Consider the following 72,089-nt stretch of genomic DNA (forward strand, 5'->3'; position numbering starts at 1 on the left):
ATTACTGAGGTCAGTTGGGTCTAAGCCTGGTTTTTTGAGCAGAGGCTCCACAATGGCATGTTTAAATGCATTGGGAAAAACCCCTGTGGAAAGGGAGAGGTTCACCATATTGGTAACCCAGGGGCCAATTACATCAAATACTTTGATAAAAAGCCTACAAGGAAGGACGTCATCTGAGCAAGAGGAGGGTTTCATCTTGTTCACTAGTGCTGAAATATCACCCAAAGATACAGCAGTGAAGGATGACCAAGAGGAGGAGATGGGCTCAGAGACAGTAGGGGTTCCCAACAAAGGGGGAGAGATTTTCTCTTTGATCAATTTAATTTTGTCAATGAAAAATCTCAACAATGCATTGCTGTCAGCTTCACAGAAGACCGGCGTGATTTGAGGAGCAGGAGACACGAGAGAATTAATCGTGTCAAACAAAACTTTGGGGTTTTTCCTATTTGCTGCTACCAGTTTTCTGATGTAATCAGATCTAGCAGTTTCTACCATCTCATTGTAAGAAGTCAACAGATCCCTGAGGTGAAGTCTGTGCACCTCAAGTTTAGTGGACTTCCAGAGACGCTCAGTCTTTCGACAAAGTCTCTTCAGACTCAGGAGATCTTCATTTGTCCAAGGGCACCGTTTTTTCTGAATTTTCAAGTTCGATTTAACAGGTGCCACTTGATCCAGTATTTCAACACAATGATCAGTAAAACAGTGAATCAAACTGTCCACATCTGGACAGTCATCAAAGGAAAGACGGTCAAACATAGCAGAAAAACTGTCTGCAGTATCGGCTGAGATGACACGCCTCTGAGACCTAACTTTCAAAGGCTTAGGTTCAGGGATGAAGTCCAGGTTGAACAAGACAAGAGAATGATCACTCAGATGGACATCATGTACAGATACATTAGAAATGTTCAGGCCAAGAGTAAAAACTAAGTCTAAAATGTGGCCTTTTTGATGAGTGGGTTCAGAAACATGTTGCTCAAAATTAAAGGCTTCAGTTAAAGTTAAAAGTTCTTTAGCAGAACAAGATGTGACGTCATCAACATGAAGATTAAAGTCTCCAAGAATAAGAACAGATTCCATCTGAATAATGGAAGATAAGAAGTCACTAAAGTCTTTCAAGAACATCGCCGCAGGACCAGGCGGACGGTAGATTGACACACAATAGAAAGGTCTTGTAGAACCAACCAAGATCATCTGAGACTCAAAAGAAGTGAATTCCTGTGTCTGAATCACTTTGCAAGAAAAACTCTCCCTAAAAACAGTAGCAAGACCTCCTCCACGACCAGAGAGGCGAGGCTTCCCCAGGACAGCGCTCCCTACTGGACAGAGTTCGTTCAGATGAATAAACTCTTCCTCTCTCTGCCAAGTCTCAGAAAGACATAATAAATCCAAATTAACTCTTGTGAAAAGATCATTAAGAATAAAGGATTTATTAGTAATGGAGCGAACATTAAGAAGTCCCACATTCAGCACCGATGACGTCACTGACGACGCCGCGTCACTGACAGGCGCGCAGAGCGGGATCTTTTGAAGCGAACAGCGGTCACGTGGGTACCAGCTGTCACTGAAGTTCAACTTGGTTGTAAAAGTCGAATTAAAGAGAGGAAATGAAAAAATCTTACCACCTTTCGTTGAGGTCTGGACAGACGGCAGCGCTGATGTGTCGTCACACACAGTGAGAGGTATGTCGATCAAACATCGATGACGTTCGATGACGTCAGAGTTGTTCCGAGCGATCGCAACTGCACGTCTCATCCTGACCTGTACTCCAGCCCGACTCGATCCCTTGTGGAAATCGCCCGGTACTCGAGAGATCAAACGATATTCCACAGAGTCCGAGTCGATGAGAAGCGGAGCCGGAAACACGTTCACCGGACGTTGGTAACGGTCGCGAGTGAAGTCCTCCATCGACTCTCTGATGTTGAAAAGAGCATCACGATCATAGATCCGAGATGCTTGAGACATATCTTAAGTGATATGAGCATAATATCCGGACAAGTAGTCGTTAAAACGACTGTTTTTGGCAATTATTGCAGGAGCTTACGTTTCAAGCAGCCGATCAAAGGCTCACCGGAAGCGGAATGAATTAGTATTGCCACTCCTCTTCTACATCCATGTTTAAATGAACTATGGTAAACATTCTGATATCCGAACTTTTTTAACTTCTCGTGTTCGGTTTTTGACAGATGAGTTTCTTGTAGGAAAATCAGATGAGTTTTTTCTTTTTTCAATTTTGTCATTACCCTTTGTCTTTTTATAGGGTTGTTTAAACCATTTACATTCAACAACATTATTTTTATGGATTCTGTCATGTGTATACAATAACCTTATATGCAATCGCCCCAAAAAGTATAAAAACACACAGAACAATGAAAAAAAACCTTAAACATATAACACACTGACTTCAAAAGGATGGGGTGTAAAAGCCCATTCCTTGAGTTCCCTGTTGGAGGGAGGAGGGAAGTGAGCCCCAGAAGTGTGGGGGCCCTCCCTAGTAAAAGAAAAAGACAGAATAACTGCTATTCCTATACTAGAATTGTCCAACATTAGGTGTTTAGTCGAGTTCCTTCCCCGTCTACTTTTGTAAACATTGATCTACATTTGGTGAAGTCTTATTTAACATTTGATCGTTAATCACCCAGTGAAGTGTTTCAAACGATATTATTAGAATGTGCCGAACATGAACTTAAGGAATAATATTTTTAACAAGAACTATGATTTACACGAGTTCCACTTATCTCTTAAACCGTGGCGAACTTATTGCTGAGATGCGTGTCTGAACTCGCTCAGCCTCTATCGTGCGCGACGCGTTGTTTCTCTGGCGTCGACTGGTTTCCATGGTGACGGGGCTGTCAATCGCTGCTCCACTGTGATCAGCTGTGGTCACCTTCAACTGGATCCCGCGTCCGTTCAAAGCCTCGGCCGCCTCCTCCGCGCTGTCGTAGATGTGTAGTCCCGAGTCCCAGAAGATCTTGATTTTGGTGAAGGGCGTCTGGTACCTTATCCCCCTCTCGCGCAGCGCTACTTTGATCGCTCCGTATGCTTTCCGTTTCTCAACTACATGACCTGCATAGTCGTGATCGAAATATAGTCTCTTGCCAGCCAGCTTGATTATTTTCTTCTGCCAGGCTTTCTTCAGGATCAACTCTTTCACTTGGAACTGGAGGAAGTTTACAATAATCGATCTGGGCGGTGCGTCCGCAGCAGGTTTAGGGGTGAGCGCTCTATGAGCCCGCTGGATCTGAAGAATCACTCCGTCAGGAAGATCGAGATTATTTTTGAATAAATCTTGGACAAACTCTATCACTGTCTTCCCTTCTGTGCCCTCTGGTACTCCGTAAATACAAAGGTTATTTCTTCGCGAGCGGCTCTCCAGATCAGCCACTTTCCTGCATCTTCACGTTGTCTTTCACCACCATCAGGAGTGTATCTTTCATGTCGCAGAGATCTGACTCCAGATCGGTTATCCGCTGTTCCGCCTCCGTTATGCTCGCCCTTTGTGTTTGTAGCTCATTCATTACATCTTCCTTGAACTTGTTGAAGTCATCCTTCATAGTTTGTCTGAACTCACGGAGCTAGCGGCTCAAATCCGCTTTAAACCCTCTCGGTCGGTTTTGAGTAGGTTCAGCAGGGGCCCCTCGTTAGCATCCTCTCAGGCGTTAGCTTCTCCAGCGGCGTCGTCTGGCACAGGGTCTTTAGCTGGGTTTCCCGACAAATCCTTGTCAGTCTTTTGACTTCTTGTCCTTTTACCTCCTCTCATATTCGTGTCGTAGTAATTTGGTCGAGTTTTATAGAGTTAGGAGATAGTTATATCGACGGGTGTGGAAGAGCTCTTCTCTAAGCATTTCTCGTTCGCGCCACCGGAAGCCCCAATCTAACACAATTATTATCGCACATTTCATTCCTTTTCATCTGTTTTAACTAAAATACTGATAATATTAAATATGCAGATTTTAATCAATGTTTAAATCAACAATGTTACTAATCAACATAAATCAACTAATGTAAGTCAAAATAAGTTACAGCACTCACCTCTCTGTTCATTCCTCACGGAGTCATGTGGACCACTGTATTTGCCATCGACCAGGTTTACGGATTATCTTAATGATCGACCACAGTATGTCAGGCTGAAGGACATCACGTCTGACACTGTGGTGTGCAGTACAGGACCACCTCAGGGGACAGTACTGGCCCCTCTCCTCTTCACCATCTACACTTCAGACTTCTGCTACAACTCAGAGCTGAGTCTCGTCCAGAAGTATGCTGACGACACTGCCATTGTTGGATGCATCAGGAACAACAGCGAAGACGAGTACAGGACTCTGATACGTGACTTTGTGGACTGGAGTGAGAGGAACCACTTGCAGCTGAACACCTCAAAGACCAAGGAGCTGGTCTTGGACTTCGGGAGGTCCAGGACAAAGCCATGTCCAGTGTCCATGAGCGGCGACGAGGTTGAGATAGTTGACAACTATAAGTACCTCGGCGTGTGGCTGGACAGTAAACTGGACTGGTCCTGCAACACAGACCATGTATATAAGAAAGTTCAGAGTAGACTGTACTTTCTGAGGAGGCTTCGATCATTTAACATCTGCAAGAAGCTCCTCTGCATGTTCTACCAGTCTGTGGTGGCCAGTGTCCTGTTCTATGCTGTGGTGTGTTGGGGTGGAAATGTGTCCAAGAGGAGTGTCAACAGGTTGGACAGGTTGATCAGGAGGGCTGGCTCTGTGGTTGGAATGAAGCTGGACTCACTGGTGACAGTTGCTGAGAGGAGATCATTGAACAAACTACTGTCCATCATGGATGATGACAGTCATCCTCTGAACACTGTCATCAGTGAGCAGAAAAGCAGAATGAGTGCACGAATGCTCCTTCGCAGGTGCAAAACAAATAGACTCAAGGACTCATTCATTCCTCGGGCTATTAAATTGTACACTTCTGAGTTTGGGGGCAGGAGTGGAGTGAAAGTATCTGGATGTTCTGTTCTATGTTAGTCTTTGTATACTTTGTCTTTGTTGTTTTTCTTTGATCTATGTTCTTATATTTATCTTTAGACTTGGATTGTGTCATCTTGTTCTTTCTCTTTATGTTCTTGTTCTTATTTTATTTTGATTTATTCTTTATTTTTTATAAAAAAAATGCTGTATGTATTGGCTATTGGAAAAAAAACAATTTCAATAAAGTTTTACCTTACCTTACCTTACCAATGCAAGTCCGGGATTTAGATTTTTGTACTCTTTTCTGAGAATCTCTGGATTTTGCTGTATTTTTGGAATCATTTTTTGGACCTTCTTTTCCTTTGCTGGAATTTTTTTTGTTAATAAACTTTCTAAACTGGGACAATGAGACTATCTTGGACTTTAGGGTGTTTGGGGATAGTGAGGCGTTCCTGCCGTGCCACTCCGGTATGTGGAGCCTCGACTCCCAACCCCTCCTAGGTATGATGGCAAGTTAGGAGGCTGCTCGGGCTTCCTAACACAATGTGAACTAACTTTTGAACTCCAGCCTAGCAGCTACCCCACAGACAGCAGAAAAGTTGCATTTATAGTCACATTGTTAGAAGCTAAAGCTCAGGAATGGGCGACCTCAGTTTGGAAGAAGCAGGGGCCTTAATGCTCAAATTTTAAAGATTTCTCTTATCTTATGCTGAGTGTTCAACTGTTGCTGATAAGGATTCGACCAACAAACTAATGACCATTCCTTAAGGTACAGGCAGTGTGGCAGATTATGCCATAACATTTGGGACACTTGCTGCAAAGAGTTAATTGAATGAGGCTGCCTTAATCAGCATTCCATCATGGCATCACAGAACCTATTAAAGATGCTGCAATTGGCTGCCCTAGTAACCTAGACTCTTTATTGAACATGCCACACGCTTGGATAACCGGTTGAGAGAGCGTCGCAGGGACCAATTGCCATTTAACAATGTGTGTGGGACTACAGGTTTACCTTCATTAGCACCTGAGCCATGCATATTGGCTGCACCCAGCTCTCACCGGAAGAAAGGGAACGGTGGAGGCTTGAGAGATGCTGCATTTACTGTGGTCAGCCGGGCAATTTCCAGAATTCCTGTCCTAAGCTTCAGGGAAAAGACCAGACCAATCTGACCAGGAGAAGGTTATGACGGGAGCAACTTTCTCTCCTAAACCCGATGATCAAGGAGTCCACCTTCCCATCTTCACAGCTTCACAGCTAACAAACTTAATATTCCCCTTGTTCCCTTTGAGCACTGCCTCTACGTCATGGCCCTGGATGGACGTAGCCTAGGGAATGGTAGGGTTACCAATGCCACTTCTCCTTTGCATCTCCAATCTGGCCCTCACCAAGAAGAGATCTCCCTTTACCTTGTCAGCTTTCCTGAGTTCCCTATAGTTCTAGGTTACCCTTGGCTTAGTCGCCGCAATCCAACTATTGACTGGAGTCAGCGAACGGTCACGGATTGGGTACCTTCTTGCCATACCACTTGCCTGTTTAGCCCTGTTCTGCCCCCTGTCAATAAACCCTTCAGAGCTATCCAAAGTCCCTGACGATTACCTAGACTCGAAAGATGTCTTTAACAAGACATAAGCCTCTAGCCTCCCCCCTCATAGGCCCTTCAACTGCTCCATTGAATTGTTGTTAGGAACCACTCTCGCTAGAGGTCGGATATTTTCTCAATTCCAGCCTGAACGAGCAACCATGGACTCCTACATCCAGGAGTCATTGTCCAATAGATTCATCCGTCCCTCTACATTACCTGCTGGTGCTTTTTCTTTCTTTTTCGTGGGAAAAAAGGATTGTGGTCTTCGGCCCTGCATTAATTATCGGGGGCTGAACAAAATAACTGTGCGCAATCGCTACTCTTTACCATTAATGTCTACAGCCTTCGACCTTCTCCAAGGGGCAGCTATCTTTACAAAACTGGACCTGCGTAACGCCTACCACCTTGTTCGCATAAAGGAGGGTGATGAATGGAAGATGGCCTTCAATGCTCCCTTGGGCCACTACGAATATAAAGTAATGCCCTTGGTCTAACCAACACAAAAACCACCACAGTTTTTCAAGCTCTGATTAATGATGTCCTTAGGGACATGATAAACGGGTATCTGGATGAAATTTTAATTTTTTCAAAGACTGTTGAACATGTTTCCAATGTAAGGTAAGCGGGAGTTTGTGTATCTCAATGATTCAGGGAGCTATGTTGCCGGGAGCCTGGTACTAAGTGGCTAGGCTCCTAGTAGGGGTACCCATGGCAAACAAGTCCTTGATGAGAGGTCAGACTAAGTATGTTCCAAAATCGACTCCATGAATATGCATGAAGGATTTGAGTTTACCCTGCCCGGAGGGACACTGCGGCCCACACCTGGAGCCAGAGCTTGGTGCTGGGCCCGACGTCGAGCGCCTGGTGTCCGGGTGACCTGCGTAGCAAGGCCGGGTTCAACCCAAATGAACTGCGTGGACATTCTATCCATTCCATCTGCATCCCATGGGCTCACTAACTGTGGGAAACATCTCAGGAGTTGGGTGCGTCGCCAACTGGGTGGCAGTGGAAACAGGGAGCCTCGTCGTACGAGACCTGGGCTTCATCGGCTGGCTCTGGGAACATGGAACGTCACCTCTTTGTGGGGTAAGGAGCCTGAGTTGGTGCAGGAGATACAGCGTTACCAATTGGATCTGGTGGGGCTCACCTCTACGCATAGCTTGGGCTCTAGAACCCTGCTCCTGGACAGGGGCTGGACCGTCCTTCTCCGGTGTTGCTCATGCTGTGAGGCGTCAGGTGGGTGTGCGGATACTCACAAGCCCCCGGCTGAGCGCCTGTATATTGGAGTTCGCTCCGGTGGATCAGAGGGTCGCCTTGCTACGGCTTAGGCTGAACGGATATAACTCTGACTGTTGTTTGTGCATATGCACCAAACAGTAGTTTGGAGTATCCGGCCTTCTTGTGGGTCCTTGGAGGGTCCTGTATGGGGCCCCACCTGGGGACTCTATTTTCCTTCTGGGAGACTTTAACGCACCCATGGGCAATGATAGAGAAACTTGGAGAGTCGTGATTGAGAAGAAAAGTTTGCCTGATCTTAACCCAAACAGTGGTTTGTTGTTGGACTTCTGTCACAAACACCATGTTCGAACATAGGGAGGCTCATAAGTGTACCTGGTAACAGAGCTCCCTTAGCCGCAGGTCAATAAATTGATTTTGTAATCGTATCATCTGACTTGAGGCGGTATGTTCTGCAAACCCAGGTGAAGAGAGGGGCAGAACTGTCAACTGATCACCATCTGGTTGTGAGCTGGCTCCGATGGCAGGGGAAATCTCTGGACCAACCAGGTAAACCCAAACGTATAGTGCGGGTGAAGTTGGAACGTCTGGAGGACGAAGCTGTCAGGGTTTTTTCAGCTCACACATCTGAGAAGCTTTTCCCGACATCCCTGTGGAGGATGGGGACGTCGAACATGAGTGGTCAGTGTTCAAAGCCGCCAATGCTGAAGCTTCAGTTGCAAGCTGTGGTCTGAAGGTCATCGGTGCCTCAAGGGGCGGTAACCTAATAACATCTTGGTGGACACCAGCTGTCAGATAGCCGTCCGACTGAAGAAGTCTTATCGAGACCTAGTGTCTTGCCGGACTCCTGAAGCAGTTGCAAAGTACCGCCTGGCTAGAAGGGCTGCTGCTGTTGCAAAGGCTAAACAGTGGGTGTGGGAGGAGTTTGGAGAATCCGTGGAGGTACACTTTCGGTCGACACCAAAGCGCTTCTGGAAAATGGTCAAGCAGCAGAGTGTCCAAGCTGTTTACAGTAAGGATGGCATGTTGCTGACTTCAACTGAGGATGTTGTTGGCCGTTGGAAAAAGTACTTTGAGGAACTCCTCAAACTGGATGTCCCACCCTCTCTAGTGGAGACCGAGCTTGAGGCTGATGGGTGGGTTTCATTGATCTCTTGTGCTGAAGTCGCTGTGGTGGTCAGAAAGCTCCACTGTGGCAAAGCGGCTGGAATTGATGAGTTTTGCCCAGAAATGCTGAAGGCTCTGAGTAATGAACGGTTGTCTTCGCTTACTTGTCTCTTCAACATTGCGTGGGCGTCTGGTTCGGTACCTGACAAGTGGCAGACTGGGGTGGTGGTCCCCCTATTTAAAAAGGGGGACCAGAGGTTGTGTGCCAACTACAGAGCCATCACACTCCTCAGCATTCCTGGTAAGGTCAACGCTAAGGTCCTGGAAAGGAGGGTCCAATCGAAGGTTGAACCTCAGATCCAAGAGGAACAATGCGGTTCCTTCCTGGCTGTGGAACTACGGACCAACTCTTCACTCTCTTGACAGTTCTCGAGGGTGCCTGGGAGTATGACCTGCCAGTCTACATGTGCTTTGTGGACTTGGAGAAGGCATACGACCGAGTGCCCAGGGCAATGTTGTGGGAGGTACTTCGGGAGTACGGAGTGAGAGGCTCTCTACTGAGGGCCCTCTAATCAGTGTATTTCCGGAGCAGGATTTGTGTGCGGATCCTTGAATGCAGATCGGATGTATTCCCGGTGAGAGTTGGTCTCCATCAGGGATGTGCTTTGTCTCCAATCCTGTTTCTGGTTTTCATGGACAGGATTTTGAGACACAGCTCTGGCGGGGAAGGTTTGCGGTTTGGTGGCCTGAAGATTCGATTGCTGCTTTTTGCGGCTGATTTGGTTCTCATGGCTTCATCACACTGTGACCTCCAACTCTCGCTGGATCGGTTTGCATCTAAATGTGAATACAGCTGGGATGAGGATCAGCATCTCTAAATCTGAGGCCATGGTTCTCAGCAGGAGAAAGATGGATTGTTCTGTCCAGGTTGGGATTGAGCCCTTGCCTCAAGTGGAAGAGTTTAAGTATTTTGGGGTCTTGTTCTCACGCCAAAGGAGTCAAAAGAGGTGGTTCGGGCATCTCTTGAGGATGCCCCCTGGGCGCCTCCCTTTGGAGGTGTTCCAGGACCATCCAGCTGGGAGGAGACCAAGGGGTCGACCCAGGACCAGGTGGAGAGATTATACCTCTTCGCTTGCATGGGAGCATCTTGGGATCCCTCAGTCAGAGCTGGCAGATGTTGCTAGGGAGAAGGGCATTTGGCGCTCCCTGTTGAAGCTGCTGCCCAAGCGACCAAGTGACAGATAAGCGGATGACGATGGATGGATGGATGATTCATCAGAGGCTACAGCTCGTCAGCGGCACCCATCTCTGCCCTCACCTATGGTCCGGAGCGTCTTTCGTTGGAGTTCTGAGGCAGGTAAGGCTTTCATGGACCTCAATGTATGCCTTCTGGACTGTACTAAGCCCTTTATTGTTGAGGTAGATGCCTCCAATGTGGGAGTTGGGGCATTCCTTTCTCAACATGTTTCCGGTAAAATGTGAGTGTAGATGAACTCTCGTGTGGTACATTGCAAGATCAGGGGGATCCTAAATTGTTGACTCTGACCACAGGTATAAGTTTTCATTAGGTAAAAATAAATTGGCAATTACATTTTTCTATTACGAATATGGTTACATTTCTTTATTCCTTTAAACAATCATCTTTTTTCATCACATTCTAATGAAAGGTGATTTTCCACTGTTTCAACAGTAGGGTTCTTAACCCTTGTATTGTCTCTTGGTCAAATTGACCCTAACAGGTCATCCACTCCTCTTTAACCACTGGATCTCTTCCAGTTTGGATGTATTCTGCGTAGAGGAGCCATATCTCTTCGTCTAGTCTCCTAGATCCTATATCCTAGAGGCCTTTTCAAAATCAAGACACTGTATCATGATACCAGCATCAGGTGTTTAAAGCCTCCCATCACTAGGAACACATCTGTAATAAACAAGAAGAGTCTCTAAAGTTTATCAAAGACCTCTGCTGAGTTCAAGAAAACTGATGCTACCTCATGAAAAGAAACACAAAATAAATAAAGTTTACCAATTATAGACCAATCTCAATACTGCCACAACTGTCAAAAATAATAGAGAAGCTATTTAACATTCATGTTCGGCTACACCCTTGACAGTTGGGAAAACTGGAGAGTCTTGAGCCTTGCTCCATTTGGATGAAGTCAAGGACATGTATGACTCTGAGTGCTGTGCAGGATCTCCAAACTTCGTGAGATTTTGACAAGGATTTGGTAAAAATCAGCACTGAGAACGTTGCAGAAGAAAGAGAAATGAAAAATGGCTCTCACTCCATTTAACATATAAAAAGTGGACTTGACCTTTAACTCTCTGTCGATCAGACCCATTGTGACTTTGTAACATCTACTGTTGCAACATGTTATTTGAAATTGTTATACCTAACAAGAATCTGTTACGCCAAAGTGAAATAAACTGATAAAAGATGACTATGATTTCATTTCTTTACTACTACTACTACTATTTTGAGGGTAATGGGGGCAGACTAGATAAGCTTCTGCTTCTCCCGCTTTCCCTTTAGGGACATGCATGTAATAAATGAAGAAACATTTGAATTAAACAACTTGAGTCGAAATCACAGAGCTAGATAATTATGTTAGTACGTACGGTAGAAGTGGTAAATACAACTTTTTACCAAATAATTCTGTGAAATGCTTCCACCAGGGTGGTATATTTCTTTTGATACGAATCATCCTCAATCGTTAGCAATCCATCAGAAAAGGTGGATTTTTGCCTTAATCTCAATCTGGAGAGCTGGCGAAGTTAGACAAACGCGTGAAGACGTTCTCAATGCACAGCTGTTCTGCACACATCCACAAGCAAACACTCCGAATTATATACTGCTCCAAAACCCCTTGATTTGACAAAGTGCCTGGTAGATGTTAGGACAGGAGTTCAGCTGACTCTCATGGTTTACCCCTTTAGGATCCAACATCTTTTATATTGCAATCACGATTGTGAAGCATTCACTAATACAAATGAAGTCAGGAGAATGTGTTTAGAATTTATTATTCTAAATAATTAATTAATTTCTCCCTGTATGAAATCTTAGCGAACTGTGGACAGCTTAAATCTCCAGCAGAAAACAGATTAAGAAAGTAATTTATTTACCACTGGAGAACACAAGAAGATACTTTTGACCCATGGAAGAGTTGGAGCATCTCCTGTCAATTGACACGATATCTGTCATGATATTAGAAATCCAAAAAGATGCAAGTATGAAGGGTAATTCTGTTTTATTTGTTTTATTTCATCAGCTGTTTCATGTTGTTGTCCATATGACGGGTCTTTTACTGCAGTTCCACTATTGTGTCAGGTAAAAAAGGCCGCTGTAAACTTCGCTTTACTATCACCCTGAAGTTCATTCAAACCTTCTCCGCTCAGTGCACTGTGCAGTAGTAATGGGCTACATAAAGCAGTGTCATGTTGTTGAGAGGTCAGTAGGTGGTGCCATCAGTTTAAAATGATGTGATGTTTCATTAGAACAGCTGATCAAAACAAAGTAAAATAGTGTACAGACCGCCATCTAGTGGCCTCTGAAAATAATGATACTGCTTAATGAAGCTTCATCAGACCATCACAACTGTGCAAATGACAGTTAGGCTTCTATACATATGAAGACATGTTCAGTCGTATTTTAGCAAAGAAGATGTTTATTTGCTGTTATATCTTGTATTTGCTTATGAAATAACTGATGACAGCTGTATACTAATGAACTCTGATGAGACAAACTGTTGAGTAATTGTGATCAGTTCTTTGTTGCCAGCATATATTTATATGATAGTCCTTAACATCTCAATCATATCAATGGACTATGAAAGAAACCAAAGGCTGTGGCAATTAAAAATCTAACTCTTATACATACACTCAGCTTCACTGTTGTGTGAAAACAGATTTAAATGTTTCATTTAACTGAGTTTGTGTTGAATTTTCATAGATTCTCATTTATATAGGGATAATTTCAGTTGAGCTACAAATCTCTCTGATCATTTTTTTTTCAACTCATACAAAGTGAAAAATCGAACAGAAAAACACTTTTTTTTTATTTTTTTATTTTTTTTTACTAATTTCTTTACAATGGAACTCAATGAGATTAAGCTGGTAACTTCACCCATTGACATCACACGTAATCACAATACATCTATCAGAATACATCAAAAATAGGTTGAAAAAAAAATCACTTATCCCACACAATAGTTAGGTGATATCATTGACATATTGATCAAATATAATGTTCTGTGAAAACCAAGTTTGGTGTCAATGGTTGTTTTCAGACTCCGAGATTCGAAGAACCGGCGAGCTGAAGTTGGATGAGCAGGGAATAGATTGTTGGGTGAGCGGCCTCTTGCTTTCCACCTCGTTCAGACAGACCTCCAGAGAGTCAATTCTCTGTGAGTCAGCGCTGGGTTTGGGAGGAGGCACCAGTTCGTGCAGGAGGCTGTTCCCCAGGTGTGAATTGCATCAGGTGCTGGAGATAGACTTCCTCCAGCTGTTGATCCAGGAGCCCATTAAGTAGCGAGTTTGACATTGGCTCAAGCTGGGAGCTCGGCAGGCCCAGACTGGTGTAAGAGTTGGTCCCCATGACTAGATAACCCTGGTCTGGATTGACCATAGCAGGTCCTAGGTCTGATGGCTCAAGGTAAACATCCATGTTGACTCTGACTGGTTTAGAAGGGATCAATCCAAAGTCACCCACTTGCAGGTCGGGATACTGATCCAGGAGGCTACAGCTGCTGAGGACAGTCTCCACAGTGTGTATGGATGAACTTCTGGGAATGGAGAGGCCAACAGCCGGAGCTGGAGATGGAGCTTTTATAGGGGAACAGGCTCTCTGTGGACCTGAGCATCAATGAAATAGAATCACACCATTAGTTTGAACATAAACATGTGTGTATGATGCGTAATCTCTTCAAAGAACTCTTGGGTCCTTCATGAACACAAGTTGTCTTTGAAATTACATGTGTAGCTCCATGAAGATTTATCTTATCTTTCAAATTCTGTCTGGAAGAAAACCAGGACCTTTGGCTCAATTGTTATTTCATTAGCTAAACACAGGGCAGATTCGCCAAGACATAAGTCATGATCTCTTCTTTCAGTAGCGCCTCAATGATTGCAGTAATTTAAAAACAGAGAGCAGAAAATGGGAGATTTCTAATTATATGACACATGAAAATCTGCTTAATGCATTTAGCAGCAGTTATGAGTTTAGTGAGGGGGAGCGAGACAAAGAGTCAGTTTTTAAATCAGATTTTGTTTTAGTTAGTAGACTAGTTGGCCATTTTGTTGTATGACTAATTCAAAATTATTCATGAAGCAATATTAGTTTTAGTTTCTGTTTCAAGTCCTAGTAAAGCAACCATAAACACTCGGCACTGAATTGTCAACTGGAAGAAAAACTGAATATTTAAGTCCAAGTAAGCATTTGTTTACTGTAAAAAATGTTTTTAAAAAGCTTCCAGATTACATGTTATTTGTCTTGGAATAAAAGGGCAAACCATAAAACCAACTATATTTAAAGCTTGTAGCTGTTTGGAAGTATTTGGATGTTTGGCTGTGTCTTTTTGGACGACGACATGTAAGCATTGGTCGCTACATTAGCATTAACATACATTTTTGTCTATAACTCCCAAACGGAATTTATTACTATTAAAAAATTCCTAACCCGGATTCGCCAGGAGAGTGAGTATTGAGTGAAATTGAATTTTGGCTGAACTATCACTTTAAAAGAAGATTCCGATCACATCATGTCTCCATGAGATACACGACAGCTTGTTGTTCTTTAACATAGCATGCTAAGAAATACTACGGTAGGAAATGTATGTAAGTCAATCAAGTGGAATTGCTTGAGTTTGAGTTGTTTAAGAGAGGATCTATATTCACCTGGTTCTGGTTTGTCTCCGAAAAGCTCAAGGTTACAGGTTTGTGACTTAAGACTTGAAGAATGTGTCCGTCTTCTTTGTCCATCTGAGGTGGAAGGCAACTTTTCTTCCTTCATATGCAGTAGTTGGACAAAACCTTCAGCCAGCATGATGCGTGTTGACAACTTTGTCTTACAGGAGAAATGTCGATCTTCTAAACTGCTTTCACTTCTGCAATAGCCCCCTCCACCCCAACCCCCCCGAGGCCACTTCCTTTACTTACTGAGCGAAGAGAACCAATGAGACAAGTCACAGGGAGTCCAAGATAGGAGAAAGAGGAAATGTTTGTCAGAGTTTTTGTGAAGCAATAAAGTAAATAGAGAAGTTTTAATTTCATTAATTTCAAACTTAATCAAAATGTTCCGTGTTTTTCCCCAGAGGTAATAATAATAGTAATACAAATTATTTAATAGCACCTTTTGAGAGTACTCAAGGTCACTTCAAACACACTAAAGAAAACAATAAAATCACACAATGCAACAAAACCAAAAGGCTGAGTTTTGATTTGAAGAGTATAATGAGTATAATGGTATAGAGAGGTGGGTGGAAGAAGAGGAATAGGGAGAGCTAGTCAGGAAGTTGATGTATATGAAGTAACTTTGGAGGGTTCAAGTGTTGGAGATGCACGAGGAGGGTGGGCCGTGAGATGGTGTCGAATACAACGGTCAGGTTGAGAAGGATGAGGAAGGAGAGTGAACCAGAAACAGTGTGAAGTTGGGAGGCGATATTTTTTTCCAGGATTTTCAAGATGATAAGCGGGTTTGAGATGGGGCGAAGGTGATTGTAGTGGTTGGGGTGAAACAAGTGTTTGGCCTGAGTAGTAATAGGATTTGTTTTTCTTGGTTGTAATGTTTGATCTGAGCTGTATACATGTCATTATAAATGGTAAGACCTGTTTTCTTCCTGTAGTCAAGTTGGTGGTTTGTTTCTCTCTTGGAGTTTGTTAATGTAGTTTGTGTGTCCGAATGATTCCAGGAGCTAGGTTGTCAAGAGCATTATACCCTAAGGCAATCAGGTCCAAAGGAGAAACCTGACAAAGAGTAGCCCGCTGATGATATAGGAAAACAATGTTACAAACTAGTTTAATTCAGTTTAGTACAGTAAATTAATTAGTACAACTTAATAAGTGTAACAGGAGATTGTAAGTTTAAGACCACAGAGCGGACAGTGGTATGTTAAACTTCATAGTAATAGAATTGTTTAATGTTACATTTTCTTATTCCAACAAAATAGGATCTAATTTAAAGTTATTGTCCTGTAGCTAGTTAGCAATCAATGCTAACTCCGTGTTCCGCTGGAACTTCTCTAGCTGAATGTCATAACATCTTGACTCTCAGATCCTCTTCTTCTATCAACCTCACCATCACCACCTGCCTGTGTGGCAACCATGGGGTCCACAGCCTTCAGCCGGTTTGCCCCTCGCCTCTGGAACTCACTCCCACTGGACATTCACAACATTGCCACACTGAAAACTCATCTTAAAACTCATCACTTTTTTCAGAAGGATAAGCAGGAGAAGAAAAGTTTGAGGAGTATTTTAGAGTAGTATTTTTTTATGGAATCTATCATCCAAAAGACACGTGGATCTTTACTACTGTGTCATCAGTTAAATATATGTTTATCTAAACCAAAGAGGTGAGCAACAGTTGACCATTACTTTTGTTGTCTCCTCTAGAGTTGTTTTTCTTCTTTTTCTTTTAAGATGAGAACAAATATGGCTCCACCACAGAGGCAGTAACTTGCTTTACCCTGTATTTTCATTTAATTTTGACTGACATTACATTTACTCTATCCTCATCTTTTATTATTTTATCCTATATTATTTTATTAATATATCTTTATTCCAAACTCAAAAACATGTTTTCTCTGTGTACCAGATGTGGAGAAATCTACAAGAACTCCAGCTACTGCTGCACAGACCAGAGGTAACCTGGTTATGATGTACAATGTATTATTATGTTTAGCAATACAACACTAAACCTAAGCACCCTAATTTATACTGTATATGGACTTTTAAATTATTCATTTTATGTGGAGCTGTGTTCACCAGATGTCAACAAACCTGTCGCCCCCACTGCAGTTAAATACAAGACAACAAACAAAGCAACAGGCTGTCAACAATTTCAATTTTAAAATCACAATGGAATTTCTACATATTGTTCTAATAAAATACGCTAAATAAACTAACAATTAATTCCAAAACCCTTGAAAGGGTGGTTGCCGCACAATTACAGTCCCACCTTGACACAAACAATCTCCACGAACCCTTCCAATCCGGCTTCCGTCCTAAACATAGCACTGAAACAGCCCTAGTCAAAATCACCAACGACCTCCTCCGTGCAGCTGACTCCGGATTGCTCACCATTCTCATCCTCCTCGACCTCAGCGCAGCATTCGACACCATCTCCCACCGTCTGCTCTTGGACCGCCTGGCTGGCATTGGGATCACCGGTGCTGCACTCTCCTGGTTCACTTCCTACCTCACCGACTGTCAACAATTTGTCCAACTAAGCCACCACAAGTCTGGGCGTACGGGTGTTTCACTGGGTGTCCCCCAGGGGTCAGTCTTGGGTCCACTCCTGTTCACCATCTACCTCCTCCCCCTGGGCAAACTCCTCCGTCACCATGGGGTCCATTTCCACTGTTACGCTGACGACACACAGGTCTACATCTCCACCAAACCCACCGTGGCCATCCCTCCCACCTCCCTCATCACCTGCCTAGAAGACATCCGGGGCTGGATGAGCAGGAACTTTTTAAAACTCAACGGCAACAAGACCGAGGCCCTGCTCATCGGCTCCAAATCCACCCTCGCCAAATCACAACACACCCCAGCCACACCCATCATCATCGACGGATTCCCTGTACCCTTCTCCCACCAAGTCAAGAGCCTCGGCGTCATACTGGACAACACCCTCTCATTTGCACCCCATATTCAAAACATCACCCGGACCGCATTCTTCCACCTCCGCAACATCTCCAGACTCCGCCCATCACTGACCCAATCTAGCACTGAAATCCTGGTCCACTCATTTGTCACATCACGCATCGACTACTGCAACGCCCTTCTCACCGGACTCCCCACCAAACTCATCAACAGACTGCAGATCATTCAGAACTCAGCCGCCCGGATCATCACCCGCACCAAATCATCTGACCACATCACCCCTGTTCTCATCCAATTCCACTGGCTCCCAGTTCAATACCGCATCCACTACAAAAATCTTCTCCTCACCTACAAAGCTCTCCACAACCTAGCCCCCACTTACCTCCGCGACCTTCTCCATGACTACACTCCCTCCCGTTCCCTCCGCTCCTCCTCTGCTGGACTGTTAATCACCCCCACGTCACGCCTCAGCACGATGGGTGCCCGAGCCTTCAGCTGCTCGGCACCAAAACTCTGGAACTCCCTCCCACCAGACATAAGACAGTCAGACTCCATCACAACATTCACATCTTGACTTAAAACCCACCTGTTCAAACTGGCACATTCCCTATGAACCAGACACTCTGCACTGCACTTTTATCTCGATGTTTGTTTGTTCTGTTTTTATTGATGCTATGATCTGTCACTCCTGTTTTGTAAGGTGACCTTGGGTGACCTGAAAGGCGCTGCCAAACAAATAAAATGTATTATTATTATTATTATTATTATTATTATAAATCGTAACCTTCACTGCATTTCATCAGTGCTTTTTTTTAACTTTAACTGATGCAAAACGACTGGATAGTGATAAACAATCACATTTGTGATATATACATATTCTGGTTAATTCAACAGAATAGTTTAATCTGTTATTTCATTGATGACTCATTACACTATAAATCTGTTTCAATATTTTCAAATGAACTGGGTGAAGATGTTTCCTTTTTAAGCCTTAAACACATTTCCTTATTTATTCTTTAAAAGTTGATTCAAAATACCAACATCCTATTGCCATTTCCCTGTCTATAAAGGCAATAAAAAATAGTGTGTGTTTCAGCAGTACCAGGTCAGCTGTCCTAAGGAGATTATTATTGTCACATGATTTTTCAATTTCATCTGTTATCAGACTGGGAAATTAATGATTTTATTCAGCTTGAAAAATATTTACTGTTCATCTTTACATATTTATCACCCCATTTATATTTCCTTGCTACTGGATTTTTCTGGATATTCTTAAACAACAGTAAGGATTTTGAATAAGATATGAGTCAGTACTGCTAAAGTTAAGTTTGCCAATACTCATAATCACACGCAAAAAGCCAAATGGAAAACAATTTAATGGAGTAAATAATGCATTAGACCCCCTGAAATATCTCACTGCGGTCAAGTGTGTGTGTATGTGTATGTGTGTGTGTGTGTGCGTGTGTGTGAGAGAAGCGCCAGCTGAACACATCTGCAAGGGGGGCAAGAGGAACCAAGCCCATGGGCCCACGCCTAGCCCGGCAAGATCCCGGCGCGAGCGCCCCAGCAGTGGTCTGAGCCCGCGGGAGTACCGGACCCGGCAGGCAAGATAGACACCGGAGCCAGCCAGAGAGAGAGAGGGACCGGAGGGCCAACCAGCGAGGGACAGCCAGCGAACCAGACAGAGGACAGTGCATCAGGGCAAGCCTGTGGCTCAGAAGACCCCCCGGCCACCAGGCCACCACCCCGCCCACAAAAAAGAACCATAGGAAGACCAGAGGCCAGAGGGACAGGAAGCCACCCCAGCAGCAGCATGGGCCGTGTACCATCCGAGGAACCGGGGAGCAGTATGGCCAGGTACCAGTCCAGTCTTTCGGTGAGTGTCTCCCGGGTCACAGGGAGGCCATGGTCATGAGGGCAGGGAAACCATAAAACCTCATGAGCACCAGCAGCATTCCATGGGCGGACCACGGTCTCTGTGGTACCAAGGTCTGCCCATCACACTTGCCGGCCCTCAGCTCATTTTCCCAGCTTACTATGGGGCACCAGGGGGGACAGCAGCATTACATGGGTGGTCCATGGTCTATTCGGTACCAAGGGTCTGCCCATCGCTCCCGTCGTCCCCTCGCCATGTCCCTGCCCCTTTTGCTGCCCCACCTCCCGGGGAGCCCCCAACCCGGCACATGCCACACAGGGCACACGCAGAGAGTCACAGCCACAACTGCAGCGAGCATCCATCCCAAGAGCAATATACCAGAAGAAAAATAAAAACACCCAGAAATAAAATATTAAAAAGAAAAGAAAGAATCTAAATAGAATATAAAATAAATCTGCACTATATTATATACACATATTTACAAAAATAGCAAGAAAGGTGCAGTTAGATAATTATCTGGCTGTGTTGTTATTGTGGAGTCTGATGGCAGTAGGGAGGAAGGACCTGCGGTACCTCTCCCTCACACACCGGGGATGGAGCATCCTATCACTGATGGAGCTCAGCCCAGCTTGCTCCGTATCCTCCTTCCAGTCACTTCCTCCACAGGATCCAGGGGGCGCCCTAGGACGTAACCGGCCTTCTTAATAAGGCTGTCCAGTTTAGCCCTATCCTTTGCTGTCATGCTGCTCCCCCAGCAGACCACACCGTTGAAGATGGCAGAGGCCACCACTGAGTCATAGAATGACTTCAGGAGTGGCCCCCGGACACCAAACGACCTCAACCTCCGGAGCAGGTAGAGTCTACTCCGCCCTTTTTTATAAAGAGCAGCAGTGTTATCCACCCAGTCCAGGCGGTTGTTGAGGTGAACACCCAGGAACTTGTAAGACGTGACAATCTCAATGTCCTGTCCCTGGATGTTCAGTGGTGAGGGGGAGATGGAGGGACACCGCCGGAAATCCACAATCAACTCCTTAGTTTTGTTGGAGTTGATCTGGAGGTGGTTTTCCAGGCACCAGTCAGCAAAGTCCTGGACAAGTCCCCGGTACGACCCATCATCCCCGTCCTTAATGAGGCCGACGATGGCGGAGTCGTCCAAGAACTTTTGCAGGTGACTGGTGGGAGACAGGTGTTGGAAGTCTGCAGTGTACAGTGAAAAGAGGAACGGTGCCAACACTGTTCCCTGGGGGACCCCTACACTGCACAGTACAGTCTTCGAAACACCATCCCGGGTCCTCACGAACTGTGTCCGCTCCAGACAGCTCCAGCTTGTCCCTCAGGATGTTCGACCTGATGATATTGAAAGCACTGCTTAGATCCAGGAAAAGGATCCTCACAGTGCTTCCAGGCGACTCCAGGTGAGAAAGTGCTCGTTGGAGAAGGAAGATGATGGCGGCCTCCACGCCGATGTCAGGTTGGTAGGCAAACTGCAACAGATCCATGGAGGAGCGCACCGGAGGACTCAGGTAACTAAGGACCAGCCGCTCCAGAGCCTTCATAAGGTGGGATGTCAAGGCCACAGGTCTGTAGCAGCTGGGATCCTTAGGGTGCTGAGTCTTCGGCACCGGTACCACACAGGACGTCTTCCACAGTAGTGGAACTCTTCCCAGGGTCAAGCTCATGTTGAACAGAAGTCCAACAATTTCACTTAACTGGTCAGAGCACGTCCTGAGTACTTTGCCACCGATGCCGTCTGGTCCAGGGGCCTTTGTTGTTCTGGTTCTCCTGAGCTGATTTCTCACCTGGAGAGGTGTGAGGGACAGGCTGGGGTGGGGGGGGCATTGTCCCCTGTGGAGTCAGCGGGGGGGCTGGAACAATACAAGCTCGGGGGGGAGGAAAAGGTAAATGTAGAGGTGAGAATGGTGTAGAAGACGGGGGGAGGGACGACACCTCAAACCTTGAAAAATAACCGTTTAAGTTGTCAGCCCAATTCTGATCCCCCGCCACTACAGAGAGCCTGGTCTGATGTCCGGATATAGATTTCAAACCTCTCCAGACATCTCTGGTGTTGTTATTGGCCAGACTCTCTTCCATCTTCCTCCTGTACCTCTCCTTTCCCTCCCTGATCTTTCTTCTCAGCTCCTTCTGGACTGCCATCAGATCCTCTTTGTTTCCTGACCTAAAGACTCTCCTCTTCTCCTTTAAGAGAGCCTTTATTTCAGGATTAATCCAGGGTTTGTTGTTGGAGAAGCATCGTACAGTTTTGGTTGGTACAATGCTCTCCACACAGAAGTTGATGTAGTCCGTGACACATGTAGTTAGTCCGTCAATATCCTCCTTGTGGGACTCACTGAAAATGCTCCAGTCCGTGGTCTCAAAGCAGACCTGCAGAGCTTCCTCAGCTTCATCAGACCACTTTTTGACCGAGCGAGTCACTGCTGGTTGCCTGCTCACAAGTGGCTTGTAAACAGGTTGGAGATGGACCAGACAGTGGTCAGCTCGTCCCAAAGGAGGAAGGGGGGATGATAAATAAGCGTCTTTAGTGTTCGCATAAAAAAGGTCCAGTGTGTTATTGTCTCTGGTGGCACAAGTGACGTACTGCGTGAATTTGGGCAGACAGGAGGAAAGAGATGCGTGATTAAAATCACCGGAGATGATAAAGAGGGCCTGAGGGCTCTGAGTCTGTAACCCGTTCACTACTCCAGTGATGACGTCACATGCTGCCTCCGCGCTCGCCGACGGTGGAATGTACACAAGCACCGTGACAACATGTGAAAACTCCCGTGGCAAGTAGAAAGGTCTCAGACTCAGCGCCAAAAGTTCAATGTCAGTAGAGCAGTGTTGATCCTTTAAAGTGACGTGCCTGGGAAGGCACCACTTCTCGTTGACGAACACCGCAAGACCTCCGCCCTTTCTCTTCCCGCTCATCTCCGTCCGGTCCGCGCGTAATAAACAGAATCCATCCAGCGCAGCAATCGCGTCCGTGTGGTTCTGGTTCAGCCACGTCTCCGTAAGCATCAGCATACTGCACCGTCGATATTCCGGGTCGAACCTGGTCGCCGCCGCGAGTTCGTCCATCTTGTTTGGGAGAGATCTCACGTTGCCCATGACGACGGACGGCAGCGCCGGTCGATAAGCTCTCCTCAGCTCCCGGCGTTTAACTCCGGCGCGGCATCCCCGTCTCCTCTTCATAATATCCCGGGGGATGATGGGTCGCTCCTCCGGCCGCACCGCAGAGAAACGCAGCGCCAGATCAAAGTTAGACATTTGGTCATTAAGAGACGCTAACCATTTTTCATTTGATATATAATCCATTAAAATGCCTTTCACAATGCCTTTCACAATGCCAGATAGGGATGTTGATGTATTCCTTAGTCTTCCAGTTCAGAAGGATTGTTGGCCTGGGAACACCTCTGGATCCCCTGGGAAGAGCCTGACAACGTAGCTGGAGAGAGGAAAGCATGGACCTCCCTGTTGAGGCTGCTGTCCCTGCGACCCGACCCCATGTGGTGGAAAACAAACATCTTTTCTTTACTTGAGAAATATTCATTTACTCTCCTCCAAGTACAGTGTATTGATGTCACTCAATATCGCACAATATATTTTAATTAATGTACCAATGGCTCTCTTATACTTCTCCTGTATATTGCAGCTGCATGGCTCTATTGCCTGTGAAAAAGAACTTCAGAGCAGAAGCTACACCATTGCTGTTATTGTCTTGTGTCACGTACAAAAGAATGTGAGCATTCTTTCACGCACTGTTATGATGGCCCCTGACCACTGCATGAAGGTACCAGGGCAAGTGGATACATATGTTCCATTAGAGTCGAATCGAGTATGGCTGTAACCGTGTAGTGGAAATGCACCATGTCTGTCAGCTGGCCTGGGAATGTCTCGGGTCCCCCCAGGAAGAGCTGGATGGCCTCCTTGCTTAACCTGCTGCCTACGCGACCAGACCCAAGTAAAGTGGAAGAAAATAACACATGGGATTTAAAATACATATATCCAGAAATATTCCTATAAATCAGATTTTTAGAAATAACAGAGACAAATGGCACAAGAAACAGATGTATGGTGTCTGTTGACAGAATTGTGTAAAGATATAACTCAAATTAAATTATTTGGCTCTGCGGACATGGCTGCATGTGATTTAACCATTTCCACTTTCCCACATTTCTGGCAATGACGTCTGATTCTGATTATTGATCTCTTTTCCATTGACATTAAGTTTAAATTGTCAGCCAACACTCGCACATACACATACACAGTTGCATCATCTCCAACATAATATTTTATAAAAAGTTCAAAACCCACATAGCAAATATTATTGATTCAATGTTGATTTTTAGTCAGTTTATTTTTGGTTGACGTTGATTCAATGTTGAATAACTGTCACCATTTTAACATTGAAAATCTGTCGTTGAATCAACATTGATGCGACATTAGACATAGATGTTGGGTGTTGGGGAGGGGCATTTGTGGCGGGAATGTTGGACATCTGTGGCAGAAACGAGTCCTTATAACATGTTATTAATTGTTATATTTAAATATAATATTTATTATTATCCTCAAGTACTACATCATTGTTTTTCAAATCATAACCGAGTAACTCATAATTCAGCATATTACTGAAAATCAAGGCTTTTCCTTGATTAAAAAATTAAAAATAAATAAAAACATTATATTTTTATTTTCAAGGCCCAATCCTGTGTGCTTGGAGTAGGATGGGGAGTCAGAATCCAGTACTGCAAAGAGAAGATTTTCCAGTCCACCAGCTATTCATTTTCCTGGTACAGTGGTGACGCTGTCAGTAGTGACCTCAACTGCTACGCTTACTTTCAAGTATTAATGCATCTATTTCTACCTGTTTGTTATTGCAGTACTTAGGAGTGTCGAACCAAGATGCTTCTGTACCAACCCTTGATAAAGGAAAGGTATACAATTACTTATTAAAATGGACTTCAATAACTTTTAAAACCATTTACAGTTTTTATGTCTTTTTTAGCCTCTGGAGGAAGCTGCTCAGAAACTGCCCAGCACTTTGGCCAGTATTATAATGTTTAGTGAACCACTTCACTTTCTAAGTGTGTTGTCCAAGTTAAAACACAAGTGTTTTGTTCTTACATTTTTTGCCTAAGTGGAATCTGCTTGGCAGAGTCAGTCCAACTGAATAATGATGGTAGACAAACTTGGGTAACATTTGGGAATGTGTCGTCTTGAGTTGTTGTTATATAGTTTCATTATATTATTTTTGGATAAATGATTTAAGTCTGATGAAAATAAATAGAATAATATATTGCAAGATTTACGTGTAATTTCATGCTGTGTATTTTTTAAGATTTAGCTCCTGAAACACAACAGGGAATGTTCTGCAGTAAGGAGCCAAGCCGGATCATGTAAGGCAAGTTTCTCATCAACTTCTTAACCATTATCAATTGAGTAACATATTCCTTGTAACTCTACTTTGTCTTACATCTGTGAGATGAAAAGTGTTCTAAACGATGTAATTGGTCGATCTGTACCTTTTTAGACATTGCTGCCAAAAGAATCATGACGATGCTAGCAGAGCTGCATATGGAGGTGAAGCAAATACTAAAGGAGGAACCAGTCCGTACAAAGATGGTGAACCATTTTTAAGAGTAACTTATTTTCTTCATTTCATTGTCTTCTACATAGCTATGCATATAGCAAACTATACATTTGATCTCTTATCTGCTTAGCTTGACCCGCCTGGAATTGGTTGCAGGGACACATCCGGTTAGCATGACCTGGAGAATGCTGTCTAGCCTGCATTTTCAACTGAGAAGGACAACAGATTAAGCAATTATGAAAACAGATTTAATTTCTAAGTTTGTAAAAATGTATTCCATTGTATATTTTGACTTTTGACAGTACAGGGACACAGTCCAGAAGTGGCTCCCCCATACACCTGATAGGAGAGGCGGAGTTGCAAGACAAAGGAAGGAAAAAGAGATTAGATATAAATAATAATTCTTATTTTAACTTTTACTTTTTTTCCAGAACATCTTTTTTAATGATTATTTCTAATTGATGTTTTTTCATTTATCAATATATTAGTTCTAAATTATTTTAAAAGAAAAGTTGTATTAGGTGCTTATTAATATCGACTAATTTTGTTAATGTATTTTTTTCAGAATCAGAAAACTTTTATTCTGATTCCACAGAGAAAATGAAATACTTAAAGACAACCCCAGCAAATTAGGCTAAGATGCATACAAACAACCACTCGGCTTAACAACTTCATCAGCACAGAAATGTGGGAGGAAACCAGAGTGCCTGATGGAAACCAAAACAACAAAATAATTTAGTTAAATGTTTCAGGTTCAATAACAAAGATAATCAATTCTTAGGTTTGTACTTGGTTTTATTTCTGGGAGATTAAAGGTAGTTAAGACTGGGAAGTCAAAAACAGATTGCTTGCAGCAAAAAAGAAAACATCACAGAGTGTCGGGACATACTGTACATCCTCGTAGAAAAAGGTTTGCTATTAAAACAGCATCAGTACAATATAAAAGAAACAACAAAGACAACAGGCTCGATCAATTGGACTACAAAAAAGTGCAGCAATTTTGGCGACAGGTTTGGCAGGAACACACACAGATGGGCGATTTTAGTGGTGTCTGATGTTCAAGGGCTGGAGTGGAGGTGTTCTCTGTCCAAGCTACATTGACTGTCCATGCTAACGGGTGATAGCAGACTGAGTTAAGAGGGAGGGGCCTCCCTTGACTGCAGCTGACAAGGCACAGCTGAAAAGATTAGTCATCTGGGTCAAACAAAAATGCTAACATTAATAAAGTGTGGTGTGAGCTGGAATCTCTTCCAGACAGGTCTGGGGGTTGAGGTGGGGTCATGTACAAACTACTGCTGGGCCTTCTTGGCGAGTGCCTCAGCTTCCTGTGGAGACAAGAGTGATGATCAGACCGTTTTTAGGCTAAAAAGTGAGGAAACCCCCTTTGTTTCTATGGTGACCAGCAGTTCCGGGGAGGCAAACAAGTAGCGCAAGGGGGCAGCAAAGAACCTGTCAGTGTTCTGCTGGTCATCATAACAGAACACAACTCAATTTTGGGATTCTAGATGGGATGCAGCTTTGAAAGAAGAAGTCTTGAATCATTTATCTTACCTTGGAGCCCGGCGGAGCGGTCAGACCTAAAAAAGCATACACAGCATTGTCTTCTCTGGCATCGAAGAAGGTCTCGTAGTTCTGAGGAGGAGAGAGAGAGACAGAGAGAGGTTGAGGAGTCCCTCTACTGAACCGGAATCCGACAAGTGGAATGATAATAAGAAATAGCATTTGAAGCAGCCGGAGGGCAACGAGGCGAGCAGCGAATTGCACACGGGCCAGTCTGCAACGCTCTTGTTATCTCTCCAAGGTCTGGTCAGACCATCTGACAGCAGGTTTTATTGTGTGCAAAAATGGAAGTATGGAAATAATAGGTAGGTTTGTCCAGGGCATTCCTCGTCTCTTAAGTTCTCTAACATCTCTTTGTGTGCCACTTCACTGCTGCTTTGATATCATCAAGATCTGAGCACGAGTGATTCAAACAGGAAGCTTCAGAGACGCTGGTCAGTCGTCTGTCCAACTGTATTTACGCTCTTCTGTGAGGACGTCGATCATTTACTCTGCTGCCTCTGAAACTCAATAACGACAACCATGAATCAGGTTTTGACTTTAACTAATATAAACCTTCAGCTTACACATGGAAAATAACAGAATCAGCATTTAGCCCTAAGATGATAATACTGTACTGTATATAATAATATCGTTCAATTGATATTTTTTCAACTAAGGTAAATCAGCAAATTTTCATGGTAATAAATTCACATTTTGTTATTTAATGATTATGGTTGTAGCTATGTGACATTATGTGTTTTATTTACCGCTACAGATTCTTTTCTCCCTGGTTGAAGTCTATTTCTCTCCAAGATGCAGTAAGTCTCTCATCATGACAATGTTTTAAAGTTACTTCATAAAGTATCCCTCTGTCTGATGGTGCATGTAAATAACATTTAGGTACTAGTCTCAATAAGAGACATTGGTGTGATAAATAGTGATTTTTAACCAAATACAATGTGATATCCCTAGTGTCACTAATGTGAGAATATAAATAATGTTTAAACAAAAAGAAAACAATGTCTGTTCACGAGACTTATACATCAAAATAAGAGTTTTTTTAAAAATCACATAAAAATGAGAAGGACTAGACGGGACTGGAACTCAGGATCTTGTGGTGAAGTGCCATATAGTGTAAAATTGAGCTAAACTGGGTGAAATGCCAAAGATGAATTAAAGATTTTAATTAATTCGTGATACCACTAAACTCAGTACTTCTTGGCCACAAATCTATCTCTCTGGAAAAACAAATGTCTATTTTCTATTCTGCCCTTTTGAGGGCCAAATGAATACAGCCAAAGGGCTGCATGTGTCCCCCCGGCGCAGGTGTTCTAGTCTATTGATGGTGGAGACTTCCAGGATTATTGATAATTAATAATTTAATGATAAATCATAATACCATAGAAAGACACTATATTGGCAGGCAGAGTAAAGCAAGTAAAGGTTCAACCGTTATTATTGTCACTTTTCACTATAAACTAAACAGTGTCAGAACATGATGCAAAGGGTCATTCCAAACAACTCGTGCTGCAGAGTGCGTGTGTGTGTGCGTGTGCCTCACCCCACAATATTTGCTCTCATTAAATATCTGTGGCGGCAGTGGATTCCCAGTGGCTGGCCTGGACTCTTCGGGAACGTTCTCCCTCATCCACTTGCGGTTGTCTTCGTCGGCAGCGATGTCACACTCCTCGTACTCGATCTTATTGGCCGCCAGGAAACCAATCACATCCTGCTGCTGCTTCTTGATCTGTAGTATAAGGAAGTTGAGAGGGCGACAGAGGAAGTTGTCAGTTAGCGTTGAACCACAAGCTCATCTAAAAAACGTTGTTGCGAGACTTTTCTGACTTCAAAGGTCACACAAGACACTATTGCGCAACGCAGGACGATCACAAGCGCTTCTCACACATGCTTCACGTACGCTGTTGTGTACACATTGACGATCCGATTTTCTCAGCATGGACGTTTGAGGGCGTGATTATATAAAAATGTTGTCCTTTGGGATTTGGATGGGTGTGTGCATGAGGGAGGATGCCCCTACAAGGACAGACGGAAACAAGGGTCCCTGTGCAACTCTAGAGGAGGTAAAACAAGAGCCAAATAAGGTCTGCAGCAAGAAGACACACAGCTGCGCCCACAGACACACACATTCATGCAATTACAATTGTGGTTCTCCAATAGTGGTTGGTCACATTCAAATTCTTCTTCTTTTTTTTTTTTTTTTCGGTGGTATTACCAAGCAGAATTGATATTACTTTCATTGCTCCGGATCAATTTAAAATCGAGGCTTCTACATCATGTGTCTAATCTGGCCCTCCAAGGCATTTAATGTGGCTAAAAGGAGCTTTAAACAGCAGCAAGAACTACATTCTGCCATGAAGAGGCTATTTTCTAAAAAGCACACAATATAAATGATGAATAAAACTGAAAAAAAAACTGAAAAAAGGAATGCAAATGCAAAATAGTTTCATGTTCACATTCACTTTATTAATCCCTCTGGAGATCTCCTTCAGGGAAAAGTAGAAAAAAAATTCATGTCACGAGGTCAAGTCTGTAGTTTAGTAGTTTCAGAAATATCACAATGACCTGTATTGTCGCCAAGAGCACTAGAAACAGATGAAAATACCACATAGATTGTTAAAAAATAGACACAAGACAGTTTTTAAAAAAGAAGTCTTAGGCGTGAGATACAGTAACCGCTGTGGAAAAGTCATTATGATCATCAATCTAATGATTAACCTCTTTGTCAGACTATAGTCGGGGTCATAGTGTATGAAAGATAAAAGATTAAGGACGATTTGGAGCTGGCTTTTTGACAAAACTACCAGTCTGGTTGTGAGAGAGCTTATCCGAGGAGCCAACAAAACAGGCAGATTAAGGAAATAAGGGAACAAGGACAGTCCTAGATTATCAGATATTTTTAATGCATTCATGCTGGGCAAAGATCCAAGACCAGCTTACAGCACTGCCTCAGATAGTTAGATCTAAACCTTATCAGAGCCTGTCCAAAATGATGATTTACTGCAGTTTAATTTACCTGCACAACAACATAGAACTCAGTCAACCTTAAGCATGTGTTGTTTCCAGCAAGCAACATTTCTAAGAAGAGCTGGCCACACGCCGTCTTCTCCAAACTGTAACTGCAGGGCTACCATTTATTGTACTTGACTTTTGTGAATTTAGAGTCTATTCTATTGTAGTCGAAAAGAAGAAGAAACAATATGTCTACCTCTGTTCTTTGACAAGAATGACTCAGGAGGCCGACTAGGGATGAATGAATCACAAGAAATATACATTTAGCTCGAAGCACAGATGTGCGTAGCGTATACGTTTTATTAAAATGATTTTGGTTTGTTTTGACGACGGTACAAAACAAAAGCACTATGTTTATATGTAAAATTAAACAATAAAGAACAGCCAGAAAGTAATTGTGATCAGAATTGAAAGAAACTATATTATCATTTGATGACATCATGTTATTTGTGGATAGTAGACATGTTTGGCCCTCAACAATAGTCTGGATCAGTCTGTGAGAAAGGTCAAAGTTTTGGTGTAAAGATTGCCTGCCAATTGAAGGGATTGATTTATCATAGATATATACAATCTTCTGGGGCTTGGATAAATATAATAGGGTGAACACTGTCGACCCAGGTAAATTAATACTAGCTTCAAAACAACCATATTGAAGTTATAAAATGTAAACAAATGTAATTGTTTTATTACTTGTGTTGTCCCTGGCTCATGATGAACGACATCCACCACAGCATATGTATAAATGGAAGGTTGTTCATTTTTACAAAAAAGCAGCATAAAGTATAAAACAATAACGTTTGTTTTTAGGCCTTAACACAAGGGTTAAAAGCTGTGTAACATTCACAGACAGACTTGAATGAAGAGAAGAGGATGGCTGCGGACTACTAGAGTTGTCAGTCTTAGGCATGATTATGTTTTGCATATGTTGCATTGCACAGTGGCATATTAGCCTTCTCAGAACCATAACACATGCGAACATTAAAGTGATAGTTCACCCAAACTTCACTCATTTTCTACTCACCCTTATGTTGACAAAGGTTTCGGATTGTTTTCAGATAAAGCAGTTTCTTTTAATAGTTATAGACAATCATGCAAGTCAATTTTAATGAATCGACTAGGGTTTAATTGTCATCGTATTTATCTTTATCCTTATAGTAAATTTATACTTCATAGGGATGGTGCGCATAAAACCGTTGCTGCCATATCTCTATCTCACATTGATAACGCCGAGCCAAACATTACAACCACTCACAGGTAGCATTATCAAGCCAAGTGAGTTGTTCCTGGTTAGCGAAACTTGGCACTAGAAGCGATAGCGTGTTTCGATACTACTGATACATTTTGGGAGGTGCCTCCAAAGAACCAAAGTTTGATGGCTGTGAAACAATGTGCCCAGAAGTAGGAAATGTGTGTTGAAATCAATGTGCATTTCTCTGGAGTCGAGTTAACTTGTAAACAGTGTGTGGCTGTGAGCGATAAAGACTGATTAGATCATCCTGATTTGGGCAGTTAACCCGACTGGAAGTTAAACAACAGCAGCCTCCACCCATATGTCTGCATATATGGTGTCACCACAGAACCTTAAACTGCTGCCTAAAAGTCAAGGAAATTACCAAAGACAAGGCCCTTAACGTATGTACCTAGAGTTGAAAAGCTTGTAACATACACTCTTGTAGCATGCAGGAGGTTGCTTGTATCGTGCAAAAACTTTCAAACACTTCAATGCATTTTTAGAAACCGGGTAATAATATAAATGTTACTTCTACTGATAAGTTGTTGTTGAATACCAACACTGCCTCTGTGTTTGCACCCTTCTACAGACCAAGCTTAGAGGTTAGAGGAAAACTCTCCTGCAGATCAGACTTTCACATGTAGAGATTTTTAAAACACACATAAAACTTACACTATGTGGCACTACGCTTATAGTAGTATATACACAGAGTGGCTTGTGAAAGTTGTAGTCAATTATTACTCACTTACTATAAATTATCAAACATTCCTTGAATTCCAGTTGACTACGTCATGTTCAGCAAACATGTTCCCAGACAAGGATGATTCCCCTCAACTTTACCTTAAAATACATGAACTAAAATGATTGTAAACCCCTTGGAACAGGTGTTCAGAAGCAATAAAAACACTTGGCTAAAGAATATTTATCAATCCTTAGAATACAATTTAGGACAAAATGCACTAAAACAATGCACAAAATGGCTTGGGCAGATTTTCTTCAAAACATTCAGAGCAAGCTTCATTTTAAAATGTGAAAGACCAACACCCTAAATAGGTATCCCCTAAACCATACCCGAGAAAATCTGCGCAACATTGAAGTGCTTTTACTACAAAAGGGTCACTCAAAATGACTTTTACTATTGTATCTTACACAGGTGACTCTATTCCAAGCAATAGAGCAATAAAAAGGTTTCAAACAAAGAAATCTCCTAGCCGGCTTTACATCAAAAAGTTGAACTAGTTTGTGTTACAGAAACTTCTGGAATTATAATGGAGTTTTTTAAATAAAGATACTTTTGTTTTTTATTAATCAGAGCCAGGGTGTGCCATTAGATAAATATTTACAGAATGACTTCCCTAACAAAGGTAGTCATCAAACGAACAACACAGGCTACAGTGAAAGCCATTTGCAGTGTTTCTAACAGCAGGAATTGAAAATAAGCCCCCACAGCAGAAGGATGCTTATAGTCTGATCATGAAACAGTCATGTGTTTTTTTTGAGAAAAAGCTCCAAACCACTGACTTCAGAGTAGCACAGTGATGCAGTGTATTGTTGCTAATGATGTAATCTACAGTAATGTTTGAGGTCTGAAAGAGTCCATGTGCTAGATCAGTCACTCTCTGTGTGCGAGCCACATTAACAAGCTATTCAGTGGGAGTAAATTGTTGCTAATGTGACCTGAACCTCATGGTAGGTTTAGATTTATTTTAACACTTTTTAGACTAAATACAGCATGCAACCAATGAATCTGCATTATTACAAAAAAAAGTTTAGTCCATCAACCAGGGATTTTCGTAAGAGCTACTTCTGTCTGCTCTACAACAAAACAAACAGTCTTGTTCAAATTGCTCATCACTCATCACTACTTTATCATAGTTGAAGGTTTTTATTTGCACAATTGTTTTGTTTAAAATAGTTAAGATGTGGGTCTGTAATTTGTAAATATGTTGAGATAGGGGTTATGTTTTGCATTTTCAGGTTAATTAAAAATATTATATCCTTGTGGTATTGAAAATGGTCCTAAGAACTGATTTGTTTTTTTGTTTCGGAATTGCATTAACAAATTTAGCATCTTAAAACGTTTGTCCTCAGCATGTTTCTCTGGACAAAAAAACATGTCCACTCTTTCTCCAAAGCATTTCACGTCAAATCAATCACTTTTTCCCCTAAATCTATGGCATTTTCTTTTCTCCTAGAGTCACAACTTGAGAAGGAAAATACTTTTCAAATGATTGGACTGTTGGCTGGATCAGCTTGCAGTGTAAATTCCTGCTTGGTTAGCCATAGAGCGCTGAATGATGAATCAACCTTGGTGAGTAGAATTCCATTTTTCCAACACATGCAAAGTATCCAATAAGAGCAATGATATTTATATCCAAGAATCTAAAATATTATGTGCTTGGAGCTAATAGATATATGTAAAAAAAACTACTCTGGTAAAAATCCAAAGCTTATCTTGACACTAAGACACAATAAAGGTCATCATCCTTTCACAAACACCTTGTGATCCAAATTAAAACAAATAGCAACCATAACTGCACTGTCATACAGCATTCCATTTAGTCTGCTACAGCTTTTAAACATATATCCGCGTTTTCACGTCAAATCTTTTTTGCCCTCCAACACAGAGAACAAATACACTTTTAGCTGGTAGCATGTAAACACAATGTTAGGTAACAAAAACACATTATATACTCAACAGATTTGAAATTAGATTCCATCAGATATGGATGGAAGGCAATATGGTGGCACCTACTATTTTAGAAAACCATAAACTACTTGGGATTGTGTTTGTTGTCACTACAACATACATCCACAAGCATCATGTCAACTTAGATGTGTGCATAGCTGAACCTAGACAAGCATCCCAAACCTGCTTTGTCACGCACTGAATGCTGTGTCAGTCAAGACTGCAGACTCTAATATATCAAATACTAACTGTGATCTTACTTAGGTGATATATCTTGATACTTTAGTCAGATTAAACAATCACCCACAGGCATTATAGACGACAGTTACAAAACAATAAAAACGAATGCTGTCACTCATCCTGGCTTCAAACATCACCTGTCAGTCACAAGTTATAGATCTGCTTTGTCTTGCCTTGTATACAATACCAGATATAAGTCTTGTTTGGAACCCTGGCTACGTGTGACACAGCAAAATGTGTATAGATCCATTGACTATTTCCAAAGATTACAGCAGAAAATCAAAGGAAACCCTGATGCTGATCCCAGCTTCACTTCCTTCTCATCTGTGACTGACACACTGTGTTTTGAGGTTAAATCCTTGAATAAAACTTTATGCTCTAATTCTATGTACAGTTACACAACAAAGCACTCACTGAAGTGGAGCCGGAGGACGATGCTATGTAGACTTTGACCACCATGTTCGTCGTCGGGTGCTGGTGCTCCAGGAAAGCCTCGGTGGTTGTGAGCTCCGTGCAGACGGTCAGCAGGCGGTGTTTGGTTCTGTGCCCGGTGCTCAGGAGCTCTTCGTCTGAGGGATCCAGCGCAGACTATCTGCGCAAACGCTCCTCGCCCAGACTGGATGGAGCTCGCATTCCTCCCCCGCCTCCTCTCGCCCTCCCTCCCCCTCTCTCTCCTTCTGCACTGTAACACTAAATAACAACTCGCTTTGCATTTATTCTTCACTTCCTGGCCATTCTGGCACTTTCCTGCACCTGAAGAAGAAGTGGTTACATTTGTGTGTTCAAAAGCACTTTCCTTGCACTGGGGCTGTGTGGGCCGCCATTATTAGAGGGACTTTGTTGCCCCATGCTGGCGTCTGGGCGAATAACACAAGGCTGTCCTCTGAGGCGAGTTTAGGGAACCGGCACAGAAATGGTGAAGAAAGGACTTGGGCGCCATGTTGGACTCAAGTGGTTTTCAATCTCCTCTGAATAAGAAAGAGATAGCTGGAGTGGCGCTTTCCCCCTGTTGTTGAGGTTAAGATGTGTATGGGTGGCACACGACTTATAGCGTTCAAATGAAAGATGCATTCATCCAGAAAGCGAGCGTTCTTCCCCGCGAGTGTCCTCCCATCTCCCTGCCTGTAAACCCGCTGAACATCACCGGCTCCAAAATCCACAGTGTTCCGCAGCACACGACGGCGCTCCGTGATTGGCCGAGTCGCCCATCAATCACGCAGTTGGCCGCACCCCTCCCCCCATTCAACCACTCTCCTCGGTGTTCCAGTGTGTTTACTACACTGCCGAGCATAACGGAGACGCTCGCCTTCACATGCACTGAGGAAAAATACACTTTTTAGTTGTTTTCTAAGAAATCTCCAGGAGATCAACATGCCCAAGAGAAAGGTACGTATCCACCAACACACCGTGCTTAATATCAGGCGTGAGTAAATTAAAATCGCGTGTGGAGACATCCATTCTGAGCATTACTAAATTATAACGGCATATACAAAGAAAATATATCGACGAGGATTTTTGCCTCGCTCGTATTTATATCGTGGATTTTTTTGTATGTAAAAGTGAATATTTTGATTCGCTAATGTGAGCTGTGGAAGGAGTTTATCGTGTTGGCGCCGCCGTCCTTTAGAGGCAGAAGTCTCGGTCTCCATGCAGTTAAAGCACAAGCAGCAGCCATGCTTTGCAGCTCTTGTCCACCGTCGTCGCCGAGCCACCGAGAACAAAACGGCTCGTGTATCGCCTTTTCGCCACTAAACCGACCCGGAGTACCGCCATAAAATAACACGGTGTCCTTTGTTTGCATTCCGATCGCAAAAGCGAACATTCGCCGCGACGTTTTGATACATTTTATTATTTTCTCTCTTTGTTCGCTGTCCCAAATGGCCGCAGTTGCGCAGCTGTGCCGTTGGGTGGCGCATGTGAGCCCAAAGCAGGTCCCTCCCCCTCTCCCGCGCCAGCGTTCAAATCTGAGCTGCGGGCCCTGAATGAGAGGGGGAGACATGGGGGATTTGGGTGTTGAGCCGGGGCTTGTCCCCCGAAATCTGCACCATTAGGGCCACATGGCAGCACTCTCGGTGAACCATCAAGCAAATTAAATGTACTCCTACATTTTAAGCCCACTAACCTGATAAAACTACCTGTAGTTTGACAAACATCACCATTCTACTTCAGTCTAAAAAGTTTTTCAACTGTGCCTATAGTAAAGGGATTAAAGTGAAAAATGGCTTGACAAAAGTTTCCTCCTATGAACCTGAACAGTTTAACTGTTAATATAGTTATAATTGTTTTTGTTTCATTCATTTATTGATGTTGTTATTTTCTCTACAGGGAGCAGAAGCAGGAGAGAAGGAGGAGGTAAGAGTGGGTCGAGTACAATCGCCCAACATTCCTGTCGTTATAATTAACTTTTAATACTAATTCTACATATTACTGTGATATTGGCTTCAAGACTACAAACCTGAATACACCAAGTGCTAATGTGTGCTTCCTTTCAGCCCAAGAGGAGATCTGCTCGGCTATCAGCGGTAAGGTTGTAGACATTACAAAACGATTCAACAATACTCTTAAAACTTGCTAGTTTCATTATTCTTAATGTTAAAGGTTAAACTTAATCTCAACAAGTGTATATATCTGTGAATGGAAATGAGCAGGGAAAACTACTTAATTCTCACTCCCCAAAACTAATGGTAATAGTAACCAGAATTCAAATTCAAACCTGCAAAGTTACATAGCCTAAACAAGAATGTTTGATTATTTAATCGACTCATTCTAATATAAGATTTAAATCAAACATTTTTATAAAACGTTTGTATACACAGTATATTCAAAACTTATTTTATTCCAAATAAATGTAAAACATTAATGTATTTAAATGTTCCATGAGGATTTAAACATTTAAATGTATTTTGATTATTATAAATTACAGGTATGTAGGTCATTTTTATTTTTAGATGTTAAACATAAAAATATATATATATCAGCTGACAGGTATTCAAAATACACATTCAAAAGTACCCAGACTGTTAATTTACTTTTCTGAGTTTAAATATGTTCAATATAAAAATACAATAAATTGTAGTCATTAAGAATATTCTTTAGTCGATTTGGAATACTTAAGTCTTCTATGGTCGCTATCAAGTTGCTCTAAAATGCTGCTTTTAACTGAATTCTATCAAATCAGCAGTTAACTTTTATGTTTTCTTAAAAACACCATACCATTTGTCTTTAATTATTTACCTTTTATTTACTTTATCATTTAAATTTGTTTCATTTATAACGTTTTTTTATACTTATTTTGTATGTCAACTTATTTCTTTGACAGAAACCAGCACCAGCCAAGCAAGCCGAGCCAAAGGTCAAGAAGGCAGCTAAGGTTGGTGAAGAGCAGAATCAGAATTAAAGTCAGGTAGTGATTAACTCCTCTGAATCGTCGCTGTTTTGTTCTCACAGAAAGAAAAAGCTGTGAATGACAAGAAGGAGGACAAGAAGACTAAGAAGGCAAAGGAGAACGTTGAGGCAGAAGCCAACGAGGAAAACCACTCTGAGAATGGAGATGCCAAGACCAACGAGGTGCGTGTTGCAGAGGAAGAACCACTTCTATCTTCTGGTTACTAGGTTTAGAACTCACTTTTGTTTTTGGTCCGGCAGGAGGAGGCAGCTCCTGAGGGGGCCAAGGAGGAGGCCAAGTCAGAGTAGCACCACTGCCCGAGCGTTCTCCTTCACAGCCTGTCGTCCTGAAAGCCCCAGTCAGTCAGCCAGCCAGCCCCCCACCACCCTCCAAGTCTCACATGGTTTCCCTCCAAGGCGTATTGTTAACAGAGGAATATTTTTATCAATGATTTTATAAGTATCCGTACAGATTTTTAGCACAAATTTAAGCTGATTATGGAGCGCCTTGCAGATTTGCAGTGGTCATATCAAGTGTCTGCAAGCAAGATGAACACACTAAAATCTTTTTTAAATGGCATTTCATGATTGTCGAAAGCTTGTTTGGTGTAGAAAGTGTGTCCCCGTCAGATTGGCTTTGTTGTGAATTGTGTATTCTTGCGTTTTTGCTGCCCTGACCGCACCACCCTCCACAATACCCCCTCTCCACCTCTCTACTCCCCATGTTTTATTAACGGTTCACGTGGGAGATTTCTTTTTAGACCTTTTTATTGTGCAGTGAGTTCCCTTTGCTTCTGTCCCATGGTCGTGTTTTATTTTTCCTCATTGAAATAGTGTTTAAAAAAAAGCGTGTTGTCCATAAGAAAGAGGAAGACGAACATGTGAAACATTCCGGGAACAGTGATGCCTCCGACCTGTCTCATTGATGACCCTGCTTTTGACGATTAAGAAGAAAAAAAAAAATCAGCTCCAGTTCCATCCACGCTGTTGCGTCAGCTTTTCTAAATGCATTTTTTTTAACTAGTAAATTTGGAAATTTCTCACAATGCAGGTGTCTGGTCCCTCTCTTATGTTCTGAAATTCTCTTAATAAAATAAAGTCCTGGGAATTTTCCTCAAAGCTGCCTCATGCTTTTTTTTCTTCAGATACCTTTAGATCTGCTTGATTTTGTTTATATAAACATGTATAATATATTGAAGCTGTCTGGTGACGGCCACTTTGACGTGTCATCATAAAAAGTACCGTTGGTGTAAAGTCCATACGGGTAATAAATCATAAAAAACACTGTCTATTGTCCAGTAAGTATGAAAAGACGGTTACAAGTTTGAATTTGCAGAAGGAACAAAAAAATATCGGGCTGAGTAAAACAGTGATTATAATATATATATGCAATAAACCACCATTTCACTTGTTTCCTGCTCAAATTAAAAAAATGTCACGATACCGTGGCCATTTTCATGGAATTGTTGCAGGAAGCACAACACTTCAGCTGCTTAGTCAATGTGCTTCCACCAGTGAGATCTGAGTTCTTATTCACCATCATCTCCTGTCAGCAATTTAATTCAGCCTCATCCGCCTTCGCTTGTCTTTCTTCTTTGCCACGCCTCCACATCTGTTAAAGACGGATATAAGAAATGTCAATTACGCTAAAGGTGACATTTTTGTTACTTTTTCTTTTTTTTATCTTGGCTTAACCACAGCTACTATTGACTTGAGTTGGTTGACAAGTCAATATGAGAAAAGAGCAGTAATCATAAACAGGTTGTGCTTCTGTCGGTAAGTCAGCATGTTGAGGGGAAAAAATTCTATATTGTGCAGGAAACGCGATCAAGCAAGGGGCCAGCTACATCGTCCACACTTGATACAAAAAATCACGACATCTTCAGGATACATTACACGATTTTGTCTCAATTACTACTTTATACTACTATGTTTTTGGAGTATGGGAAAAAACCTGAGTGCATGGAGAAAACCCAGGTAACACAGGACGAAAATACAAACTCCACACAGAAAGGTCGCAAGTTTCCTTCTCCCCAAAAACTCACAGGGAACTCATTTTAACCATTTAAAAACTAACTAAATAGCTGCTGGATGGTTAGTATGCTAAATAGTAATGTAAGTGTTTAACTCATTTTTAAGGTGTTTACCCTTGTGTCATCTCTTTGTATCAGGCTTTTATTAGACGTACATGTACTTGATTTTGAGGTTGCTACACAAGTTTACGCTTGGGTTCATGCAAATTCTTTATGTCTGAAGGAGAGGAAAGAAAGAGCCTAATCTACCTGTTGGTGTTATGATTACACAGAAGCTTATAAAAATGTGTTTTTTTTAATAAAAACTGACCTTATGCTAGACTGATCCTTTTTTTTGTTGATGCTAACAAAAGCAACATGTATCAACATCGGGTATCAGTGTCATGCTCAATTGTCTTTAACGTCTTGTCTATTTTCAGACTCATAGTAAACATTGAACACTTGTCTTTTTCACTCAGACAATTTACAAACAGAAGCTAATAACTTGAACCAGAACTGAACCAACACATTTGTTTTTGGGTCTCTGGGTCACCTTGACCCTGAGATAACAAAAGGGATAAAGACTTCAACAGAGAATCTGAAGTTGTCTGTGTTTAAACAATAGAGCGATGAACAGAAGGACAGACATATAGTAGCTATTTGAAGATATTTTTAAAATATCATCCTTTTTAAAAATACATTGGTCTTACTGCTAGAAAAAGCATTGCACAGTGATAAAAATTATCATATGACGATTAATTATGAGGTCAGAGTTTAAATCCCATGGATTGTCAATTTAAAAAAAAGTATAGTGTAGGTTCAGTTCTGGTCCAAGTTATTAGCTTCTGATTGTAACTTGTTTACAAGTGTGAGTGAAAAAGATAAGTGTTCAATGTTTTGTATGAGTCTTAAAATAGACAAGACGTAAAAGACTTTTCAGCATGATGCTGACACCTGATGTACCCAACATGTTACTTTTGTTAGCATCAACACAAAAATAGGTTCAGTCTAGCATAAGGTCAGTTTTTATTAAATACTATTTCTATATGCTACTGTGTCCATCATAACACCAACAGGAAGATGAAGCTTCTTTCCTCTCCTTCAGACTTAAAGACTTCTCATTGAACCAAACCGTAAACTTGTGTAACAACCTCCAACTCAAGTACATGTACAGAGGTCTAATAAAAGCCTGATGGTGAAGCAATAATATCAGTATTAAGTCACCTCCAGCTTTTTATCTTTGTGATCCTGATAATGAACAGCATACAATGAGGTGTTTAATGACATTTTAAATGTCGGTGTTTATGCACTTCCGTAGAATGTGATAGTAAAAACTAAAATCACATGGATAACTGTGAGTTCCCAATTGCAGATGCGGCGGACGAACTTGTCATGGCCGAGCACCGGGCTCCATTTTGTCGAGATTCCAGGATTGCCACAGACGTTGCTACAGAAACCTCCCACTAGATGGCGTGATTGCATCACGTTTTAGTCACCGTGGGCCAGATACGATCTTGATCGCATTTGTTGAGCTGATAAAGCATAAACTAACTCCTGTTTTTAATGGATTCTTTTAAATATGCTTTCATTTTAGGCCATGTTACTGTTACTTTTGCTCTAACTGAAGGGGAGGACTATAATCATGTCAGTCCCAATAAGATATATAAGAAAATATACTTCCAAGAGAAGTTTTCTAGCGATCCTTCCATGTTGTTACAAATACAGGCTTATCGATTGCTTGCAGGTGTGAGTGCTTTTCTGACGACACAGAATCAACTCAAAATCCAAGTGTCCTGTTTTTTTAATTAATTTGATTTGCATAGAGAGCAGTAAAGCGTCACATTTATGTCAGTGATTTCTGGTCCGTCAACTCAAAATTAAAATAAAACCCCTATTGGATTTTTACCTATTTTGTGATATTACCTAATTACAGCATTAAGATAAATGTTTTTTTTAAACCTGGATTTGGTGTGATGGATCAGAACACAGTAGTCCAAGTTGGTGAAGTGAAATGAGAAATACATCTACATAAAAATATATTAAAAAACTAATTTTAGAAATAAAAAACTGAAAATTTGCAAGTGCATATGTATTCACTCCCTTTTATTATGAAGCCAATTAGAAAGCTCTGGTGCAACCAATTACCTTCAGAAGTCATATAATCTGTGATGTCCACCTCTGTGCAATCTAAGTGTCACATGATCTGTCAGCACATATACACATCATTTTTGAAAGGCCCAGAGTCTGCAACACCTAAGCAAGAGCCATCACAAACTGAACAATGCCTTGAAGACCAACAAACTCTTAAAGTAAGTGAGGGACAATGTAGCTGAGAAGTACAAGTCAGAGGTAGGTTATAAAAAAATATGCAGATATTTGATGATCCCCAGGAGCAACACGAAATCTATCATAGTCAAATGGAAAGAACATGGCACAACAACAAACCTGCCAAGAGACGACAGCCCACCAAAACTCAATGACCGGGCACAGAAGGCACTGATCCGAGAGGCAGCACAGAGACCTGATGTAACACTGGAAGAGTTTTCTTAAAGACACTCCCAAAATGCATGGAGGAAGATGCTCTGGTCTGATGAAACTAAAATTGAACTTTGGCCAACAAAGAAAACGCTATGTCAACACATCACATCACCTGAAGAACACCATTCCCACAGTGAAACATAGTGTTGGCAGCATCATGCTGTGGGGATGTTTTTCAGCAGGCTGGACTGGGAAACTGGTCAGGGTTAAGGGAAAGATGGATTGTGCTAAATACTGAGCTATTCTTGAGCAAAACCTGTTCAACACTCTGTGTGATTTGAGGTTAGGACAGAGGTTCAGCTTTCAGGAGGACAATCCTGTCCAGAGTGACTTGTATCTCTGATTGTCGCAAAAGGTGTTTCTACAAAGTATTAACTTTTGGGGGGCGAATAGTTATGCACAATGGTTTTTATTTGCATTTTTTTTTTTGTTTTGAGGCTGCAAAACATGAAAAATGAAGGCCAAAGGGATTCATACTTTTGCAAGGCACTGTATATGTCGCTGTGCCTTCCTGTATATCAACCAAATTCAAACCAAATTTATTCTAGACAAATACAAAAATAAAGCCTCTACTTTTTACTTTGACCTATTTTATATGTTCACTTAGAGAATTCAGTTGTTTTTTATTTTTACATCAGTTGCTCAGATCTTTGTTGTTTTTTTTAATTTTGGGTGGAGCCCACTTCCTATAAGAGGTGGGGAATACCCACTTCAACTCAGCAGAAACCCGCTGACAGTGAAAAGCAAAAAGATCACAGTGGAATATAATGATAGCGTATTAATAATGAATTGGAAAAATGTGTATGGATGACGTGCTTAAGCCTCTTAGGAGAGGGGACACACACATGACCTCTGCTTTGTTTGCCTAGGCACAAATCACACGATGGCTGATTGTGAAGCCTGCCCAGCCCTTCCCAGAACCATTTGTGAAGGCCCTCCAACATTGTCATTGGACTGCTTCTTATCATCTGTTTGATATTGCTGGCACTGTTAAAGTGCACAGCCGGAGGCCAGTTAGTATACCAGGATGCACTTTTAAACTTGTTGCTGCTACCTGCTCCGAACATGTTGCAGGTAGTAGTACCCTCTTTTAACCCACAGTGGACAGCACTTCCTGCTGGGCTATTAACCACAATGCTTGGTTCTGGTCACTCGTGGTACTGCCTTCATTCCTGTGCTAAATGTAGAGAAGAATGATGTTCTTCTTTACCCATGTATTACCTTGGGAACATTGGATGTGGCTCAAATCGTAAGCCTTCCAAAAGGGGTCACTGAGGTGAGGCCAACCTCAGCTACAGTGTCATCTCATATTGTGATGGACTTGAGTAAGATTGGTATGGATAAAATCGATCTTTCCATTCTGACCGAGGCTGAGTGTAAGGAGGTTTGGTTCCTCCACGACAGGTATAGTTGTGTTTTCTCTGCTCATGAAACTGACCTACGATGTACTAGTCTTTTGTCACATGACATTCCCTTACTGGATGATGTCCCTGTCCGGCAGCAATATCGACGTGTTGCATCGACGCATACCTCGTGCAGATTAGGAAGCTGTCAAGGCTCATATCAACCAACTCTTGGATTCCCATTGTCCTCGTCCGTAAGAAGGACAGTAGTCTACGTATGTGTGTGGACTTCAGATTGCTTAATAGCAAAACACGAAAAGATGCTTTCCCTTGCCACGCATAGAAGAGAGCCTTGATGCCTTGTTGGGTGCTCAATGGTTCACCACCTTGGATCTGGCTTCTGGCTACAACCAGGTGCCAGTGTCAGAAATGGATCGAGCTAAGACAGCCTTTTGCGCGCTTTTCACGCTTTTCGACTTTTCACATCCTTTTATTTTGGAGACTGACGCTAGCCATAGCGTTCTGGAAGCTGTCCTCTCACAGGACACTGGACAAGGTGTTTGACCCATTGCATATGCGAGTTGAGGGCTTAGGCCATCGGAGCGCAATATGTCAAATTATAACTCCATGAAGTTGGAATTTCTGTCCCTAAAGGTGTCTATGACAGATATTCACTGATAATAACCCTTTGAGCCATCTTCAGTCAGATAATTTGGGTGACCTGGAACTCCGATGTGGCAGCCCAGCTAGCCTCTTTTGACTTTGACATTCGTTACCCTTCATGCTGCAGTAATAAAAACACAGATGCACTTTCCCGGCAGTGTTCTTCAGGGCATAGTTCTATTTAACATCTTCAGCCTTGCACTGCCCTTCCAACTACTTGGTGAAATAGATGTCACTCAAGCTGTTGTTTCTGCTCTCCCATTTCAGAGTTGGAGTAACCACTGTGGACTTTTTACTTAGCAGAGTCTGTGCTCCAGAACCTGGGGATGTTTATAGTTGGTTGGTTGAACATCAAGAGAGGCTCACAGCTGCAGTTGGTTGTGCTCGGAACAGGCTGGTAGCTGCACGATCAACAGGTAAAGAAAAATCCTTTACAAGTTGGTCTATATCTGCGGGACCATAATGTGAGGGGTAGACAGAAGATTCAGGATCAGGTGGCTTCACCTCGCCACCTTATAAACTGATGCTGTTTTGGCTCCGTGTGAAGTAATATTCAACGATCTGTCTGTCCAACTCACACTCTGTTGAATTCAGTAAACTATCCTGACATGAGAATGTTCACAAGCTGAAGTTCCAGGATTATTTTCAATTCATTGTTTTCATGTTTTTGAGTTTGTTTTGCATGTTTATTTTCTACAAACTTTTGTGGACCTATTTGTTTGGTTGTTTTGCTTTATATTCAATTGTAATCTGTCCTTATTTCGTCTGCGAACTGATGAATATTTATGAAAAGATCCCATACGCTATAGTGATCTTTGGTCTCTTGTGAACAGACGGACTAAACAAGCTCCCGGATTCCCCTGTTTGTGGCTTCCCCCAGCACGTCCGGTGAATAGTGATGTTGGTGGCAGTGCGTAGTTCACATTTAGGTTTAGTTATAACGCATGTTATGATTCTCATTCTTTGCATTTTTTGTGGCGTTGTCGGATAATAAATAAAATCAGAAATCCCTTGGTTGCCACGCTTTGCCCCACTCTTCTATGTTGCCAAACAACATAGCTCTGCTCTGCGGTGCACTCAACACGTTCAGGTTCCATAGTGATGAGAAGAAGAAGGTTGTTGAGCCCTGGTGAGTTGAGTTGTCCCTTGATCATGAACAGATCGCTGCATGGAAATTAGTCGTGAGGTATGCGAGAGCGATCCAGGTAAGTATCTCTTGCAGATGACCTCCAGCAATGCACTCAACGGGCTCACTTCTACAGTGAACTGCAGATGAGGTAGAGGAGATCCACAGAGGCTGCTCTCCTTGAAGAGGTTTGTGCATGTGCCTCCCGGACACGTGTATCCAGCCCATTCTCCGACTGACAACACAGTTGCTGGAAGCTCGACATCAGAAGGCGTTGTTATGTCCCTCCTGGGGCTCATGGCAGTAGCTCACACGGCGGTGCCAGCTGTTTGCTGCAAATGAGGCAGCTCCAGAGATCGGTTTGGTCGTCTATAGCTAGATCCCAGGCGGGACCAAGGTTGAAGGGGCGCCTCCCCGCACAGGATTTTGCTAGACATTCAGTTTTTGGAACTCTCAACCTCAGGTGGAAAGTTCCTTTTAGGTTGCGTCCTTGTTAAACTCAGGTGTTCAGACGCATCCCAGCATTTAAAGCATTTCACAATGTCCTGCTTCACCTCTCTCCCCAACTGGCACAGTCCAACGTCCTAGTGCTGTCAGACAGCCCCACTGCTGTGGCATATGTGAATCTCCAGAGCTGACATCAGATCCTGCTTTCTCTCAGAGCTCAGCATATGGCGGGCGCGCTGAATGTAGTAGCAGAAGGACTGTCGAGGGGGGCTGTCCGGGATGGTAGCAGACCTATTCGCCAGCGAGGAGAACTTCAAATGACCTATTTTGTTCTCCCAGGGCCTTGGATTCCCCCCTACTTGTCCTGGAACCTTTGGCCCACTTGAGTTGGCCGGCCAGGCTACTGTTCGCCTTACATCCTCCTAGACTCCTCCTCCCCTTCATTTGGAGAGTGGCGCCATACTCCCCGGGGGCACTGTGGTTCCTGGAACTGGCGAAGATGGCGGTCAGGATCCCATGGGCTATCCCTTGGACTCCCATCGTCTGTGTCAGGCAGGGGGGGCCCTGGTGGCAAGGGACAAGCTCAGTGGGACTCTGGACACGGATGTTCTCCACACGCTGGAGAATGCCCGGGCCCCGTCTACCCATCTACCGCCTGGTTCATACTTTTTTTGTTGAAAAAGGGACGGACTGTGGTGACACTGAGATTGTTCGTATCACACATAGCAACGAGGCACGTCGGGTTCGAGGGTACTTCGGCTCGTACCCACCCGCTGGTGGTGTGGTTTTTAGTGGGAGCCTACAGGCCCCACCTTTGAGCCTCTTGACCAAGTCCCACTGGACATTTTGTTTTTTGAGGTCTCGCTTCTGAGTTCGGTTGAAATAGCCAGGCCAGGGGGCACATACCTAGCACAGCAGATCCAGACACAGGGGCCCAAGCCGCGGCAGGAACCCGCGGGAGACCAGGACCCGGCAGGCGAGATAACCACCAGAGCCGACCCCAAACACCAGCGAGAAGACGGACCACCACCGGGGGCGCGAGAGGGCAAGCACAGGCGAGGACGACCGAGGAAGCAGAGAGGGGGAGGCACCAGGCGCAGGCACCGGGGCAGAGGGGCAGCCAGAAGAACCAGTCAGGGGATAGAGCCTCGGGGCCAGGCCGGGCCACGGAAGACCCCCAGACCGTCAGGCTGCCACCAAGTCCATAGCAGGGGACCGAGTCAAGGAGATAGGGATCCACCACAGCAGCGGCGGCGGAGCCCCCCCCCAATACCCTGCGGACACGGCCAGTAGCCGGGTCGAGTGCCACCGCATGAGCCCGGGGGAGCAATGGCCAGGCACCGGCCCAGGTCCCCCGGGTCACAGGGGGGCCACGGTTGTGCGGGCAGGGCGGGGGCAATGGGGCTGCAGCCGTCCGGGAACGGCCCCCAATCTTTGAACTGTAGACCGTCCCCAACAGCCGCAGCCCAGACCAGTCTCTCTGTAGCAGCGGGGGATCAAAATTGGGCTGACAACTTAAACATTATTTTTCAAGGTTTGAGGTGTCTGCTCTGCCCCCTGCTCCTCCACCATTCACACCTCTACATTTACCTTCTCCTCCCCCCCGAACTTGTATTGTTCTGCCCCCCCGCTGACTCCACAGGGGACAATGCCCCCCACCCCAGCCTGTCCCTCACACCTCTCCAGGTGAGAAATCAGCTCAGGAGAACCAGGACAACAAAGGCCCCTGGACCAGACGGCATCGGTGGCAAAGTACTCAAGACGTGCTCTGACCAGTTAAGTGAAATTGTTGGACTTCTGTTCAACATGAGCTTGACCCTGGGAAGAGTTCCAATACTGTGGAAGACGTCCTGTGTGGTACCGGTGCCGAAGACTCAGCACCCTAAGGATCCCAGCTGCTACAGACCTGTGGCCTTGACATCCCACCTTAAGAAGGCTCTGGAGCGGCTGGTCCTTAGTTACCTGAGTCCTCTGGTGCGCTCCTCCATGGATCCGTTGCAGTTTGCCTACCAACCTGACATCGGCGTAGAGGACGCCATCATCTTCCTTCTCCACCGAGCACTTTCTCACCTGGAGTCCCCTGGAAGCACTGTGAGGATCCTTTTCCTGGATCTAAGCAGTGCTTTCAATACCATCAGGTCAGACATCCTGAGGGACAAGCTGGAGCTGTCTGGAGCGAACACTCACCTCACTTCCCGGGTCCTCACGAACTGTGGACTACCTCACCAACCGTCTACAGTTCGTGGATGGTGTTTCGAAGACTGTACTGTGCAGTGTGGGGGTCCCCCAGGGAACAGTGTTGGCACCGTTCCTCTTTTCACTGTACACTGCAGACTTCCAACACCTGTCTCCCACCAGTCACCTGCAAAAGTTCTCGGACTCATTAAGGACGGGGATGACGGGTCGTACCGGGGACTTGTCCAGGACTTTGTTGACTGGTGCCTGGAAAACCACCTCCATATCAACTCCAGCAGTTGAGTTGATTGTAGATTTCCGGCGGTGTCCCTCCATCTCCCCCTCACCACTGAACATCCAGGGACAGGACATTGAGATTGTCACGTCTTACAAGTTCCTAGGTGTTCACCTCAACAACCGCCTGGACTGGGTGGATAACACTGCTGGTCTTTATAAAAAAGGGCAGAGTAGACTCTACCTGCTCCGGAGGTTGAGGTCGTTTGGTGTCCAGGGGCCACTCCTGAAGTCATTCTATGAATCAGTAGTGGCCTCTGCCATCTTCAGCAATGTGGTCTGCTGGGGGAGCAGCATGACAGCAAAGGATAGGGCTAAACTGGACAGCCTTATTAAGAAGGCTGGTTACGCCCCCTGGATCCTGTGGAGGAAATGTCTGGGAGGAGGCTACAGAGCAAGCTGGCCTCCATGAGGAAGAACTTATCTCACCCTCTCCAGCACACACTGAGGGCATTGAGGAGCTCCATCAGTGATAGGATGCTCCATCCCAGGTGGGAGAGGTACCGCAGGTCCTTCCTCCCTGCTGCCATCAGACTCCACAACAAGAACACAGCCAGATAAATATTAAACAGCACCTTTCTTCTTCTTATTTTTTTTAATATGTTGTGTATATATAACATAGTGCAGATTTCTATTCTATTCTATTTAGATTTTTCTTCATTTTATTATTTTTATTTCTGGGTGATTTATCTGTGGTATATTGCTCTTGCTGTTGTTTGCTTGAATTTCCCCTCGCGGGACAAATAAAGGATTTCTGGGCGACCACTCTCATACTGCGGGCCTTCCATCCGCCGCCTCATTTGGACCTGGGTCAAGAACGCCTTCACCTGTTATGCCTGTGAGAGCTTTGGCCCATTACTTGTGGCAGATGGCCGTTTTCAGGTGCTTTGATGCCTTATTCATCTGTCACGGTAGACGCGGCTGGGTGAGGCGGTCTCCCTTCAGAGGTACTCTCATTGGATGATGTCGGCCATTATTCGGGCCTGCCGTGCAGTGAGTGGATCTGCTCCCAGCGGACTAGGGGCACACTCCACCCGCGGTGTGACAGCCTGAGTGGTTTTTTGGCGGGGTGTAGCAGCAGAAGTCGTTTGCCCAGCCGCTTCTTGCACGTCCACCTCAACCTTCGCTAGAGCCTATATCCTTGACTTGACGACAGGATCAGTAGCTCAGTCTGGCTTCCGTAAACATCACTCTACGGAGACAGCTTTATTGAAAGTGTCCAGTGACATCATGATGTCGGCTGACTCTGGTAAATTCACTGTTCTGGTTCTCTTGGATCTGTCCTCAGCCTTTGACACAGTTGATCACCAGATCCTGCTGAGAAGACTGAGGGATGAAGTGGGACTGTCTGGGTCTGTGTTAGAATGGTTCTCATCTTACCTTTCTGGGCGCAGTTTTAGTGTATCTGCCAATCAAATGAGGTCTGAATTGGCATCTGTTGTGTGGAGTCCCTCAAGGTTCTGTTCTGGGTCCTTTATTGTTTTTGCTGTAGTTGATTCCCCTCGGTAAAATCATTCAGAGATTTCCAGATGTTTCTTATCACATTTTTGCTGATGACATCCAGCTCTACTGCTCTTTTGATCCAACTGAGCCCCAGAGGCTGAACAGCTTAGTCAATTGTTTGCTAGAAATCAAACAATGGCTGAGTGAAAACACTCTACAGCTAAATGTGGACAAAACTGAAACACTGGTGATTGCTCCTGATGATAAGATTCCAGGGTTGAGTCAGTACTTGGGTTACTTAGGTCAGTCTGTCAAACTGAGCCTGAGAAACCTGGGTGTTGTATTTGATAAAGACATGTCTCTTGTTCGACATTGCAGAAAACTGACCAGAAACTGTTTCCTTCAACTGAGAAAAATCTCTAAACTTAGGAAAATGTTGTCGGAACATGATCTGGAGCTTGTAATCCATGCGTTTGTTTCTTCTCGTCTGGACTATTGCAACAGTTTGTTTTCATGTCTTAACAAGAAGGAGCTGTCTCGTCTGCAGTTGATTCAGAACTCTGCAGCGAGAATTCTGACCCGCTCAAGTAGAAGAACTCACATCTCTCCGGTCCTTAAAACTCTTCACTGGCTTCCAGTTTCTTTCAGGATCAACTTTAAAATTCTGGTTCTTACTTTCAGAGCTATTCATGGTCAGGCTCCTCCTTACATCACTGATCTGATCCAGCCTTACACCCCAGCTCGGGCTCTGAGGTCTGTGGATCAGAATCTACTTATGGTTCCACGCACACGGCTCAGGACCAGAGGAGAGAAATCTTTTCAGGCTGTTGCTCCTAAGCTTTGGAACGATCTTCCTCTCTCTTTGCGCTTGATGGAGTCTACTGACCCCTTTAAGAAACATCTTAAGACTTTTCTATTTGTTCAGGCTTTCCCTTGAATTTATCGAACTCCTGTGTTGTTCTCAGTATTATCTTGATCTTTAAAGTATGTACTTTTTTGAGTATTGTTTTGATTGTTTAAGCGCTTTGTGACCCTGGTCTCGAAAAGCGCTATATAAATAAATATTACTTACTTACTTACATTGTTTTGAGCACTGCTGTGCCCCCCCCCCCCCAAACTCCACTCAGAAAGGTTGCAAGTTTCCTTTTCCCCAAAAACTCAACACTGAAGTAGGTTGCCTACTCGCGCAAACTGGCAACCTTCTTTCTGTGATGTAGTTGTCACTGTTTTGATCCTTATCATGGGTTTTTATGTTTTGTGTTTTGAGCGCATGGCAGGAAGTTTTAGTGTTCTTACAAGTAAAGCCACATCGTCCCTCAGTCGTCTGTGGACTATGACTGGGGGACAACTGGCTGTGTTTTACCATGCGGCTTGCAGAACGGAGATCAAGTGCCCCCCAGCAGCTTGTTTCATCGGCCAGGCCGTCTGGTCCAGGAGCAAGAATGAAATTGCAGCAATGATGTATGCAGGAGCAGCCTAGGTCCGTGCGACAAGCGTCCCCCCCTTCCATATCTGGAATATTACAGAATTTTACAGCAATTAAAGATATGGAACAGATTGTTTTCTGGTTTGTCATGAGAGGGTGGGCCAGTGATCTGTTCATCTGTGATTGTGAGATTGGACCTCCACACACGTCTTTAGATGTCCCTCTGATGGATTGGAGTAAGAGCACTTTCTTTTACCTTGACCCACATCCACCCTCCCAGCTGGTCGCAGCATGTCGAGGCAGTCAACACTGAGTCTGGTTCTGCTCAAGGTTTCTGCCTTCTAAAAGTACATTTTTTCTCAACACAGAACGCTGTGATTGATCATTCCATGATAAAAAAAACAAACAAACCTGCAACTCACAGACTCTAAAATATCAGCTAAAGACTAAATAAGGACCATTGGAAATTATACCATCATCGCAGTAAATGTGAAATGCATATTTTGATTATTCAACCTGCACCTGCGCAAACACAATTTAAGTTTATATACCTATTAAGTATTTATCACCTAAGGAATGAAAAATACACAGCAGACGTCTTAGGAAGTGTAATTTAGTTTTCCATCTGCTCTGTGTTTGATGTATTCAGCTCCTCACCAGACAGGCCAAATAAAGTATATCCTTAAGCACTTTCCACTTGTGAAATGGAAAGAGAAATACATTATTGATCAGACAAAAAAAGGGTTATTTTCACCCGGTGGTCTCTCTTTAACACTTTCATCATTGTGCTACTCCTCAGGTGCTGGTTATGTATCGATCCATCTCTTTATCATGTCTCCTGTGATCCGCCTCCTGACATATTAATGGATTCGATAGTCTGATACACACATATTACTCCTCAGGGCACGCTGACATTAAAGAGCTAATTAGTGAAGCTTTTTTTTTTAATCTTCTGCCTCTTTGCAGCAGTTCTGTCTGAAGTGAATGTGTCTGCTGTGCCACCTAATGCGAGTATTCACCAGGGCATTGATTCCAGTCTTGCATAAACCTCTCCTCTGTCCTTAAGGAGTCTTGATATATTGAGGAAAATAGCCACTATTTTAGTCATGCATGAACATCTTATTCAGTCATCCCACGCATTTGCAGCTGCTCTCTTCTTTCCACACTCCATTCACCAACACTGTCCACACGATTCTAGTCAAGGCCACACATGCAGGGGTGTGTGTGTGTGTGTGTATAGATGGGCGGGGGATCTCTGCGTAAAAGATGTGGCTGACCTTTTACGAGGAAGTGATTTAAATGATGACCTGTCGTCACCAGGGATACCACCGTGTGGATGAACATTTATGGTGGAAACAACGTCAGCCGTTTGCATACAGAGCCACAAACAGGCTGGAGTAAAATTTCCTCCCCGCCGACTGGACCTTGCGGTGCTTGAAGAGAACAGATGTTTAGTGGTATCTCTGGGAGGATGCTGCCTAAATTGTTTTTGTTCAACTGTCTTGTTTACTTGCTGGCTCGAAGGGGGAGGAGGAAGAGGTGAGGGAGACGTCAAGGATGAGCCGCATGCAGTTGGGAATCTATGCTTGGAAAAAAGTGGGCGGCTGTGACGTCAATAAGCGTAGTCAGTCAACATACAAGCACAATTGGTGAGAAACACCCCTCCGCTACACTCCCACTCACTCCCCCCCACCCTGCTGCCTCCTCCAGTCTCATGCTACAACATGCTTGAGTGCAAACAGCAGCCGTCAACAGACCACAGACATTAGCACACACAAACAAATACAAACACTCCTGAACTGGCTGATAATGTCACACAACAGTGTGTGCAAATCAGATGAGATCTCCTGAGGATGTTTGAAAAAACCCAATGTATCAATAAAGTACAGATTTCTGTTTAGCAAAAAAGATGCATAGGTTGAACCTGCCAGGGTCTGTCACCGAAGGTCTAACCGACGGAGAGGTCGCGGCGACAGATTAGTAGCGGAAACTCTGAGGCTAAAAATTGCTTGTGCTCCCACCAGGGCGACAACACACAGAATTCGCCACGACATCACTGAGATGTCCGAGTCGCCCTGGCAACTTGACCAGTGGAGACTTAAGTCTCCAGGTTGCAAACTAGTGTGCAGACCGGCAAGATAGGCCCTCAAAGCTGCATGTGTGGAGATATCATCTCGCCCTCGGTGACCATGAAATAGAAATCTATTATATTTTCAATATTGTCTGAATTGTACCCCAGCTACTTGAAAAGACTCGTTGTTAATACCATTTTGGGCTTTAAATTGATCACATGGTAAATCGACAGATTTGTTTCTGCAGTCTTTAAGGCAAGAGCTGCGTTGTCATTTTTATCATGGGTCACAGTAACGCAAGGTTTTTTCATTCCCATTTTCCACATTTTATTTCGGAAAACTTGCTGTATTGTAATGGAAGGTGTAATGTCCTGTAATTTACATGCCCTCATGTACTGACTTCCTGGTTTTATTGTGATCCCTGTCAGCTTCTGTCATGTTAACTTCCTTTTCATGCTCCCGACCTGACTGCCCTGATTTGTGTCACCTGTGTCTCACCTGCTCTCTGTTCCCCTTGAGTGTGCTATGCACGAGTATGCTGTGACATCACAGTAGAGACTGAAATTTCAACACTTCTGAAATATGTAGACAGACAGACAGATAGACTTTATTAATCCCTCGTATTGATCCTTTGTCATTTTAATCAAGTGTCCAGTGCAGTTGGTAGATGTTCCACGTGCTTCTTAACTCTGAAAAATAATCCTTAGACAACATAAGTAGACAATTAGTGAAACATAATTGTGTGTGAACCAACCCTTGAAAGACACACTCGTCACAATTTATTTTAAAATTGATCCCAGGAAAATGTAAGAACAAACTGAACATTTCTGCCTAATTAGCTGACAGACGGCTCCTCTTTGATCATGCAATGCCGACATCATTGAATGCATCATTTGGGTGTGAGAGAAAGGTGCAAACAGACAGACATTGTGTTTCTGCCTAACTATTCCATGTATCTATTTTAAAAGGGATAATAACATGAAGTTCTATCTCTGTATCACCTTGTAGGAATATAAACAGAATTTTTCAAATAAAATACAAATTCAGATGAGGTGAGTTTCGAAGCTACAACTCTTGACATGTCAGCCTGTTGCTCTGCCAAGTGAGCTAATTGCACGAGGGAGCGTGAAATATCAAGTGTTGAGTATGAAAAGCTCCTTTAATACAGCAGTCCTCCGAGTCGGCTCATGACGACACAGGCGTCTATCTGGAGAGATGAAAAACTATTTTTGAAGCTCTCATCGATGCCTTCTCCATTTGGCTTTGAAGGATGATTTAGCAGATAAAGTGAGGGTGTTCAAGTTGTTTCATTCAGGATTAAAATGTGCTTAAGAAGCTCTACTTTGCATGAAACACATTAATTAGGCCCTTTTTTTTATCACCCTGAAGGGCTTGATCCGCTCATATCCTCGGCAGCTGAGAACTGAGTCACAGGAGGAAGAAGGTGTGTGTGAGGATAGTGAGGTAAGGGCGAAGCTGGGACGGGTGATGAACGGTGAACGGAAGGGGAGGTTGAATGACACTCAAACTTTGAAAATGCAAGAAGATCTCAAAACATCTAGCAATTCACAGATTTTCAAGATAAACTGTACATGTCAGCAATAGCATTATGAGCAGCTCACAAACACTTGCGTGTGCGGTGTGTCAGACTAAAAACAGACTTGGTCATGGACAATGGTGCTTTGGAGCACTTTGCAGGCACAAAATAATTGTAAAAATAATTGGTCTTCTATAAAGGGCAACCATCTATTAATAATATTTTATTACGAATAACATAAAAAAACAAAACAAGTTAAGGTACTAAGACAATTTTGTTATTATGAATAACCCTCCAAAGGCATTGCTCTCAACACACATGAGAAGGGGCCGGCCCCGCAGTGCCTGTTTAAACCCTAAGCTGATCAAATTTTAGAGCACATGTCCACATTTTACCGTCAATAGAATGTTCATTTGTCATTGGAATTATACTTTAAGAGCAGATATTGAGAAAGGAGCCATTGCTCCACATATGTTTGCAGCCAATAATACTTTGACAACACTGTACGAACACTGGCCCCTCAATGAACTCTGAAAGAGAAAAAGAGAATAACAAGTTAATTTTATCACATAATTGATAAACTAGCTCTACTTTCTTCGTAAACTTCGAAACATCAGTAGATTCTGATCAACAGACCTAATAGCGCACGCTGGAATGTAAGGCTGGATCAGATCACTGATGTAAGGAGGCGCCTGACCATGAATAGCTCTGAAAGTAAGAACCAGAATTTTAAAATTGATCCTGAAAGAAACTGGCAGAGAAGAGTTTTAAGGATCAGGGAAATATGAGTTCTTCTACTAGAGCAGGTCGGAATTCTCGCTGCAGAGTTTTGTGTTAACTTCAGGCAAATACAACACCCAGGTTTCTCAGGCTCAGTTTGACAGACTGGCCTAAGTCACCCAAGTACTGACTCAACCTTGGAACCTTACCATCAGGAGCAATATCCAAACAGTATAAATTCTTCCAATTCCTCAATTACACCTATTGAAAGGACACAACCGCACATTCGATCCTCAGCCTCTTACCGGAGTTAGAAGAGTTCAAGGTAAGATTAAAGAGGGCAAACGCAGTTGCAGCAGAATACCACACATCAATGGAAGAGGTCACAATGGTTCTTGACGATTCTTGTAAACAACTCAAAAAGTAAAGGCTAAGATAAGTACAACAAGAAAAGGATGCTTTGACATCCAGAAAAGGTCCTTGTGAGCTATTATGTGGCTTGTCGGGTGCCAAGCAAAAGAAGACAAAGTGGAGAAGTCATATCCCTCTGTTGGCCTTAGAAGTTTCAGTCTTTTTATACAATCTATTTAATGGGCCCAGTTTTGTGATTCTATACTATAAAAGATCTTAAATATGTTTCATGCAGTATTTACTTTAGCTTTGATGTATCTGCTTAATCGCACAATTATATAAGATTCAGCCGAGAGATAGCAAAAAAAAAACACACAACAAATGAATCTGAGCATTTCATTTTTAGAGCTGTCAAGGGTGTGGCAGTTATTATTTGCGATATACGTGTGTGGGATCTCTGTGTGTTTTGAAAGTGTTTGTTCAGGGTGGATGGCTGGGCAGACCATTAGGAAAATTGAAGTGCGTACAGATGGGAGCATCCACACACGTGTGCATTTGCTGCTCTGATGTCACTGCTGTCGTCACAGCGCTGCCTTGGAGTGACTCCCTTGTGGCTGAACTGTCTCCCACGTTCTCCCTGTCGACTTCCCTGCTTCCGCCGCTCAGGATTTATCTGTAACTCACCCCACTCAATAACTGCCCCTTCTCCATCTATCACGCGTTACTTCCCTCAGCCTTTTCTCGTTTGATCAGTCCTCGCCCCCTCGTTCAGTGTGTGGGTCCTCCCTTTGTTCGTGTGTGTGCCCACAATGCGTCTTGCCTTTGTCTCTATGGAAACCCAAAGTGGACCTGTAAGAATCTGATACAAACCCTGAGATTGCAGAATATTTCCACACTGATGTCAAATCTGAAAATGCCTCAACAGGTCATCGTATCACTCACATCACTGCCCTTATCTCACCAGTGGGTGCAAAGTGGAAACAGGTTTTTATTATCCTGCAGTGCTTCAATTAGGTGACCATCTGCATAACATCTCACACTCTCCCTATGTGTCGGTCTCACACCTCACACACTGTTCTAGTCACATTTACACATCGCCCAGCCCACTGTGTTATGCAGGCTGTGCGTCATTGGCTACAATCACATCTGAAGGACAGGTGATTTACGATAAGAGGAGCGACAGAATTGAAAAGCTATGAGTGAAAAAGAGACAGAAATATGAGGAGACTTGTAGTTTTAAGTTTATTTTTTATCAAAATATACATGGATATACAACAACAAAAGACAACATTAAAGAAGACATCAAAACAGGCAGCAATACAGGGGTCATCGACTGAACCCACCCAACCGGCCCCTCTCCGTTAAGAGTAGTAAGATAAAGACGATCGTGTCTCACATTTAGGCACTTGATTTCATTTCCAACCATCTTTGGTCATAGTTGTTGTGGCACAGATTTATCCCTTGAATTTGTTTCCTGTTGATCCTGGTTGCAAAAAGTCATTTTTGTTTGGTGGCAGATTGTTTTGCTTGGTTGACTTATCAATGGTTAGAACCAGACCACCTCCGACCTCTGAGCTCTCAATAAAGAAAAACACAAGATGTAACAGTACTTGTTACAAAAAGGACTCCACAACAATTACATATTAACACAGTTTACCTGAAAACAACGGCATGTACTCACACACAACACACTGTCGTCAATACGCTGTACAGTTTATTGTGAAGGCCTTGTTGTCAAAGGTACTACCAGAGTTTCGTCTTGTAAAAATAGAGAATAATTTGGATCTATACGACTCATGCATGTACAACGTTGTGTGGCTCAGTCTACGAAACCAGTACATTTTCCTTTCAGTAGAATTCATGAGCTTTTAAAAATAGTGTTAAATGCATTTAATGCATTAATTCTTTTTTTTACATGTATTTTGGTTAATTAATTAGATGACTTTGTAATTTTTTAACCAACTCAAGAATCTGTTTTCTCTTTTTTGAGAAAAAAAAGCATTTGTCTTAATGGTGTATGTTTTGAATAAATGTAGGTCTCAAATGGATCTTACATTGTGGTAAAGATGATTTCATATAAAATGAAATCTGGCTCGTGATTATAATTAGAAATTGAGAATCTTGTCCAAGATGATTTAAAAAATGCCAAGCAGAAATGGTACCGGTTTCTGGGCCATGTATGAACACGTGCTCACATAAGTAAACTTTATTTATTTAATTCATTTTTTTAATGAAAAACTCCTCCTGCAAAGGAAACTCAATAGCTAAGTAGTAACACAGTATTTGGCAGTGAGAGAACAGTCCTAAATAATCCATGCACAATATCAACAACAGGCAAGTTCCACATTCTTAACAAACTCATTAATAACAGCACATTAAGAGCATTAAAGAGTGAACCTGTGAGTGAATAGCGAAAGCACAGTTCCCAGGGCGACTGAACAGTTATGACTCATGCAGTGCATACATTTTTCTAGAATCAAACAATATCGGAAGAATTATTTCCTACAAAGCCCGAATAATTACAGGTAATCAAGAACCCAAGAAAGCTCAACAGGAGTTTTCGTTAAAAAAAAGAAAGGAAAAAGGCTTTTACCTCCCGTGCAGGTCTATTATAGACCATATCCATCCCTCTATTTTACCCCTTCACAGACAGCACATTACCTCTGCTTATGTGTGATAACATATTATTCACACCAGTCCTGTCTGAGAGTGCAAGTGTAATGGATAAGGTTGATAAAGAAGAGTGGATCCCCCTTGGGGTATGTAGTAGCTGCAGTAGCTGGGCTCTGTGATGTAGGGGGTGCTGTGCTCTGCAAGGTAAGGGGCTGGCTGGTAAAAGCATGTCACGTGATCTGTGTTGGGGATAATGTTCTGTTCTCCGAGAACTCTCAGCGCCAGCACTGTGATCATGTTGAGCGTCTGACGCCTCTCGTGTCCCATCAGACACACGGTGCTGTTGTCCACCACACGTCGCAGTGTCATCAGGTACTGGTACTTGCTCCTCTCCTCGCCAATGAAGTGGTTCTTCAAGTATGACAGGATCTTCCTCTGCTGCTCCTGTACATCAGGAAAATCAATGAAAAAGCGCGAGCACATGTAGCGCTCCAGTGTCTTAATCTGAGTCTCACTGGCTGGTCGATAGTCTCTGACCAACAGGTTGCTGTATTTTAACAAACCGCCGCCTCGAATCTCTTCAGGGTTTCTTGTAGCGATAAGACGGTACCGCAGATGGTCCATGGCGGCTTCAAAGTCCCCATACATGCTTTCCGCCAGGACTTCCACTGCAGGGACTGAGTCGATAGTGCTGGTTTGCTCCTCTACTTTGCCGTCAGCCATGGCATCCTTGTTCAGCGATGTTGGAATGGAATTGCCAGAGAGAGGCTGCGAATGAATGGTTGAGCCAGGAATCGTCACCGGAAAAGAGACGGGATCAGCCGCTTGAGTCGACACTGAGATGTAATCCTGCTTGTTTTTATCTTCCAGCAGTACAATAGAAGATTCTTTAATCTCTTTTTTGTCTGGGTTTAGTATTACAGGCTCTGTGGTGGAACATACCTGAGGAATTAAGTCCTCTGACTCCCTCGGTGGAGTAAGGCAGAGGACGGGAGGGCTGAGGCAGGGGGAAGGAGGTGTTAAACAAAGTGGAGGAGGACTGAGGCTAAGCATAGGTGGGGTGAGATAAGGTGGGGAGCTGAGGCCAGATGAGGTAGGACTGAAACTCAGAGGTGGAGAGCTGAAGCTGGGCGTCGGACTAAAGGCGCTCAGCATCGGAGACGATTGTGATGGGGGGGTCAGACAGGGGGGAGGGCTTAGGCTAGGAGGAGAAGGACTCAGGCAAGGAGGTGGAAGACTGAGAATCGGTAGGTTAAGGCAGGATGCTTGAGGGGTTACGCTGTCAAAAGCATGAGGTGAAATAAGTAAGGACTCTTGTGTCCCGATGTCTGACTCGGGTGTTTCAGTATCAGGCTCGTTGTGGGAGGTAATTGTGAGGTCCTGAGTGTCTGAGTTCAACTTTTGTAAAAGTAACGCATCCAGCGTCTCAAGATGATCTAGCTCTTGGGGTTTGGAACTAGATTCATCAGAGCCTGATGGATCAGGAGCCACATACAGTGTATCTTTTGGATTCTCACATGATTCTTGAGGTAAAGCAGATTCTAAAGCAAGAGTAGGGACTTCATCACAACCTGAGCTGAAGTCTAATTGGTCATTGGAGAGGTTTGGATCGATATCAGTTTCTGTGGGCAATGCCTGGTTCTGACAGGGCTCACCAGGCTCTTGCTTAGGACCAGAGCTGGTGTTTGGTTCTGTGCACAGGGAGTTGAATTCAGAGCTGGTATGGCTACTTGCAGCAACCTTCCTACACATCCTGCGAGGAGGTTTTGGGGAAGCGTGTTTAAGCACCACCATATGAGAGAGTCTTTCAGAGGCCTTAATTGTTGGAGAGGTGGTCTTCCTGTCAGTCACGAGGCAGGAAGGTGCAGCTAAACTGTCCTGAGTGTCTAGAGGGTTCAGAATATCAAGTGTTTCTAGTGATTTATCAGGTGTCTGAGAATTTAGTGAGCTGTGTGTTTCCTCGACTCCAGTTTGCTGCGTGTTGTGAGGTGTGAGTGATGAAGAACACAAACAATCAATACTCTTTGTTTTGCCTGTGTGTGCTGTGGCTGGCACTGAACAGTAGACCGATATTTGACTAGTGTCTGTGGAGCTCTCAGTCTGCTGTCGCGTTTCATCCACTTCATCTGCCGGCTCTGCCTCTTGTGAGGATGGATGATCACTGGGAGCCGACATTAGCTGTGACTTAGTTTCAAGAGATGTCTGAGAGATGTTGGTTTCATCTTTGTGGGGAGATTCTTTTGGATGGTTCGAGGACTCTGCCAAAGTGATCGCCGACGCTGTCTCTGTTGAATCCCTGACAGGTTCTCTATGTTCAGCCGGAGGTTGGTTTGGTTGAGGGGAATCATCACAGAACTCTGTTTGCTTAGATTGTTTCAAACTGTTGCTCAGATCTAAATTATCCTGCCTCCGTTCTGTTTCAGTCTTCATTTCTTCTTTCAACTGTTCTTTAGGATTTGGGATTGTCTTATCATCAGTTTGGTTAAACGCTTGATTCTGCCATTCATTTTCTTGATCTTTCTGTCTCTGCTCTTTTTCACCAGGCCCATTATCTTTCTCTCCACTGGTCTCTTGACCGAAGAGCTTCTCTGACTCTACTTTTTTGATAGAACAACTGGTGTCTGTGTTTGTGTTTTGCATGGAAACATCTTTGTTTAGGTCCACAGTACTTTGTCTGTGTAGCGCCTCCTGCTGTATGTAGAACTCAAGCAGACGGTCCAGGATAATTTGAAAGGAGTCCACACTGAACTCAAACTGCCGACGTAGAGTGCTAACAAATTTCAACTCTAGATTTTTGCCACTGTTGTTGGACAGTGAGATGAGGCTCCAGCGGTCATGCTCGTTAAACACCTTCACCATCTTCTGGACGTAGGCTTCCTTCATTGTAGCGCTGCTGATCCTCTCTCTGTTGACTCCTGCCGGGAGACAATCCAGCAAGCAGCCGAGGACCGACTCTTTTATCACCTGGCAGGGGAACAACATGACAGCTATAACTAATGAATCCAAAGCTGCTTGCATTATTAAAACCTGCATGGTTTAGATTTGGTTAAACATTGAACATATTTGTTATGGGATCTTATTATAAAATGCTTTACAAATTAGTCTGGATTACATGATTATATGAAGAAAAATAGTCAATACAGCTATATTAAAAATTCGGTGAAGTGTGAGTCTTATTACCTGTGGGACACAAGCAAGCCCTTAACATACCTTACATTATATATATATATATACATATATATATAAATGTTTTTATTGCTTATAATCAACATTTATCTTTCTCATTTAACACTAGAGTACTTACTACTCTAATAATACTAAGTCTATTTATGTTGTGTTGTGGATTTTATAGATGTATACGTTATGTTTGCTAAGCATTTTTTTTTTCTTGGTTTCTAATGTTTCTCAGTTTTCAAAGTATTATATCTCTTAATGTCCTACATCATTGAAAATATGAAATGCAGTTAATGCTAGTTATGATGGCTATGATCTGATTTCAAATTTATTTTACACATGTGCCAAACTCAACACCTGGATGGTTGGCTCATATAAAAGAAAATTAATATTTAAGTTTATTTTGTGTAATACGAGTAAAACCTATGTTGAAGGAAAGGAATTTTCTGATGATTGATGAAGGAGGACAAACACAGAAATAATTTAGATATATCAAGCCTAAAAATGTCGCAATCTGACTCCCATCTAAATGTACATTTTGTTTGGTCTGCAACTCAAACAGTTTAGGGAGTTTGTGTAATATTATTATATTATATAATATTATAAATATATTATTTAGTATGAGAGTGTACCACCATCTCAATTTGCATCGTCTCACCTGAAACTCCTCCTGACTGGGCAGCTCCACTCCAAAGATAATGTCAAGGTCTTTGTAGCTGGTTCCGTTGTCCCTGACTAGAACGTGGCTGGCAGTTGACCCATTCAAGCGAACGTCTCGCACCGTGATGCCCTGCTGCTGCAGTCTAGCCCGCACAGCGATGATGATGTCACGAGGGCGAAGCTCCAGGGTTGGGAAGTTTCCTCGCCCGTGGATCGGAACGATGTTGGACAGTACCTGATGGAGAACTTCCACCTGTTCAGCTTTCAGGCAATGGAACCTTTGGCTGGGCTTGGCTTCGGTCATGCTGCTCTGTAGATAAAAAAGGATGACAGTGATGTGTCGGAATTGTGTTCCAATCTCAGCACACTTCACACTCCCTGCTAGTCTGCAAGTCACAGCTTGTTTGACAGCTTCAGCCCACTGACAAACTAACACATGAAGCTTCTGCCTCTTCTTCCTCTGTCGAAGCTGATCAAAGCGATGTTTAGTAAATGATCCTCACTGCCACACATTTAGCAACAACTTTTGGTCTATATTTACATTTCAGGATTATCAATGAGTCCATGAATAGCAGCAAACATCCCTTTTATTAATTGTCTGTGCTGGTGAATCAAGGGTTAAGCTGAATGAGTCACCACTAGCAGACTGCATTAATCAAACGAACGTCACTGATTAAAGACACACATCTTTTTTTCTTTTGTTTTATGTAAAACATACAAACACACCAATGCAAGCAACAAATCAAAACAAGACAATACAAACAATATAAGATCAGATGTGGAGTCTCAAAATTCAATCAAACTATCTATAAATTAATTTCTTTGTACAGAAGAGTTTATATGATGTTGTTAAGTAGGCTATATTGCAAGTGAGCGCTTCTTTGTAGGAACAACAGCGGTTCATCCGAGCCCATTATGATCTATTGTTTGTTGGATCAATAGCTGTCACTCAGAGCAGCAGCAGAACACCGCTGATGGCGATGATTTGTCAATACTCAGAGGGTAAACATCAGGATACTAATGAGCAGTAATGGGATTCTTTCTGGTAGCAGTTTGTCAGACATCAGAGGGATTTTTTTTTTGTTGAAACCACAACAGTCTGTGACAGAGAAGGTTTCTGAGTCGCCACTGAGCAACACTTTATATGAACTGCTAGAACATTTGACTGAGAATAAGATCACAAATTTCAACTATAAACAAGACAATTTCTAGGTGTCGGCACAATAAAACAATGTATCAGGGAGGAGAAGCGTTCTAGCCGTCCCCTGCCACCCCCCTCTCCCAACACACTCTTCAAACTTACAGCCAGAGTGACTCATCCAGGCACATCAGCTCAGCTCTCACGTAAACGTAAGCCTTTTGTACACAATGAACTGGATCTAAAACAAACATGATCTGAAACACATCCAGTCAACCTGAGAGTCGACACAGTAAACAGTAACTTGTGTTTGAGAATGAATTCAACACTCGAAAAAAAAATAAAAAAAATAAAATGTAATCATGAAAATCTATATCTATCCATCTATATACAGTATATATACTCTATATAGATATATATATATATCTATAAACAGTATATATACTCTATAGATATATATCTATCTATCTATCTATCTATCTATCTATCTATCTATAGATAGATAGATAGATATAGAGAGAATATATATCTATATATATATAAATCTTTATATATATAGAGAGATATTTATATCTCTCTATATTATTATTAATCATATTGTTAGAATTGAGCATGAAGTTGTTTGGTTTACAGCAGAAAGTTGTCTCTTGCCAGCACATAATCGGCTTAATAAAACTTTTTAAACTATTTACTATTTATACTTGTTTCTGTCCGGTATACGATCTAACATAAAAGTTTTTTATTATTATTATTATTGTTATTTAAGATTCAGAATACAAAGAAAAACCCGAAACGAGTGTTAGAAATAGTCCAGACATGTCAATATTACTGCAGTATATGATGACGGATAAAGAAGTGTACAACATTGGAGGAGGAAAGTGTCTGGTCTTACCTGTTGCTGAGGATTGTTAGGGAGCGATGGCTCCGGAAAAGCAGGAGTTGACCCGGACCTTCCACCGATCTCTAGGTCTGGGGGAGTCTAGGTGTGCTGTTGTTGGGCTTGACTGTGTCCTGGAGACCCCCTAGATGCGGTTGCTGCTGCGGCTCTGACGCATGACAGACTCGAACATGTGGACCAGCTCATCCGGGCGCTGTCCAGGAGACGCGTGGTGCTGAAATGAAGACCGGAACGAGTCCTCCCGCTCTGGTTTTCTCCTCCGGCCGCCCGGAGCGTAACGCAGTTTCCATAGCGACCTGCCGTCATTCAGTTATGACTAGGACTGTGTGTGTATGTGTGTGTGTGTGTAGGTGTGTGTGTGAGTGCGTGTGTGCGCGTGCGCGGGCACGTGTTAATGGTTAAGAGATGTCTATTTTAATATTAAATATATAAATAAAAATAGAGAGGGAACACTTTTTCTCTGAGGCACGTGTTTGTATATCAGCGTGACGTCATCACAGTGTGAATATAAAACCTCAATGGACCTGCCTCATCAGTTATAGGTGATACTATTGTCACAAACACACTCGCGCGCGCACACACACACACGTCGTTATCTCCTGCTATGAGTCATCCCTCTGCTCCCTCCTCCTGACCCGGTCGTTAATCCCTCCGAACCAGAGTCATCAAACCAACCATCTCCTCACCCTAGATCTCCATATGTATGTCCACGTCTAGGACCAGACATGGATGTAGTTTCTCTTAAACTGACTGGAGAAAAAACACGAGACACACAAGAGGAAAGTCATTAAACATTGGAGAGGAAACGAGTATCTGAGTGGAAAAGGTCAATACACTCTTTCACAGGGGAAAGGGGAACAAATGACGTCACTAGACGTGTGTATCACAGGCCACCGATACTGAGCACAAACTATTTTTAGCCTGGATGGAACTTTGGACACGCGCGCCCGTCAACTTCCCCAACACTTGTGACGTAGGAGGCTGGTGTAGAATCGTGACCGTGTGACGCAGCCAAAGACGAAGAAGCGCGACAAGAGGGTTCCTGCACCTGCTCCCAAGATAGCGCCCGTGAAAGGTTGTGCTCGAAAGATGCAACGGTTTACATGGATAGATAGATGTGTGTGTGTATATATAGTATATATATACATATATATAGATAGTAAATATTTACCTACATATATATATATGTGATGGATAGATCTATATATATATATATACGTAAATTTTTACTATCTATATATATGTATATATATACTGTATACATAAGAAATTAATAATATGTTACAGAGTTGGGTTCTTTTCTTTTCTTTTCTATTTATTCAAAATAGGATGTCTCGTCTAGAGATGGCCATGGCTCTCGTATTTCATTATGATAATGTGTGACGTGGATGTGCAGACTGTTCTTGTCTGAGGGTCGCGGGAATCATGACGGATGAGGAGTGAACATGATGCCGTATGGTCACCGCCCCCTGGTTGGTTTGTTTCAAGGCATTCTATTCTATTTAAACTGTTTTATTTAGATTTGTAATTCTATCGCAGTTTTACAGATGTTTGGTGGCATGCTTTGTTTACGCTTTAAACAATTTCTAGTTTGACAAAAACTGTGTGACGTTGAAAGCCATTAAAAAGTCACCTTAACGTGACATTGGAGAATACAAGATGACATCTAGTGGCCAAAACTGAAATAACACTGGTGATACTAATACATATAAAAAGTTATTTTTATTTTACCAATTTCATTTGTAAGCTCCATGTGTATGGAATGATAGTAATGCCTAAATTCGGACTTTTAAAAGCAAAATATATGTAAATAAAAATGGCAAATAATATAGAAAAAAAAAGTTCCAAGTTTTATTACCATACATTTTACAGTTTTACAGTGCCTTCTCACAATTTATTATCCAAATTATGGCACTCCTTAACTACCTGTTGCTATCACACCATTTTATTTATTTGTATTCATGCTTATTTAACTCTTTGTCTATTTTTGAACGCAGCTTTTACGTTGTGTTTTAGGAATTATAAGTACATGTTTGTAAAATGTTTTGGTAAACGTGTTTGAATGCTAACTTATTAAATTGTATCCCTTTTCTGACATATTTAATATGCAGATAATAATGGGTTCTTATGTATCTATTATGATTAAGATAGTAAAAACTATCAATTGAAGAACAGATTAAAACTAGAGCCAAGATCCAGAAAGTGAGAGAAGTATCGTTAAGATGAACTGTCAGATTATCGTTTCATAGCTGTATTTAGCGTGAAGAATGCAGTTCCACATGCCGCTGCTTTTTCCAGCGTACCCTCCCTTCTCTCCTCCAATAGGGAACAGATGAGAGGTCAAAGGTGTCACCAGTAGAGGAAGCGGCCTTCTGCCGCTCGCATGCCAGCGCCTCATTACACACGTCCACAGCGGGCCGTGTCCCCAGAGAAGGGTTCAGCTGGGAGCCATTACAGGTGCTATCTTGACAGACTCAAACATCTCTACATGAACACCCGCTGCCCTCTCAACGGTGGAAGAACTCCGAAGTGACACGGGACCACCACTGACCCTTGTTTTTGTCCCTCACAATTATCATCAGCAGACACTTAAACGATTAACTACACTCACAATCATCATCAGCTGACATGTGATGTGATCGCTTTCAGACCATGTAAAAGTGTGCCCCCCAAAACAACCATCCCACAGCTGTCAGCTATTTCTGCCACTATTTTAAATTCCTAAACTAACTGCAGCATTTGCACCCTTTCAGTCGAGCAGTCATGAGGACATGTACATTTCTAACTAACATGACAGGAAAGTTCTATTTGGATTGGAAATCAATGGTTTAATATCCAAACACACAAAAAAACACCTCAGAGGCTGATGAAAGATTGTAAATATAATATAATAATAATATATTAACTGATCACAACAAATATAAATAACTGGCAAGTATTGATGTATCAAATTGCAAATCTACTTTAGTATAATCAATGGGGAGGATAAATATGATTTTACCGATACGTACTCTTCCTTTGTGACTGATTGATTAATCATTTATGCTTTTTTTTTATTTTTTATGTACTCATATGTAGAAAATCAAGTAAACATGTATTTTAAAAGAAGATTGAAGTTAGTCCAAAGACCGTGGTTACTGAGAATGTCACAAGGTTTAGTGTACAAGGTTCAAATATGGGCCAGACAAAATAATTGAATATCTAAATAAAACAACCTATTTCATCATTATAAGGATCTCATGCTTATTGATATGCTTTCAAGTAATAGCAAATGTCTGTTAATTCCTCCTGTACACTTATATTCTCGCCACATGTTTTAATTTATTATCTGAGACTTCAGAAAGTCAACATCAGGTTCAGGAAAAAAAGAGATATTTTCTCCTTCTTCCCTTCTGCAGATATTCAATTACGACGTGTTTAGGGTCAGGTCAGACACAGGAAGTCCAGCTGATTGGTTCTACTCCGGTGTCTTCGCCCATGTGTGACCAATCGCGGCTGCCTTAAGGCTCCTCCATTGGCCTGCTTCCTCTCAGTGTGTCCGATTCTTTCTGCTAACTTTCCACTCACCTTGTGACCATAGGCTTCCTCTCAGACGTGTTAACGCCGCTTTAACTCACTTTTATTGACTCACACACATGCACGCACACGCACATATACACACGCACACGCACACGCACACACACACACACACACACACACACACACGCACACTAACACACACACACCGTCACAGTTGGCTCTCTCCTTACACACTTCTAGCAATTTTAGACCTGCTAACCTTGGTCACACACACCTGATCCTGCCTCTTCACCCAGCTGACCCTTCACCTCCGCTGTACTTCTCCTTGAGAGTGGAACAAGTCGTGAACACGTCGCACCGCCCTGTTATTGAACAAGAATGACAATCTTGTCTGTCATGTGGTGCAAGTTAACAGTGCCTAGAGCTGCTCCGAACAAATGAAGACACTGAGCCGCATCAGGAACTTCAATCGAAGCCGACATACACTAACTTTAAGCATTGTTTCAGACTCACAACTTCACAACACAGATAACACAACCGGCTCTTCTGTTGGGGTGATCAGCAATTGGTGGGTTATCTCTTATGTTCACCGGTTAGACTTCGTGCCTAAATTTCCAATAAATAATTACTTGTATCCTTGCCATCTTTCAAAAGAAAATATTCACTTTGTAGATTTTAAAAGGCGACTTGTATTTTTGAGAATACAAAGGGGGAATATCTATGTTTGTACAATCATCCTGTAATTCAATAAAAACAAAGATTTGCTCATCTGAGTCTATTTTCACCAATTCAATTAAATTAAGCAGCCAAAGACATTTGATCCAGAAAGTCTTCCAAACAATGTTCAGAAAGTTGGGTCAGGTGAGGAAATGGGCCTGGTCATGTATTCTTACTTATTTAAGGCCTCGAGTGGCCAGCCAAGCGGTGGAGCAGGTCATGGAATGTGAGTGTTGCCCTGTATAAAAATAATGGTCTTCCTGAGGGATGCAGACGTTTTTTTTTCAACACTGCGTAAGTGTGTCTTCTCAAAATTGGCAATTGGACCTCCTTATAGATTAGTATGTTCGAAAACAATACCAAATATTTTTTATTATGTAAACAATTAACTGCTATATTTATTTTGTCTTTATTTATCAGATTTTGTGATTCTTTATTATTGAAACAGGTTTTATCAGGACGGTGTGTAGATTTTGAGCAGCTAGATCAGAGCTACTAAATTATTGATGAACGACCAAATCCGGTAAATTTCCCGCTGCTTAAAATTGACATACAAATTAATTCTTGCCACATTTCATGAATGAGACTCATTATTTTTGTTTCAGTAAACTCACAGGAAGCACAGAAGTTTCTTAGAAAAGAGTTCGACAGGCCAGGTGTATCATTCCTCTTTCGATAAAAGATAGAGAGAAGACTGCATCCTATTTTACAAATGTATTTCTTTTGTCGATGAAAAACAATTCTTCTTTCAGATATATAATTATTGTTGGGTAGATTTACTGCACTAGATTAATCCTAGCAATGCATATATTTTCTAGGATACCTGACTCACTGCACATACTCTATGGGAGGGGATTTTAACTGCTTTTGATTGATTCCAGTATGATTTTGTCCTCACCTGCCCTAAGCCTGGCCCACGAGAGCACTTGAGCGAGGGGGGTTGGAATAGATCAGGGGTCGGCAACCTTTTGCACTCAAAGAGCCGTTTCGACCCGTTTCATACAGTCCAGGAAACACTAGGAGCCGCAAAACTGTTTTGACTTCAAAAATAAAATATGATGCCATATAAGGATTACTTACTTTTTTTAGCTTTATGCTATAACTATATAAACTATAAAAAAAAAGGTAAAAGTTCAAACTTCACTCATTTTCTACTGACCCCTCATGTCTACTCACCCTCATGTCGACTCTCTGAAAAATAATCCCAACCCTGAGTCAACATGAGGGCGAGTAGAAAATGTTTGAATTTTGAATATCGCATTGAAAGCATTGACAATGTTTTGTACTGTATTTTTACTGCAGTGAGTCCTATAGAGTTGACTCATGTTTGTTTATATGTTCTTATGCAAAGCATTTTGTGATTCTGAGAGGATATATTATCCATCTTAACCGGGTCTTTCTTAACAGTTTTGTTGTACACACATTCTTATTTTGAGATGAAGTGGTAAAACAATTCAAGGAGTTAACACTAACTAGTCAATGGATGATGGAAAATCAATCTTTGGTGAGAGCAGATCACTTTAATGAGATGATGAAAATATTAAATATATGTGAAGATTAGATATCTTACCTCTAAAATCAAATGTAAAAACTCACAGCCCAAAATATCATGGATCAGCAACACATTGCTGGATTACAGTTTTTTTCCATTATTCAAATATGAACAATATAAAACATATTTATAAACCAAATAAGCCACCCATAATGCAAGCTAAAAGATAAATAGCATATTTACTATTTAGAAAACAATAATATATTACCGTTTTTTTATAATGTGACCAAATATTCCATAAAATTAGATTTTAATATATGAATGCAGTGTAAAGAGATTGTTCAGTTTAACGACATCTACCGGTCATAACGCGTCACTACAGAAAAAAGGTCTTCAGACAGAGACATACATTTTATGTGATTTACAGCGAATGTGGAATTATTCTAGTGATTGTTACGTCTCTGTATAAATGTAACATTTCATGTAAACGACTGGTAGAGTAAAATAATTTTGTATTTAATTGTAGTGTGTTGAATATTTTGTATTTGGTGACAACTTTTATGAATGAACTTGTTTGTCAGAAATTTCTGGTGGACTCTGTCTCAGAAGCGCCTCCTTCCCCTAAAAATATACTTATCAGCCCACGGCTGCAGACCATCATTAAGTGCTGCCAACTGTGTGTTTTAAAGACACAGTTTCAAATTTGACTTTGTGATAGCTTCATTTTCAGTTCCCATTATTGGCGCAGGTTTTCTGTGTGCTAATGGTTTGCTCGTGGATCGCTGTTTATTGATGCTGTTTCGACTGTTACCGAACATGGAGTACAGCTCTTTAATCCCACTGTCGGACCGCTGGCTTTTGCACGTGCATGGTGTCTCGACTCAGCAAAGTTGGCTACTCCTAAATAAAAAGTTTCAATGGAGCGTTTGGCGTTTCACATGGTGGCTAAATCAGATGGGTCTGGGTGTCTGTGTGGTGATTTTTGGAGGTAATGGAGACAATGTTACGCATCCGTATGACCATTATCCCATTCTGTACATCCAGGATTTTTCAATCCATTTAGCAAGTACTTTTCTCCATGGTGGATCTGGTGCGTGGCTATCTTGTGTAGCTAATATGGTTCCAATGATGTTCCCAAAACTACAGTCTTGGGAACATCATTGGAAAAAAATTGCCCTTTTGGGTTATTTTATTTTCTGCGCATGCCTTTTGACTTGAATGATGAGGCTAAAACCATCCATAGCTCTATGGATTCGGCGTTATAGGACCTGACATTTCTGTTCGTCTACCTTGATGACATTTTTGTGACCAGTCAGTCAATAGAAGAGCATCTGTTGCACCTTATGACGGGTTTCTTGATGAGCACAGATGAATAGTTAACATAGCAAAGTGTAAGTTTGGGCTGCCTGTGAAAGACTTCTTCGGTCATTGTATTTGATCTAACTGTGTGGTTGCTTTGCCCTCTAAGATCCAGGCTGTGGTGGATTTTCCCCAGCCAGTCTCCATCAGGTTTTTCAGCATGGTGAATTTTTATAACCGGGTTCCTGCAGCCACTCTATGGGACCCTGAGGCTGAAGAAGGTCAGTGATGAGGCAGACTGCGCCTGCAGGATGTGAAGGTGTTAAGTGGGCCCTGGCAAACTTAGCGGTACTCCTGTGCCAACTCGGTACTGATGTATCTGATGTGGTGGTGGGAGCTTTAGTTGAGCGGCGTGTGGCAGCCCCTGTTGACTGGGACAATAAGTGTAAATACAGTGCCTTTGACCATGAGTTGTTGATGTCGTACCTGGTGATGCAGCATTTTCGTTTCTTGCTGTAGGGCCCTGTGTTTACTGCATATGTCGACCATAAACTTTTGAGTAACTGAGCCCTCGTCTGCTCACCAGCAGCACCACCTGTCGGCAATTTCCGAGTTTACCACAGAGATTCAGCACGTGGCTGGTAAGGCGAACTTGCATTGCCTGTCTTGGGTGAAGGTGTGTTCTGTTCACCTCTAGGCCGATTTTCCTGCTGTGGCTGCGTATCAGTCAGGAGACCCTGAAATTCTGGCTCCAGCGGCACCGGTCTGAAGTTGAAGGAAACGGTGGTGCAGGATTTCCTCGCTCCCAGCCAGTGGTGCCAGTTGCTTGGCATCGTCGTGTTTTTGGACATGGTAGAATTTCTCTCTCACCCAGCTGTCCGGGCCACGTTGAAGCTGGTTGGAGCTGAGTTTGTCTGGCCGGGTCTGAGTTTTATTCATGTGCCCGTTGACCGGGCTGGACCGCTGCCTTTTTCCCAAGGGTTTACACAATTGCTTACAATGGTGGATCGGAACACAAGGTGGCCAGAGGCGTGTCTGTTTATTGATAAAAGCGTCACTCCAGTGGAGTCCTGGAATCATGTGTGTGTGAGAGAGAGTGTGACTGTGTGGGTGAGTGTGTGTTTGTGTGTGAGCATGTGCGAGCCTGTTGGTGTGTGTTTTGTGTGAGCATGTGTGTGG

At 42.8% G+C, this 72,089-nt stretch overlaps 4 protein-coding genes across 4 annotated transcripts; 1 reads left to right on the forward strand and 3 right to left on the reverse strand.

Moving 5' to 3' along the window:
• Positions 1-12,118: 12,118 nt before the first annotated feature.
• Positions 12,119-14,951, reverse strand: LOC148071411 (uncharacterized). The gene is given in 3 exon segments (XM_087798998.1): positions 12,119-13,331; positions 13,333-13,708; positions 14,750-14,951. Coding segments are annotated over 3 exon segments (729 nt in total). The 5' UTR covers positions 14,898-14,951; the 3' UTR covers positions 12,119-13,126.
• A 10,960-nt stretch (positions 14,952-25,911) lies between these two features.
• Positions 25,912-34,479, reverse strand: sh3bgrl (SH3 domain binding glutamate-rich protein like). Its single transcript, XM_087798602.1, has 4 exons — positions 34,284-34,479; positions 28,241-28,426; positions 26,689-26,769; positions 25,912-26,462 (listed from the first exon to the last, which is right to left on the reverse strand). Exons 1-4 carry the CDS (start codon positions 34,326-34,328, stop codon positions 26,427-26,429), a joined length of 348 nt encoding a protein of 115 aa, XP_087654728.1. The 5' UTR covers positions 34,329-34,479; the 3' UTR covers positions 25,912-26,426.
• A 619-nt stretch (positions 34,480-35,098) lies between these two features.
• On the forward strand, positions 35,099-38,372 carry hmgn6 (high mobility group nucleosome binding domain 6). The gene is made up of 6 exons (XM_087798603.1): positions 35,099-35,255; positions 36,195-36,221; positions 36,362-36,391; positions 37,189-37,239; positions 37,317-37,436; positions 37,515-38,372. Exons 1-6 carry the CDS (start codon positions 35,241-35,243, stop codon positions 37,560-37,562), a joined length of 291 nt encoding a protein of 96 aa, XP_087654729.1. The 5' UTR covers positions 35,099-35,240; the 3' UTR covers positions 37,563-38,372.
• Positions 38,373-57,097: 18,725 nt separating this feature from the next.
• On the reverse strand, positions 57,098-64,204 carry tent5d (terminal nucleotidyltransferase 5D). The gene is made up of 3 exons (XM_087799210.1): positions 63,878-64,204; positions 61,846-62,157; positions 57,098-60,977 (listed from the first exon to the last, which is right to left on the reverse strand). Exons 2-3 carry the CDS (start codon positions 62,149-62,151, stop codon positions 58,089-58,091), a joined length of 3,195 nt encoding a protein of 1,064 aa, XP_087655336.1. The 5' UTR covers positions 62,152-62,157; positions 63,878-64,204; the 3' UTR covers positions 57,098-58,088.
• Between the last annotated feature and the right edge of the window lie 7,885 nt (positions 64,205-72,089).

Source organism: Callionymus lyra, chromosome 9, assembly GCF_982586985.1.
Source record: "Callionymus lyra chromosome 9, fCalLyr1.hap1.1, whole genome shotgun sequence".
Lineage (NCBI taxonomy): Eukaryota > Metazoa > Chordata > Actinopteri > Syngnathiformes > Callionymidae > Callionymus > Callionymus lyra.

Coding starts and splice junctions, on each gene's coding strand:
- sh3bgrl (XM_087798602.1), bottom strand. CDS start 34,328: ATGGTGGTCAAAGTCTACATAGCATCGTCCTCCGGCTCCACTTCA. Junction 26,770..28,240: donor ATGAGAGCAAATATTGTGGG/GTGAGGCACACG, acceptor TCTCCTCCTCAG/AACTACGAGACCTTCTTCGA. Junction 26,463..26,688: donor CCGCTCCGCCGGGCTCCAAG/GTAAGATAAATG, acceptor TTGTCTCCACAG/GAAGCTGAGGCACTCGCCAA.
- hmgn6 (XM_087798603.1), top strand. Junction 37,240..37,316: donor AGGTCAAGAAGGCAGCTAAG/GTTGGTGAAGAG, acceptor TTGTTCTCACAG/AAAGAAAAAGCTGTGAATGA. Junction 37,437..37,514: donor GAGATGCCAAGACCAACGAG/GTGCGTGTTGCA, acceptor TTGGTCCGGCAG/GAGGAGGCAGCTCCTGAGGG.
- tent5d (XM_087799210.1), bottom strand. CDS start 62,151: ATGACCGAAGCCAAGCCCAGCCAAAGGTTCCATTGCCTGAAAGCTGAA. Junction 60,978..61,845: donor CCAGTCAGGAGGAGTTTCAG/GTGAGACGATGC, acceptor TTCCCCTGCCAG/GTGATAAAAGAGTCGGTCCT.